Source organism: Aquarana catesbeiana, linkage group LG01 (assembly GCF_042186555.1).
Source record: "Aquarana catesbeiana isolate 2022-GZ linkage group LG01, ASM4218655v1, whole genome shotgun sequence".
In the NCBI taxonomy this organism is placed as follows: domain Eukaryota; kingdom Metazoa; phylum Chordata; class Amphibia; order Anura; family Ranidae; genus Aquarana; species Aquarana catesbeiana.
In genome coordinates this window covers 987,134,604-987,206,692 of record NC_133324.1, presented here as the reverse complement: position 1 = coordinate 987,206,692, position 72,089 = coordinate 987,134,604, and the positions used below count along the sequence as shown (strand labels likewise).

General features: G+C 42.8%; 1 long non-coding RNA gene across 1 annotated transcript; it reads left to right on the top strand.

Moving 5' to 3' along the window:
- The first annotated feature begins 21,998 nt into the window (after positions 1–21,998).
- Positions 21,999–59,890, top strand: LOC141127221 (uncharacterized). The gene is made up of 5 exons (XR_012241498.1): positions 21,999–22,076; positions 35,365–35,382; positions 37,718–37,771; positions 50,230–50,247; positions 59,835–59,890. It is a non-coding gene; the product is annotated as an uncharacterized lncRNA (long non-coding RNA).
- The last annotated feature ends 12,199 nt before the right edge of the window (positions 59,891–72,089 follow it).

Below are 72,089 nucleotides of genomic sequence, written 5' to 3'. Positions count from 1 at the left end.
CACAAAGACACTGAATTTCAAAAGAGCCAACTTCCCTAAACTACAAACCTTGCTAAAAGGCATAAATTGGGATAAAATATTAGGAACAAAGAATACGGAGGAGAGATGGGTTTGCTTTGAGAGCATATTAAATAAGGGCATTAGCCAATGTATCCCATTGGGTAATAAATTTAAAAGAGCAAACAAAAATCCTGGATGGCTTAACTCCAATGTAAAAATGCATATAAAAGCAAAGGAGAAGGCCTTCAAAAAATACAAGGTTGAGGGATCATCCTCAGCATTCAGACTTTATAAAGAATGCAATAAGAAATGTAAGGGTGCAATTAGGATGGCTAAGATAGAACATGAAAGACACATAGCGGAGGAGAGCAAAAAAAAATCCCAAGAAATTCTTTAAGTATGTAAACAGTAAAAAAGGGAGGACAGACCATATTGGCCCCATAAAGAATGAGGAAGGACATCTGGTTACAAAGGATGGGGAGATGGCGAAGGTATTGAATTTATTCTTCTCCTCAGTCTTCACGAGTGAATTGGGGGGCTTCAGTAACCAAAACTGCAGTGTTTATCCTCATGACACAACACAGGAAGCACCTCCATGGTTAACAGAGGACAGAATTAAAATTAGACTTGAGAAACTTAACATTAATAAATCACCAGGACCAGATGGCTTGCATCCGAGGGTACTTAGGGAACTCAGTCAAGTGATTGCCAGACCGTTGTTCCTAATTTTTACAGACAGTCTACTGACTGGAATGGTACCAGCTGATTGGAGAAAAGCCAATGTAGCACCAATATTTAAAAAGGGCCCAAAATACATCCCTGGGAATTACAGACCAGTTAGCCTAACATCAATAGTATGTAAACTCTTGGAGGGGATGATAAGGGACTATATACAAGATTTTAGTAATAAGAACGATATCATTAGCAGTAATCAGCATGGATTCATGAAGAATCGTTCTTGCCAAACCAATCTATTAACCTTCTATGGGGAGGTGAGTTGCCATCTAGATAAAAGAAGGCCCGTAGACGTGGTGTATCTGGATTTTGCAAAAGCATTTGACACAGTTTCCCATAAACGTTTTCTGTACAAAATAAGGTCCGTTGGCATGGACCATAGGGTGAGTACATGGATTGAAAACTGGCTACAAGGGCGTGTTCAGAGGGTCGTGATAAATGGGGAGTACTCAGAATGGTAATCACATTCCCTTCCTCAGCCCTGCTCATTGGCTCCAAAGTCCATACACTACATGCATCTCTTGCATGTGGGCGTGTCCTCTTTTTATGTCATACCACAGCTCCTCCCATGCCTTATAAGCTTGACTGGACCTGTAGCAGTAAGAAGTCCCTCATGTGTCACCGAAAGCCTCTCTCAGCACTGTTTCTCCATCTTCAACCAGACTCCCTTCCCAGCATGCCTTATTCCTATTTACGGGCTCCTCAGTCCCCTGACAGGCCCACTCCTGAGAATTGGCTAAGGCCCCATAAATGTGGAGAACAGCCCCTTCTCACCTCCACCCACTAGTTCCAAAATGTTCTTTAACTTTCCAGATACCAGGCGGAGGCACCAGAGGGCTGTCTGTCTGAGTCATGCTGGCCTGGCCTCAAGTGACCCTGACCCAGTTAATGACCCAGGTTTAACCCAGAGCCAAACTAAAATTTCCCTGTACTAACATTATTAGCACCCACTAGAGGTTGCTACATACCTCTTTTAGAAATCTTCTTCGACACCCAAATCTTTCTCTCAGCTCACTGCATCGGTCTCCTCATGCATCACTAATTTACTGTAACATGACCCCCTAAGGGACTGCTTGGAATTACCTGCTCATCTGCACTGCTATGACCTGGTGAACCTTCCACCCCACCTGACACTCTGGGTTCCGACATTCTTACACCACCTTAAAATAATAAGTCAGACAACTCTGTGTATTCACATTCTAATAATGTTTACTAGAACAGATTTGAAAAGGATATTGACACAAAAAGGAGGTAATATATCTTCTGAGTTTTAGGCGACAGCGCCAACTCAGCAAAGGAATTCCTCCAAATAACACAGAGCAAGATGTTATCAAGTAGAACAGTATATTATATACATTGCGTCAATGAAGTACTGCTTTCGCCTGTAAGGATAGACACAGATATCTGAATATACTGACTCACTTCTTAAGAGGGAGTCCTTGGCCCGCCTGAAACTGTTACCCTAATGAGAGGTCAGACTTATAGGTGACAGTATAAGGGCCCTTATAGCAGTAATGACAGTAATGTCCCAGTTGCAGATCTGATGTTCTTCACTGGCACGTAGGAGCTCATTAACTGTGATCCAATAAGGTGTGGTAACAAGCAATGGGTTTCTTGTAAAGAAGAAACTAAAGGTGTCTATGCACAGTGTTCAAAGTGAGTTCAGTAAAGGATTCCTAAGCTAAACATGTCTGTGCAAAGTGTCCTAGTGGAACCGTAATAAAGGTTTTGTAAAGGTTGGGCGATTGCCCTCTCACCAACAACCAGGCTGATATGATGTCTTCCAGACAGTAACTCGTGTGGCGACACTCGTGCAGCAGATCCGCCATCTCGATTTTCCCATGTGAAGCTTCGTACACCGACTGGCAGGCGACCGGAGTGGTGCTGGATGAATGTTTGATGACGAATGGCAGAGCTAGGCCCCTCTTTCTCGGGTTGGAAGGTGGTACACTGCGTGGTAGGCTGCGACCCCTCCCTTCATACATGGAGAGGTCTGTCTTGCGTCAGGCCCAGGAGGAAGAGACCCCATGCTTGCTTTTTGCTTCTTTTTTATAGCTACTCCCAGCAATCTTCCTGATGGTATCAAAGATCCCTGGGATATGTAGTCCAGGCATATAATCACGCAAAGCAATTGTCAGTCGGGAGAACTACTCATCCCACAATCCCTTTTGTTTGGCACACAAATATGATGTCACCTGTTATACTGATCACTAGAGGGACATGCGATGCATGGAAATGCCGGAGGGTACTTGTACTTTTACGATTGTAGTCCATATTGCTACACCCCCCCACTTGAAAGTCTTTGGTCCCTAAAGACAGAGCACAACCTGTGGAATCACTTTACTATATCATGAAAGCTAAACAATTAACCATCTAACAAACTAGCAGTTGCAACTGCTAATAACTGACCTAATGAATAGTCTTCTGATACCAAATTATATAGATCAGTAGGAGAAGTCATATTAATTTTATGACAGGCCAATAACAAGCTAGTGGCCCACCCAGTAGTGTCAGGAGGTGGATTAAGGTCATCCTTTACTAAAGGTTTGAGCGAGTGCTTGACTGGAACGTTGAGCAGTGGGTATAAGTTCGTCAGAATTTTCTCCAAGGGTATCATTTGTCAGTCTTTTTGGAGGGAATATCCTCTGTCTCAACCTGGAATGGATGTCTTCCAGCGACTCTGGTTCCTGTTCTGTTTTCAAAAAACTTCATCCAGCTTCAGGCTCAGGTTCTACTTCAGCCGCAGGTTCTACTTTTCTCTATGTGAGGCTAGAAGGGGGGGTTGAGAGCATCAGACACTAGACATTTCACTGGGTTCCAGCTTGACCTCCTCATCTCCTCTGGGTGGGTGAGAATCTAATGTCTCTGTGTCAAGCGAATGGGAACCTGCCCTTTCCAGCATCAGAAACAATGAAATCATCTTCCAAAGAAGGAACCCACAACCAATCAAGAGTTAATTTCTCATCATCACTTTCCTCCTCCGGGAGTGTGGGTGGACACGTTTTTCCGGCCCTAGGCCTCAGCGTTGGGGACTGATATGTCTCTAAGTAAGGGGTTGAGGGTACTCGAACAGCTTCTGATATGGGCAGCAGATGGTTTCGATGCCAAGTCTTGAGAGGGCCAGTCTTCCCTTCCAAGCCAAATCTGATACACAGGGAGTCCAGGTAGTCGTTTGCAAACAATGTAAGGTTGGGAACGCCAGCTTATGTTTCCCTGGCACCCCTAGATTGCGCAACAACACCTGATCCTCAGGTTGCAAATTCTGAACCCTCACTCTAAGGTCAAAGTTTTTCTTGTTACTTTGTTCTCTGACAGTAGAGGCCTCCTTGGCTTTCTCATAAGCTACTTTTAAATTCTTCCTGAGCCTGTCAATATATCCCCTAAAAGGACCTTGGGAGGTGTGATCTGATGATGTTCCGAAAGCCAGATCAACAGGTAGGTGAGCTTCTCTCCCATTAAGGGGAGTATCCAGTAGAATAATTTGAGGTGCTATCGTAGGCATGAACTACTGCAGCAATATGATCCCCCAATGCTATTTCTTCTCTAATGGGAGGGTTCCCAGCATGTTCAACAGGGTACGGTTAAAACACTCAGGTTGTGGATCCCCTTAGGGATGGTAAGCAGTAGTCCTGGATTTATTTATATTTAAAAGCTCACATAGTCGTCTGATTAGTTTGCTCTCAAAGTCCTGTCCTTGGTCCGAATGTAGGTACTGAGGTAAACCGTAATGAACAAAGAACTTCTCCACTAGAGTCTTGGCCACTGTACTAGCTTGTTGATCCCTAATGGGAAAGGCTTGAGCATATCGGTTGAAATTATCTGTCACAACCAGGACACTTTACACTCAGATTCAGTTCCAGGCACAAGAAATCAATGCACACAAATTCCATTGGTCCTTGACTCTGTAGATGGCCCATTGGGGCTGCCCTGCCTGGTAAAGTTTTTCTCTGGATGCCTCTGATACAAGAGCGGCAGTAACTTTCCACCTCCGTTCTCATGGACGGCCAGTAAAATCTATCCCTGACCAGCTTGAAAGTTCTTTCTGGGCCTAAGTGACCATGATCATCATGGAAAGCGGTTAGCACAGGGAGAAACAGCTGGCTAACACCTCAGACTTCTTCAGAGGGACCTCTTCTGGAAAGGGCGTCAGCGTCTCTGTTTACCACCCCTGGTCGATATTCCAAGCTGAACTGAGCACCACCGATGTCCAGTGGTGTCCAACTTTGCAGTGGATAGTAAATAAGTCAAGGGGTTATTATCAGTCTTCACCACAAAGGTAGCCCCATACAGATAGTCATGTAGCTTAACCACCACGGCCCACTTTAGGGCCAAGAACTCCAACTTGTGCACAGAATAGTTCTTGGGGGGGTGTGAGGCTACAACTCACATAGACTACTGGGCAAAGTTTCCCTTCCGACTCTTGGTACAACACCCCCCAATGCCATCTCTGCTGGCATCCACATGTAATGCATATGGTTTCGATAGATCAGCGTAGGCCAACACTGGTGCTTTAACCAGGCTCTCCTTCAGCCGTTCAAAGGACCTTTCACACTTCACTGTTCATTGTTCCTGTATAGATTCACAAGGCTTCCTGGTACCTCCCCTCTGGGGTCTCTGCTGCTCCCTTTCCGTTTGCCTCTGTAACAACTCGTTCAATGGCCGGGCAATCTTGGAGAAGTTCTTCACAAATCTTCTATAGTAAGAGCAGAAGCCCAAGAATGACCTCAACTCAGTGACGGTATTTTGGCAAGGCCAGGAAGTGACAGCCTCCAGCTTTTGAGAGTCAGTTGCTATCCCTTCGGCGAACACCACATGTCCTAGGTATGTGGCTGAAGTCTGATAGAACTGGCACTTCTCCAATGACAGCCTCAACCCCTTGTCATGAAACCACTGGAAAACTTTCTCCAACTAAGCTTCATGCTCCTCCAACGTTCGGCCAAACACAATGATGTAATCAAAATAAACTAACACTTTCACCAAGTTCATATCACCCACGGTGTTCTCCATCAGTCGCTGGAAAGTGGCAGGGGCCTCGGTTAGTCCCTGTGGCATTCAATCAAACTCGAAGAACCCCAGGGGGCTGATGAAAGCAGTCTTTTCTCTGTCATCTGGGTGCATGGGGATCTGGTAGTACCCACTTTTTAGATCCAACACACTGAACCATTTGGCCCCTGATAAGCATTGTAAGGCTTCTTCTATGCGAGGGGCCATGTATTGATAGCCCTACGATTCAAGGTTCGGTAATCGATACACATCCAAAGGGACCCATTCTTTTTCCTTACTACTTTTCTTGTCTCTGTTCTTATCTTTGGAGTGCAGTTTTCCCTTGGGACTCTCAACTAGCTCTTTCACTGAGGTCCTGCTAGCTTTGGGAAAAGTATTTTTTGTAAGGCTTTTAGGACTTCAGTGAGTAATTGAGGGCTGATACCAGACTTGGGGCACTTAGCTCGGAAGTGTCCAACCTCTCCGCACCCATCCACAACATCTCTTCTCTCGCCCTTGGTACAGTTTTTGGTCACTTTCACGAGTCCCCTGTTCCTGGACCTTTGATTGGGTCTCCATTACTTGCATCAGAGCGTGATACATTTGCGTTTGGGCCTGAGCTACCTGGGCCATAAATTTGGTTGGCCCAAGTTCTTCTATGGATTTATGGATGTCAGGAGGGGCCAACTCCACCAGTTCAGACTCAGTTCTACTATCTTTATCTGAGAAATCAATTTTTGCATGGACAGCTCAAGCCACCACTATCTCTTTGTTCCCAACAATAGAGTTCAATTCTCTTGATCTTTGACTTTTCTTTTCTAACAGAGCCTCCTCCTCCCTTACCTCTCTTATCAATTCAGGATACGTGGGTACCACTTGAGTTCTCTTCAGTAATATCTTCAATATGATAGGATGATTTGGCCGGGCCCCGTGCAGAACCCGGTTCTTTGGGGTCAATACCCCTCTTGAGGATAATTTGATACAGCATTCTGTCTACTCAGAAGATGTATTTGAACAGAATTGAACCTTCTGTTGGTGAGTGTGGTTGAACTTATACATCAGGTCAGCAGTAGTTTCAACCCTCCCAAATACAACATACAGGGCATCTATGTAGTCCATGGCAATACAAGCTTTCTTGCCCATCCTTAGATTACGGATCACATCAGCCGCTGGGCCTCGAAGGCTCTCACTAAGCCATTGTCGTTTCATAGCCTCTGTAACACTCCACTCTTCCATGGCCGGCAGAGCCTGACTCATCCAGGTCTCAAACTCTTCTTCTTCCACAGAGGTTGGCAATTGCCCAGAGAAAAACCTGAGTCTTCAAAAGCTCTGATTGGTATTTCCATATCCATTCTTCACCAAGCTATCAACCAATCGGCTCATATCCATGTAGAAAGAGAGGGGGGAGCGCTAATTCCTCCAAATAACACAGAGCAAGATATTATCAAGTAGAACAGTATACTATATACATTGGGTCAATGAAGTACTGCTTGCACCTGTAAGGATAGACACAGCTATCTGAATATACTGACACACTTCTTAAGAGGGAGTCCTTGGCCCGCCTGTAACTGTTACCCTAATGAGAGGTCAGACTTATAGGTGATAGTATAAGGGCCCTTTTAGCAGTAATGACAGTAATGTCCCCATTGCAGATCTGATGATCTTCACCGGCACGTAGGAGCTCATTAGCTGTAATCCAATACTGTAAGCAATAGGTTCCTTGTAAAGAAGAAACTAAAGGTATCTATGCACAGTGTTAAAAGTGAGTTCAGTAAAGGATTCATAAGGTAACGATGTCTGTGCAAAGTGTCCCAGTGGAACTGTAATAACAGATTTGTAAAGGTTAGGTGATTGTCCTCTCACCAACAACCAGGCCGATATGATGTCTTCCAGACAGTAACTCGTGTAGTGACACTCGAGCAGTTTTTCTGCCGTCTTGATCTCCCCATGTGAAGCTTGGTACACAGACTGGCAGGGGACCGTAGTGGTGCTGGATGAACGTCTGATGACAAACGGCAGAGCTAGGCCCTCTGGCACAGGTTGGAAGGTGGTACACCATGTGGTAGGCTGTGACCCCTCTGTTCATACATGGAGAGAGGTCCATCTTGCGTCAGGTCCAGGAGGAAGAGACCCCGTGTGGGCCTTTTGCTTCTTTTTATAGCTACTCCCAGCAATCTTCCTGATGATAGCAAAGATCCCTGTGATATGTAGTCCAGTCATATAATCATGTGAAGCAATTGTCAGTCGGGAGAACTACTCATCCCACTATCCCTTTTGTTTGGTACACAAATATGATGTCACCTGTTATACTGTTCACTAGAGGGACATGCAATGCATAGAAATGCTTTATGATTGTAGTCTATATTGCTACATCACTAACAAACATATCAGTCTGAATGTCACACCACTTCCTCAAACTCAACCTGTCCAAAACTGAGCTCATAATATTTCCTCCTCTATGTGCCCCTTTCCCTGTTCTCTGTCAAGAACAATGACACAGCCATCAACCCGTCCCTGCAAACCAGTGTGCGAGGTGTTCTCCTGGGCTCTAAACTCTGCTTTCGGCCCCACATCCAATCACTTTCCAAAGCTTGCTGCCTCAACCTCCGCAACATCTCCAAAATACGCCCCTTTCTAACCAATGTCACCACAAAGCTCCTAATTCATTCCCTGGTTATTTCCCGCCTAGACTACTGCAATTCCCTCCTTATTGGCTTACCTTTACATAGACTCCTTCCCCCTTCAGTTCATCATGAATGTTACTGCCAAACTCATCCACCTTACAAACCATTCAGTGCCCACCACTCCTCTCTGCCAATCCCTCAGTGTACTCCACCCTCTCTGCCAGTCCCTCCACTGACCTCTATTCAGTGTCCTCCACCCTCTCTGCCAGTCCCTCCACTGGCCTCTATTCAGTGTCCTCCACCCCTCTCTGCCAATCCCTCCACTGGCTTCCATTCAGTGTCCTCCACCCCTCTCTGCCAATCCCTCCACTGGCCTCCATTCAGTGTCCTCCACCCCTCTCTGCCAATCCCTCCACTGGCCTCCATTCAGTGTCCTCCACCCCTCTCTACCAATGCCTCCACTGGTCTCCATTCAGTGTTTTCTACCCCTTTCTGTCAATCCCTCCACTGGCCTCCACTCAGTGTCCTCCACCCCTCTCTGCCAACCCCTCCACTGGCATCCATTCAGTGTTCTCTACCCCTTTCTGCTAATCCCTCCACTGGTCTCTATTCAGTGTCCTCTACCCCTCTCTGCCAATCCCTCCACTGGCCTCCTCTCAGTGTCCTCCACCCCTCTCTGCCAATCCCCCCACTGGCTTCCATTCAGTGTCCTCCACTCCTCTCTGCCAATCTCTCCACTGGCCTCCATTCAGTGTCCTCAACCCCTCTATACCAATCCCTCCACTGGTCTCCATTCCATGTCCTCCACCCCTCTCTGGCATCCATTCAGTGTCCTCTATCCCACTCAGTGTCCTCCACCCCTCTCTGCCAATCCGTCCACTGGCCTCCACTCAGTGTCCTCCACTCCTCCCTGCCAATCTCTCCGCTGGCCTCTGCTCAGTGTCCTCCACTCCTCTCTACCAATCCCTCCACTGGTCTCCATTCAGTGTACTCCAACCCTCTCAGCCAATCCATCCACTGGCCTCCACTCAGTGTCCTCCACCCCTCTCTACCAATCCCTCCACTGGTCTCCATTCAGTGTCCTCTACCACTCTCTGACAATCCCTCCACTGGCCTCCACTCTGTGTCCTCAACCCCTCTCTGACAATCTCTCCACTGGCCTCCATTCAGTGTCCTCTACCACCCTCTGCCAATCCCTCCACTGGTCTCCATTCAGTGTCCATCCCTCTCTGCCAATCCCTCCACTGGCCTCCATTCAGTGCCCTCCACTCCTCTCAGCCAATCCCTCCTTTGGTCTCAATTCAGTGTCCCCCCCCTCAGCCAATCCCTCCATTGGCCTCCATTCAGTGTCCTCCACTCCCCCCTGCCAATCTCTCCACTGGCCTCCGCTCAGTGTCCTCCACTCCTCTGTACCAATCCCTCCACTAGCCTCCACTCAGTGTCCTCCATTCCTCTCTACCAATCCCTCCATTGGCCTCCATTCAGTGTCCTCCGCTCCTCCCTGCCAATCTCTCCACTGGCCTCCGCTCAGTGTCCTCCACTCCTCTCTACCAATCCCTCCACTTGCCTCCATTCAGTGTCCTCCAACCCTCTCAGCCAATCCATCCCATCCACTGGCCTCCATTCAGTGTCCTCTATCACTCTCTGACAATCCCTCCACTGGTCTCCATTCAGTGTCCTCCACTCTTCTCAGCCAATCCCTCCATTGGCTGCCACTCACTCAACATAATAAATTAAAAGTACTAACAATAACTTACAAAGTCATCCACAGCTTGGGCCCCAGATACATCACTAACCTAGTCTCAAAATACCAACCTAATCATTCTCTTTGTTCCCCTCCTGCTCTCTCGTTTCCTTGTTACCTCCTCCTATGCTTGCCTCCTGGACTTCTCTCAAGCCTCTTCCATTCTCTGGAACTCCCTACCCCAATCTGTCAAATCTCAAACACTACCAACTTTCAAGCGATCCCTGAATTCTTTTCTCTTCAGAGAAGCCTATCCTGCCCCGACCTAACAACTGTACCTTTATTTTCTCCATCCCCCACAGTTATTAGCTTTTCTATCTCTTGACCCTCCCTTCTAGATTTTAAGCTCTAACGATCAGGGCCCTCCGATTCCTCCTGTATTAAATTGTATTGTAATTGTAATGTCTGCCCCATGTTGAAAAGCACCGTGCAAACTGTCGGTGCTATATAAATCCTGTATTATAATAATGACTATGGAATATATACTGGGATTTATATACTGGGATTTATATAGGATATACACTGGGATTTATATGGGATATATACTGGGATTTATATGGGATATATACTGGGATTTATATGGGATATATACTGGGATTTATATGGGATATATACTGGGATTTATGTAGGGTATATACTGGGATTTATATGGGATATATACTGGGAATTATATGTAATATATACTGGGATTTATGCAGCTATAGACACTATACTAGTAATGGTGGGGATCTTATAGTGTGACTGTGATAGTGTGGCGGACAATCTGGCACTAACAGACACTGGCTGGGAGGGAAACAAATATTGTGATCAGTGATAATACTATACATTGTACTAATGACACTGGCTGGGAAGGGGTTAACATCAAGGGGTGATCTCGGGGTTCACTGTCTGCCTAACACATGTATTGTGGGTAATATGTGCTGCTCTTACTCACAGATCTGGCTGGTCTTTTTCCCTGGACTCAGAGTGGATTTCAGGGAGAAGAAGCAGTCAGATTGCTGTCTGTGAACAGAGGTCTGTGTGTTTGTAAACACAGAATTCTGCGCTGTAATTGGACACAGTCAATCAGCAGGTATACAGCCAAATTCATTGGCTGAAACTTGCTGACAAACTTGTGCCAGACCCGGGAACAGGCGGCGATGTACGGGTATGTCACCTCGCCTGTAGCTGCCGCCCGCCAGCCCGCAGTAAACGTACCGTGAGTGAGGGGCAAGTGGTTTAAGATAAATTATATCCAACAAAAGCAAAGGAGAAATGTTGTGTTTGAATCCTGAGAATGAACTAAATTCCAAATGATTTTCTCTTTGCAGGTCATTCCGTATACAACACATCTGTAGATGAAGGATCATTAGGAAGTGGTGATGGTGAGTATCATATTGTAGATTCTCTGTTCTATTTCTACACATTCCAGGTTTAGGTGGAAATATCTCAATGTAAATTAGGTGGAGCTCCCTCCATAACTGACATGGCCTCTGTAATTCTATTGGTGTTCCTCATCTTACCATCCAATAGGATTCTCAGATCCCCAATACCTTCTCATTGTGTCCATGCCGTGTCCCTGGAGAGGAAATCATTGCCCAGGGAGTTACGTGGGGGGGATGGGCCCCTTCACCGCTCCACCTTCCAACCAGGTCTGAGCTGGGATTTATCCTGGAGTTATCTATAGAAAGGAGATCAGGAGGTCCCATATACATCTCCACTAAACCCGCCCCCAGAGCGTATTGATCACATGACCCAACACCTCCAGTGATTGAGTGCTCTTCTTCCAGTTCCTGCTCTTCTCTGAATGGGATTGGTTGCTGCAAATGGCTGTAGATGTCTATTGTCCTGATTGGTAGAGGTGGACAGGGGCCGAGAGCTGCCCCTGCCGGATGGTATACACTTTTTACATTAATTAGGCTAAAAAAAGAAGAAATCTATATTTTTAAACCATATTTTTTAGTTCTGAACATCACGAAAGAAAATATTTAAATTCAAATATTTAAAGAAAATGTAGCACCCTCTAGTGTGCTAGAAGTAGAATAGTTTTTGTTAGTGTAGGTAAATTGTTAGGCTTGTCTGGCAGCCAAGCATGTGTGTTTTCTGGGTCAGGGTTGAGTGAGTCAGGGAGTCTAATATGACTCATGGGCAGCATCTCAGAGACCTTCCCCTACTTCTAGAAACTGGTAGAAGGTTGTAGAAGAATGGGAGCGGAAGTCAGGAGGAGCTGCCTGGAGTATTCTGAGGGCCTGACCAATCCCCAACAGATGGCTTGGCAGGGGGCAGGCCCTCTAAAATACTCAGGGTCAGCCCAGCTGGGCGCAGTGGAGTTTGAGTGGAAGCTGGAGATGGAGTGTTAGGCTGTTGGTGGCCCTTGAGGGAGCCCCTAGTCTGAGGGGTGACCTTGGGCCTTGGCTCGGGTGTGGAAGAGACCTTCTTCATGAAACACAAAAGCATCCTGACTGGAGGCACAATTGTTGAAAATTCTGTGTGCCTGGCTGTGGAGGGTGGGAGATACCTTCATTCACCAGAAGTTCCTGCAGGGGGTAGTGCTTAAAAAAATATACATATAAAGCATCATACATTTCCTTTATACAGTAACACAGCAGTAGGGATGAGCTCCGAGTTCGACTCGAACATGGGCTGTTCGCAAGTTCGCCGAACAGCGAACAATTTGGGGTGTTCGCAGCAAATTTGAATGCCGCGGAACACCCTTTAAAAGTCTATGGGAGAAATCAAAAGTGCTAATTTTAAAGGCTTATATTCATGGTATTGTCATAAAAAGTTTTTGGGGACCCGGGTCCTGCCCCAGGGGACATGGATCAATGCAAAAAAAAGTTTTAAAAAAGGCCGTTTTTTCGGGAGCAGTGATTTTAATAATGCTTCAAGTGAAACAATAAAAGTGTAATATCCCTTTAAATTTTGTACCTGGGGGGTGTCTATAGTATGCCTGTAAAGGGGCGCATGTGTCCTGTGTTTAGAACAGTCTGACAGCAAAATGACTTTTTAAAGGAAAAAAAGTCATTTAAACTACTCGCGGCTATTAATGAATTGCCGGTCCGACAATACACATAGAAGTTCATTGATAAAAACGGCATGGGAATTCCCCACAGGGGAACCCCGAACCAAAATTTAATTTAAAAAAATGACGTGGGGGTCCCTCTCTAATCCATACCAGGCCCTTCAGGTCTGGTATGGATATTAAGGGGAACTCCGGACAAAATAAAAAAAAAAAATGATGTGGGGGTCCCCCTAAATTCCATACCAGGCCCTTCAGGTCTGGTATGGATATTAAGGGGAACCCCGGCCAAAAAAAAAAAAAAAAATTAATGGGGGGTCCCCCTAAATTCCATACCAGGCCCTTCAGGTCTGGTATGGATATTAAGGGGAACCCCGGCCAAAATTTAAAAAAAAAATTACGTGGGGGGTCCCCCTAAATTCCATACCAGGCCCTTCAGGTCTGGTAGGGATATTAAGGGGAACCCAGTGCCAAAATGAAATAAAAAAACGGCGTAAGGTCCCCCCAAAAATCCATACCAGACCCTTATCCGAGCACGCAACCTGGCAGGCCGCAGGAAAAGAGGGGGGACGAGAGAGCGCCTCCCCTCCTGAACCATACCAGGCCACATGCCCTCAACATTGGGAGGGTGCTTTGGGGTAGCCCCCCAAAACACCTTGTCCCCATGTTGATGAGGACAAGGGCCTCATCCCCACAACCCTGGCCGGTGATTGTGGGGGTCTGCGGGCGGGGAGCTTATCAGAATCTGGAAGCCCCCTTTAACAAGGGGACCCCCAGATTCCGACCCTTCCCCCTGTGTGAAATGGTAAGGGTTTTTGTACCCCTACCATTTCACTAAAAAACTGTCAAAAATGTTAAAAATGACAAGAGACAGTTTTTGACCATTCCTTTATTTAAATGCTTCTTCTATCTTCTATCTTCCTTCATCTTCTTCTTCTTCTGGTTCTTCTGGATCTTCTGGTTCTTCCTCCGGTGTTCTTGTCCAGCATCTCCTCCGCGGCGTCTTCTTCCCTTCTTCTCCTTGGGCCGCTCCGCATCCATGGCATGAAGGGAGGCTCCCACTCTTCTCTTCATCTTTTTCTCTTCATCTTCTTGTCTTCATCTTCTTTTCAGGCCGCTCCGCATCCATGCTGGCATGGAGGGAGGCTCCCACTGTGTGATGCTTCTCCTCTTCGGTTGGTTCTTAAATAACGGGGGGGGGGCACCCATGAAGGGAGGCTCCCACTCTTCTCTTCATCTTCTTCTCTTCATCTTCTTCTCTTCATCTTCTTCTCTTCATCTTCTTCTCTTCATCTTCTTTTCAGGCCGCTCCGCATCCATGCTGGCATGAAGGGAGGCTCCCACTGTGTGATGCTTCTCCTCTTCTGATGGTTCTTAAATAACGGGGGGGCACCCGGTGACCCCGCCCCCCCCTGATGCACGGTGACTTGACGGGACTTCCCTGTGGCATTACGGGGAATGCCACAGGGAAGTCCTGTCATGTCCCCGTGCGTCAGAGGGGGGGCGGGGTCACCGGGTGGCCCCGCCCCCGTTATTTAAGAACTGTCAGAAGAGGAGAAGCGTCACACAGCAGGAGCCTCCCTCAATGCCAGCATGGATGTGGAGTGGTCCGAAAAGAAGATGAAGAGAAGAAGATGAAGACAAGAAGATGAAGAGGAGAAGATGAAGACAAGAAGATGAAGAGGAGAAGATGAAGAGGAGAAGATGAAGAGGAGAAGATGAAGAGAAGAAGATGAAGAGAAGAAGATGAAGAGAAGAGCGGGAGCCTCCCACCATGCCATGGATGCGGAGCAGCCCGAGGAAAGGAAGGGATGAAGAAGCCACGGAGGAGATACTGGACGAGAACACTGGAGGAAGAACCAGAAGATCCAGAAGAACCAGAAGAAGAAGAAGATGAAGGAAGATAGAAGATAGTAGAAAGATGAAAGAAGAAAGAAGAAGCATTTAAATAAAGGAATTGTCAGAAACTGTCTCTTGTCATTTTTAACATTTTTGACAGTTTTTTAGTGAAATGGTAGGGGTACTTTTGTACCCCCTTACCATTTCACACAGGGGGGAGGGCCGGGATCTGGGGGTCCCCTTGTTAAAGGGGACTTCCAGATTCCGATAAGCCCCCCGCCCGCAGACCCCCACAACCACCGGCCAGGGTTGTGGGGATGAGGCCCTTGTCCTCATCAACATGGGGACAAGGTGTTTTGGGGGGGCTACCCCAAAGCACCCTCCCAATGTTGAGGGCATGTGGCCTGGTACGGTTCAGGAGAGGGGGGGTGCTCTCTCATCCCTCCCTCTTTTCCTGCGGAATGCCAGGTTGCGTGCTCGGATAAGGGTCTGGTATGGATTCTTAGGGGGACGCCACGCCGTTTTTTAAAAAATTTTGGCGCGAGGTTCCCCTTAATATCCATACCAGACCTGAAGGGCCTGGTATGGAATTTAGGGGGACCCCCCACGTCATTTATTTTTAAAATTTTGGCCGGGGTTCCCCTTAATATCCATACCAGACCTGAAGGGCCTGGTATGGAATTTAGGGGGACCCCCCACGTCATTTTTTTTTAAAATTTTGGTTCGGGGTTCCCCTGTGGAGAATTCCCATGCCGTTTTTATCAATGAACTTCTATGTGTATTGTTGGACCGGCAATTCATTAATAGCCGCGAGTAGGGATGAGCCGAACACCCCCCTGTTCGGTTCGCACCAGAACATGCGAACAGGAAAAAAGTTCGTTCGAACACGCGAACACCGTTAAAGTCTATGGGACACGAACATGAATAATCAAAAGTGCTAATTTTAAAGGCTAATATGCAAGTTATTGTCATAAAAAGTGTTTGGGGACCTGGGTCCTGCCCCAGGGGACATGGATCAATGCAAAAAAAAGTTTTAAAAACGGCCGTTTTTTCAGGAGCAGTGATTTTAATAATGCTTAAAGTCAAACAATAAAAGTGTAATATCCCTTTAAATTTCATACCTGGGGGGTGTCTATAGTATGCCTGTAAAGGGGCGCATGTTTCCTGTGTTTAGAACAGTCTGACAGCAAAATGACATTTTGAAGGAAAAAACTCATTTAAAACTATGCGGCTATTGCATTGCCAACAATACACATAGAAGTTCATTGATAAAAACGGCATGGGAATTCCCCAAAGGGGAACCCCGAACCAAAATTAAAAAAAAAAAAATGACGTGGGAGTCCCCCTAAATTCCATACCAGACCCTTCAGGTCTGGTATGGATTTTAAGGGGAACCCCGCGCCAAAAAAAAAAAAAAAAAAACGGCGTGGGGTCCCCCCAAAAATCCATACCAGACCCTTATCCGAGCACGCAACCTGGCAGGCCGCAGGAAAAGAGGGGGGGACGAGAGTGCGGCCCCCCCTCCCTCCTGAACCGTACCAGGCCACATGCCCTCAACATTGGGAGGGTGCTTTGGGGTAGCCCCCCCAAAACACCTTGTCCCCATGTTGATGAGGACAAGGGCCTCATCCCCACAACCCTGGCCGGTGGTTGTGGGGGTCTGCGGGCGGGGGGCTTATCGGAATCTGGAAGCCCCCTTTAACAAGGTGACCCCCAGATCCCGGCCCCCCCCCCTGTGTGAAATGGTAAGGGGGTACATAAGTACCCCTACCATTTCACGAAAAAAGTGTCAAAAATGTTAAAAATGACAAGAGACAGTTTTTGACAATTCCTTTATTTAAATGCTTCTTCTTTCTTCTATCTTCCTTCTTCTTCTGGTTCTTCTGGTTCTTCTGGCTCTTCTGGTTCTTCCTCCGGCGTTCTCGTCCAGCATCTCCTCCGTGGCGTCTTCTATCTTCTTCTCCTCGGGCCGCTCCGCACCCATGGCATGGGGGGGAGGCTCCCGCTCTTCTCTTCTTCTTTTCTTCTCTTCTTCATTTTCTTCTCCGGGCCGCTCCGCAATCCATGCTGGCATGGAGGGAGGCTCCCGCTGTGTGACGGCGCTCCTCGTCTGACAGTTCTTAAATAACGGGGGGCGGGGCCTCCCGGTGACCCCGCCCCCCTCTGACGCACGGTGACTTGACGGGACTTCCCTGTGACGTCACGGGAATGCCACAGGGAAGTCCCGTCATGTCCCGTGCGTCAGAGGGGGGCGGGGTCACCAGGTGGCCCCGCCCCCCATTATTTAAGAACTGTCAGACGAGGAGCGCCGTCACACAGCGGGAGCCTCCCTCCATGCCAGCATGGATTGCGGAGCGGCCCGGAGAAGAAAATGAAGAAGAGAAGAAGATGAAGAAGATGAAGAGAAGAGCGGGAGCCTCCCCCCATGCCATGGGTGCGGAGCGGCCCGAGGAGAAGAAGATAGAAGACGCCGCGGAGGAGATGCTGGACGAGAACGCCGGAGGAAGAACCAGAAGAGCCAGAAGAACCAGAAGAACCAGAAGATGAAGGAAGATAGAAGAAAGAAGAAGCATTTAAATAAAGGAATTGTCAAAAACTGTCTCTTGTCATTTTTAACATTTTTGACACTTTTTTCGTGAAATGGTACCCTTACCATTTCACACAGGGGGGGGGCCGGGATCTGGGGGTCACCTTGTTAAAGGGGGCTTCCAGATTCCGATAAGCCCCCCGCCCACAAACCCCCACAACCACCGGCCAGGGTTGTGGGGATGAGGCCCTTGTCCTCATCAACATGGGGACAAGGTGTTTTGGGGGGCTACCCCAAAGCACCCTCCCAATGTTGAGGGCATGTGGCCTGGTACGGTTCAGGAGGGAGGGGGGCCGCACTCTCGTCCCCCCCTCTTTTCCTGCGGCCTGCCAGGTTGCGTGCTCGGATAAGGGTCTGGTATGGATTTTTGGGGGGACCCCACGCCGTTTTTTTTTTTTTTTTTGGTGCGGGGTTCCCCTTAAAATCCATACCAGACCCTTCAGGTCTGGTATGGAATTTAGGGGGAACCCCACGTCATTTTTTTTTTTTTATTTTGGCCGGGGTTCCCCTTAATATCCATATCAGACCTGAAGGGCCTGGTATGGAATTTAGAGGGACTCCCACGTCATTTTTTTTTTAAATTTTGGTTCGGGGTTCCCCCTTTGGGGAATTCCCATGCCGTTTTTATCAATGAACTTCTATGTGTATTGTCGGCAATGCAATAGCCGCGAGTAGTTTTAAATGTGTTTTTTCCTTCAAAATGTCATTTTGCTGTCAGACTGTTCTAAACACGGGAAACATGCGCCCCTTTACAGGCATACTATAGACACCCCCCAGGTATGAAATTTAAAGGGATATTACACTTTTATTGTTTGACTTTAAGCATTATTAAAATCACTGCTCCTGAAAAAACGGCCGTTTTTAAAACTTTTTTTTGCATTGATCCATGTCCCCTGGGGCAGGACCCAGGTCCCCAAACACTTTTTATGACAATAACTTGCATATTAGCCTTTAAAATTAGCACTTTTGATTTCTCCCATAGACTTTTAAAGGGTGTTCCGCGGCATTCGAATTTGCCGCGAACACCCCAAATTGTTCGCTGTTCGGCGAACTTGCGAACAGCCAATGTTCGAGTCGAACATGAGTTCGACTCGAACTCGAAGCTCATCCCTAGCCGCGAGTAGTTTTAAATGACTTTTTTTCCTTTGAAATGTCATTTTGCTGTCAGACTGTTCTAAACACGGGAAACATGCGCCCCTTTACAGGCATACTATAATCACCCACCAGGTACCAAATTTAAAGGGATATTACACTTTTTTTGTTTCACTTTCACTTTTTGTTTCCCCAAACACTTTTTATGACAATAACTTGCATATAAGCCTTTAAAATTAGCACTTTTGATTATTCATGTTCGTGTTCCACAGACTTTAACGGTGTTCGCGTGTTCGAACAAATTTATTGCCTGTTCGCATGTTCTGGTGCGAACCGAACAGGAGGGTGTTCGGCTCATCCCTACACAGCAGATGTTAATAATGAGCTGATGCATCAGGATCGCTTTAAGACATTGGTGGGCTCAGGGAAAATCCTTCCTGGAGGGGCCCCAACCATTTCATGAGTTGGCCAAAACATATACATGAGTGGGCCCCAACACTTTCATGATCATCCAAAATCCTTTTGTGAATTTGGACCAAACCTTTAATGAGTGGGCCAAAACCCTTTCATGAATTTGCACCCAAACATCTTCACAATCACCCCACCAAACTTAAATTCCCTCTGCAAGACAAAATTCTCCTCAATCGAAAATGTGATTATTGATTTTTTATTGACCCTATGTTTGGTGTTTATAGAGCAGTTATCCTCCCCCTGTCTTCTCCTGAAGAAGTGGAATATTATCCATGAAATGTGTAGAACTGTACAGTTCCTACCCTAAACTGTCACTTGGCAAATCCTGAGAAAGTTATAGGTGGTATTGTCCACCAAGGTGCTATGATGTCTGGTATTTCATGGATTAATTTGATAATTGTTTTTTTTTGCACTGGTTTGTATTTAACCGGTTCAGATCCGCGCTATAGCCAAATGACGGCTACAGCGCGGATCTACATTGCCGGGATTACGTCCATTGACGTCATCCCCTTTCCTCGTTCCCAGCGCGCTCTCATGAGTGCGCCTAGGGGAAAATCTGTGTTGGCCGTGTCCCTTGGACACAGCCAATCACAGATCGCTGTAAATGGCCAATCACAGCGGCCATTTACAGCGAGATTGCCGTGGCCAATGAGAGATGAACTCAAATGTAAACAATTGAGATCATCTCTCATTGCCGGCTCTCTCTCCTCACACAGAGACAGTGTGTGAGGAGAGAGAGCTTCTGTGAACAGTGAGTTTGTGTTTTAGTCTCAATAAATTCACTAAGTGTGCCCAAAAAGTACCCAACAGTGCCCACAGTGACATCTATCTAGTGCCCAACAGTGCCCACCTGTGCGCATCAGTGCCCACTTGTGCTATCAGTGCATCATCTGTGCCTGCAGTGCCTATCTGTGCCATCAGTGCCCATCTGTGCCCGTCTGTGCCCATCTGTGCCCGTCTGTGCAATCAGTGCACATCTGTGCAATCAGTGCCCATCTGTGCCACCTCATCAGTGCCCATCTGTGCCATCTCATCAGCGCCCATCTGTGCCACCTCATCAGTGCACATCTGTGCCACCTCATCAGTGCCCATCTATGCCGCCTTATCAGTGCCCATTTGTGCCACCTCAACAGTGCCCATTTGTGCCACTTCAACAGTGTCCATCTGTGCCACCTCAACAGTGCACATCTGTACCAATCAGTGCCCATCTGTGCCGCTTCATCAGTGCACATCTGTGCAATCAATCAGTGCACATCTGTGCCACCTCATCAGTGCCCATCTGTGCCGCCTCATGAGTGCCCATCTGTGCTGCCTCATCAGTGCCCATTTGTGCCACCTCAACAGTGCCCATCTGTGTCACCTCACCAGTGCCACATCAGTGCATATCTGTGCCCACCTGTGCCGCCTCATTAGTGCACATCTGTGCAATCAATCAGTGCACATCTGTGCTGCTTCCTCAGTGCCCATCTGTGCTGCCTCAGTGCCCATCTGTGCCACCTCATCAGTGCCCATCTGTGCCGCCTCATCAGTGGTCATCTGTGCGATCAGTGCCCATCTGTGCTGCCTCATCAGTGCATATCTGTGCCATCAATCAGTGCACATCAGTGCACATCAGTGCACATCTGTGCTCATCAGTGCCACCTCATTAGTGCCCATCAGTGCAGGCTTAGCACACACCTGTGCAATCTCATCACCACCAGCAGCCATGTCCAAAAAAAGCTTTTCCGTCGAGGAGGCATACCAAATTCTTTCCACGGCCGACAAGAGCAATGGGGAGCTCTCTTTTTCGGATTCCCTTTCCAATTCGGATTCTGAGTCTGACATAAATTATGAGCCAGTCCTCAGTAGTGGAACACTAACAGACTCAGAGGAGGAAGAAATTCGGCCCACCAAATGAAGGCATTCTGGTGAGGAGGCAGTGCCATCCACCAGCAGTGCAGTACCTCGGCAAGAAAGGCCAAGTACCAGTGGGGTGTCACCTCAGCCCCAAAGGGTTAGGTCCCATGCCAGCCTTCCCTATGCCCTTCAGAACTCCTTGTGGCTTCCTCCTAATTCAGGAGAAGCTAGCATTCCCCCTTTCACTGCCCAGCCAGGAGTCCAGGTGGACACAGAGAATTTTACCCCAATTAATTTTTTTAATCTAATTTTTACGGAGGACATGTTGGCGTCAGTTGTGGCCCAATGCAACCTGTATGCACAGCAATTTATTTTGCAAAATCCCACATCATATTATGCCCGTCCCTACGAGTGGAGAGACCTAACAGTGGAGGAGTTCAAGGTTTTTTTGGGCCTCACATTTAATATGGAACTCACCAAAAAAAATCAATTGCGTTCCTATTGGTCAACCCACCCCATCCACCACATGCCGCTCTTCTCTGCGGTAATGCCCAGAACCAGGTATCTGATGATAATGAGGTTCTTACATTTCAATGACAATACCCAGTGCCCTTCCCGAAATGACCCAAATTATGACAGGCTTTACAAAATTTGGCCAATACTAAATTTTTTTTCTGAAGTATTCCCCCAGTTGTTCACCCTGGACCAACACATATGTGTGGATGAGTCCCTTGTTAAATTTAGCGGCAGGCTTAAAATTAAGCAATTTATCCGGGAAACTAGAGTGGAGCTTTCAGTGTGGAGGGGGCGTGACCGGATGGGCGGGTGTTTGATGAGCGGCCGCATGGAGCGAGTGTGAGCAGGGACGCTGTGTGCTCCGTCCCACCCCCGTTCTCATCTCTCCCCCCCCGGCCACATGAATGGCATTTCGGACGGCTTTGGCTCCTTAACGGATGCCTGTATCTGCGAGCCCGGCATCATGCTGCCCCCCCGTCTCTCTGCTAAGGGTCCTTTGACCTCCTAATGAGCAGCGAACGCTGAGGAATCCTTTGGGAGAGACGTCATCCCCTGCAGGCTGCTGCAGCTTTCACTTTCACTTCCACGTCCTCATGCTAGACACGGAACAGAAGTCGGCTGGAGCTGGTATAGTATGGTGTCACAAATACGGTAACTTGATGCTGTTGTAAAAATGTTTGACAACCCTTGGTTCAGAAGTAATTCCTGGTAATTCTTGGCAATGTGGTATTTGTGCAGTAACATAATTATCTATGTAAATATCTATGTGTGTCAGCATTTTGCCTTACTTGCTGCTTTGGTAGTATTAAGTGTGGGAACAGAGTGAGCTAATATAGGAAGCAAAATATACTCCTTTTTTTTTTTTTTGTTGTTTGGTTGTGTTGCCGATACGGGCGTGGGAATAGGGGCAGTGGGGGCTCCCCTTGGGGTGTTATTAAGAATACACCAACCCCCCCACTTTTAGGCGGGGCCATTAAAAGCTAGCTAAAGCCCTGGGCTCCTCAGTGGCTGCATACATACCTTACTAACCGTAGACTGCTGGCGACTGCCTTAGCGGCATTTAACCAGCTGTGCAAAACTACGGTGAAGGAGGGAGGCTGCACTAAGTATTGCCGTAACTGAGGTGCTTATGAGTGTAGGGAGCTACCCCACCCCGGCCACTTAAGGTTCTGTGGTCTCCCTTTGTTTGAAATTCTCCTTCTCCGTATCGGGGTGTATAGGAGTGAAGAGAGCTGCCCCGCTTCATACACTCATCATACACTCCACTTTTTAGAGTAATATGGTAGATATTCTATTCAGCGGGTAGATGAGTGTAGAGAGGTGCTGCTAATCTCTTGCTGTTAAAGTATACGTATACCTATAGGAGTGAATGATGCAGAATCTACGCTCCTCTAAAGAGAAAAACTCGCAGTACGCTGCAGCAGCAGCAGCAGCAGCAAAACTGGAGCAATATGCTCATGCCTCTGCTCTGACCCCTCCAAAAAAAGGGACGCAGCAAAAGGGTCAACAGGGGGGGACATCGGATTGGAAAAGCCAGGGCCAGCCACATTCACAGCCCTCAGGGGGCGCGTTGGCTACCCAGTCTTCCAAATTAACATGTAATAAAGGTCCAGAGCTAAGTGATCAAAACACAAACGTGAACTTGGAGCTAATAAACGACCCGAATCTACCCTTGAATAGAGAACCAACCTTAACGGATGTATTCATGGCTGTAGGGGTGTGTAATGGCTCGCTTAAAGATCTCTGTGAACAGATGAAAGGTGTTAAAGCAGATCTCTTACTGGTTAGACAAGATCTACAGAAGACGGCAGAGAGAACAACGGCCCTGGAAGAAAGAGTCAGTGGGCTAGAAGATAATGTGCTCCCAATAATCAAAGAAATAAAATGGCTGAAGGAACAGTTATCTAAACAAGCTTCTAAAATGGATGAGATGGAGAACAGGAGTAGAAGAGATAATGTGAGACTGATAGGTCTACCTGAAAGGAGTGAGGGCGCCAATCCAATTGCATTCCTAGAAAAATGGTTAGGGGAGCTAATCGGGAAAGAATCACTCTCGGCTTCGTTCTCCATCATAAGAGCTCACAGGATCCCTTTCAGGGCACCACCGGAGGGGGGCCACCCGAGACCCCTCCTCCTGAGATTTCTTAATTACCAGGATAAAGTGACTTTACTGCGGAAGATTAGGGAAGCAGGGGAGGTCTTTTTTAAAGGGGCAAAAATATCATTTTATTCCGACTTCTCTCCAGACTTGCAGAGGGGTAGAGCAGAGTTTACCCAGGCAAAACGCAATCTACAAAAATTTAAGTTGCCCTATGCTCTTTTATACCCGGCAAGGTTGCGGATTGCGGCCCTGGGGGAGACTCTGTTTTTTAACTCCCCTGCTGAAGTTGAGAAGTGGCTGGAAGATAATAGAGAAAAAATTACGAACTCCACGTAGAGAATGGGGGAAGATATAATAGGCCGATGTACTAATAGGATGACACGATAGGGCACTGGGAGGTATAGGGGCTGCATTTTTGTCTTTGTTCCTTCGTTTTGCTTCTTTTTCTTTTTTGCCCCGGAGGGGGGTGTCTCTTAAGTTTCTACCCCTTCCTGCCATCTGTTAATGGTTTTTGTTATGAAGGACGGGAGGGGATGGGTGCACATAGCTGTTTGTGTGTAGGGCGGTGTGGGGTTGTGAGTGGAAGAATTGGTGTAAAAGGGCGGTGTTAGTGTAAGAGGTAACGGTCATGGTAAATCCCCAGGGGATACACCTAGATAGGTGGGTATGGGTGGGGGGGGTGGGGGATGGGGTGGGAGGGTAGGGGAGGTTAGGTGGGGAGGGAAGGGAAGGGGTGGGAAGCTGGGAGGGAGGGGAAATAGGGTGGGTAAATCATTTTTTTACGAACACCTACATCACTAGAAATCATATTGGAGGTATCCAGGCCTCCACTTACAGATTATTTTTGCACATGCAGGCACTTTTTGTAGTAAATTTTAATAAAGCAGGGTAGACGTGACTAAATTAAGCGTGTATTTTAGAATCCACAATATGCACACATTTAGAATTAAAGCAGCACTTGCTGGGAGGGGAGGAAGGGGAAGGGGGGGGGGGGAGAGAAATCTTCCTTTTTCTTTCTTTTTTTCTTCCCTTTTCTTTTTTTTTCCTTTTTCTTTTTGTTTTTTTTTTGAGTAAAGAGGCGCATAAATTTCACTTTATAAAAGACATATACGGTAATACTCGTTGTGACAAGACAGGCTCTTCAGAATCCAGATGTTAGCTAAGCCCTTGAAAATAGGATCCTGGAATGTTAGGGGCCTGGGTTCTCCTCTTAAAAGGCTGGCAGTGTTTTCTATGCTGGAGAGTTGTGGGGTAGATCTGATCTGTCTGCAGGAAACCCACCTAACCAAGGATACCAGCCAGCAGCTACAGATGAAAAAATTTCAATACCAATTCCATGCATTCCACTCCTCTTTTAGCAGGGGGGTGAGCATCTTTGTGAAAGCTGGGGTAAAATTTTCCTGCAGACAGACCAGTATAGACGAGCTGGGTAGATATATTTTTTTATTCTGCTCTATTGATGGTGTCATGTATGTGGTGGCAAATATATACATCCCTCCCCCATTTAATTTGGATATACTGCTTAAACTGCATAAATTTCTGTTGGATAAAAAAGAGTGCCCGATTGTAGTCGTCGGGGACTTTAATGAGGTCCTAGATAGAAAGTTGGATAGATTCCCGATACGACAACTCTCAGAGGAATCAGGGAAGAGCCGTTTAAGTTTATTCCTGGAGGAAGTGGGGCTAGTAGATTTATGGAGGGTGCGAAATCCAGGCGCGCTGCAATATACCTGCTGCTCCGTGTCACACTCCACGCTCTCAAGGATAGACCTAGTCCTGGGAAATGCCAGGGCACTCCAGTTGCTAGAAAAAATAACATACTGGCCAAGAGGTATTTCAGATCACTCCCTTATGGTGGCTACACTAAGTGTAGGAGAGTCTAAGCCTAGGAAGAGTTGGAGCGTGAGCCCACACTGGTTCGAAGTAATTAAAAAATCGGATGGGATCCTCCCCACCTTAAGGGAGTTTGTGGAGTTCAATCAGGGTTCGGTGGCTCCCCCTGTGCTATGGGACACCCTCAAGGCGTTTCTTAGAGGGGTTTTAATAGAGCAGATGGCTAAATTTAATAAAGAGGCTAGGAGTGAGGAAGAGGGTACTCTGAGGGATGCTCCCGAGGCCGAAAATAACTTTATTAGAAATCCAACCCCGGAGCTGGAAAGTACTTGGCAAGAGAAACAACAAAAGTATAAATTAGTGGTCATGCAGAAAGCAGAGACTAGGCGCCTTCTTCAGAGACAGGAATTTATGGTGGAGGGCGAAAGAGTGGGAAGAACATTGGCTATGCTTGTAAAATCAAATGCAGCTCCATCCACGGTTCTTGCTATTAGATCACAGAGTGGAGATATAACATCAAGCACCCCAGAAATTGTACAAGCCTTCAGGGTTTATTATAAAAAACTCTACTCCTTGCAGAAAAAGGGTAAGGAGGCTATGATGGAGGACTTTTTGGAGGGGCTACCGATTCCTACTATATCACAGGAAGAAAGTGCCATATTAGACTCCCCAATAATGGTAGCAGAACTGCATCAAGCAGTAGCGGGCATGGCAAGCCTTAAGTCACCCGGGCCCGATGGCCTTCCAAGCGAGACATACAAGCAGTATGGTGAAGTGTTGATCCCTGAATTACTAAAAGCTTTGGAGGGGTCACTTGAGGGGGGCCAGTTGCCTGCTTCAATGCTAGAAGCAACAATCACTGTATTACAGAAGGAAGGGAAAGACCCACTGGATGTGGCCGCCTATAGACCAATCTCTCTACTTTGTACTGACGTAAAAATTCTCGCCAAGGTACTAGCAGTAAGATTGAACGGAGTTATTCATAAATTGATCCACGAGGACCAGGCAGGCTTTATAGCCAACAGATCTACGAGCCTGAACATTAGAAGAGCATTTTTGAATTTACAGTCACCATCGGAGAATGTAAGCTCGAGAGCGTTAATGACCCTCGATGTATCTAAGGCTTTTGATAGCGTGGAGTAGGGCTATATATGGCGCGTGTTGGAGAAATTCGGATTTGGCCCGTCCTTTATAAGGTGGATCAGAATGTTATATACCCGCCCTAAGGCAAGACTAAAAATTAACAACGAATTTTCAGATTGGTTTGAGTTGGAAAGGGGGACTAGGCAGGGGTGTCCTCTTTCTCCTTTGCTGTTCGCATTGGCGATGGAACCCCTGGCCATCTCCATAAGGGAAAGCAGTGCGATAACTGGTTTTCTGAGAAAATCGGGCGAAGAAAAAATCGCGCTTTATGCGGATGACATTTTGTTATTCCTGGGGGACTCGAGAAATTCACTACTGGGTGCGATGAGGATAGTGAAGGATTTCGGCAGCTTCTCTGGTTTAGAGATAAACTGGGAGAAGTCCGAGTTCACGCCGATAGATCCCATTAGCGAGCTAATAGCATGCGATATACCCCAGATGGTAATGGTGGATGCCCTGAAATACCTGGGAATAGTTCTGACGAAGGACCCAACCCTGTATATCAGCACAAACCTCGTCCCTCTTTTAACAAAACTGAAACAAAAAATAGGAATCTGGAGGCGTCTGCCCCTGTCCGCCGCAGGAAGATGTAGCTTAATAAAAATGGTTTGGATGCCACAATTGCTATACATTCTGCACAATTCGCCAGTCTGGATAGGCAAGAAGTGGTTTAAAAAAATTGATAGCCTCTTTAGGGAGTTGATTTGGAAGGGGAAGCAAGCCAGGATTCGACTTCGAGTGCTTCAGCTTCCCACTCGGGAGGGGGGCTTTGCCCTCCCACACCCCGAGCGCTACTTCTTAGCAACTCAGCTACAGCAGCTGTTGGGATGTGGGATACCGAAAGGCGGCACCCCCAATGGAAAACTGCTATTGCTAAGTACTCCACATAACACTCTAGTTGAAACTCTAGAGACGGATATGTTCCATGACGATTATCCAACTATCAAGCTGCTAATTAAACTCTGGAAAACTGTCAAGAAAATGATGAGATATGAAGATCCAACAGTTTATTCTCCTATCTGGAATAACCGTAATTTACAGGAAGTTCTTTAAATAGGCACTTTTGGGGAATGGGTGAATCTTGGCATCAGAAGGCTAAGCCAGCTTTATAATGACACCAAGCTAAAGAGTTTCCCTGAATTAGTAGGGGAATTCAAGCTACCGCGGAGTTCTTTCTTCCTATATCTCCAGCTAGAACACGCTCTTAAAGCACAATTTAAAGCTCAGACTCTGCGCTGGGAAGAAATGCCTCTATTTCAGAGCATAATGCAGGTAAACCCTACTAGAGGCCTAATCTCAAGAATTTATGATCAATTAAGTAAATCAGACAACAGCGGGGGGATACTCTACGGACTAAAAGCCAAATGGGAAGAGGATATAGGGGGAATGACCCAGGAACAATGGGCGAAAACCTTGGAATTGAGTGTCCAGGTCTCTGTGTCCCCTTCACAGCGGCTCTCTCATCTACTCTTGTTGAATAGAGCCTACTATACACCTAAAAGACTTTTTAAATTTGGGAGAAGGCCTAATGACAACTGTCCCAGATGTCAGAGGTCGGGAGACCTCATCCACATGCTGTGGTGGTGTCCCAAGTTATTTAGATACTGGGAAGAGATGACCGGAAACTTGGGAAGTATCTTTGGCACTATAGTAGTAAAGGAGGCCATAACCTGTATCCTGGGGTATAGAAGAGTTCTGGGTGAGAGACTGAGCACCACGTTGGCCATCACGCGGGCCTTGTTTCAGGCCAGGAAGATGATAACACTAAGATGGCAATCAAAAGACCCCCCCTCGGTGAAAGACTGGATCTCTACTATTAATGATACCCTGAGTAGGGAAAGAGTGGAGTACATAAAGAGAGGCAACCTTCAGGAATTTGAAAGCATATGGAAGCCATGGCTAGAGAAAGCAGGAGGTCCCTAATAGGCAAGGCGTAGGATTAGACCAAGAGAGGGGCTTAAAACAGTTATATAGGTAACTGAGATCCTTGAGGATAAGGAGCGCTATAGCGAAGTGATGTGCATATTTTCTTTTTTTCTTTTTTTTTTTTTTTTGTGTCTTATTTCTTTTTTTTTTTTTTTTTCTTACTTTGATTAAATAAATAATCTAGATGGATGCAGGTTAAATTTTGAGGGGGGGGTGGGGGGGGGTTGATTTGGGAATAAGTAAATTTTTTGTGAAATACTGGGCAGCTCAGCAAAGGACGGGCATGGGGAACCCATAAGTCTTCTATTATATATCCTTCTCCTGTTTTTCCTTTATCTTTCCTATATTTTTACTTCCTTTTATAAGTTCCTTTCCCCTCCAACCTGGCCCAGAAAATGATAAAGTCCCACTTGTCACTGGGCTTTAGCGTTGCTACAGATTGAGCCTAGGTGTTTGGAATAAGGGAGGACTTGATGCTAAAGTGATACATTAAAGTATTCAGAGGGATGGCACAAAAGGAATTGAGGTAATGCATGATCCACTATGATGTAAACCGGAGAAGGCGACAGTCAATGAACATCGAGCTGATTTAGCCCTCTGCTTATTGGTTTCTGAAGTGGAAAAAAAAAAAAAAAGAAAAAAAGGAAGGAGAAAAAAAAAAAAAAAGAAGGGAAAAAAAAAAAAAAGTTGGGTGTCTATTGGCTGCGGATGTTACTGCGTTATGTTAACCCCTTCAACACCGGACACTCCCCTCCCCCTTCCTGCCCAGACCAATGTTCACCTTTCAGCGCTCTCACACTTTGAATGACAATTACGCGGTCATCCTACACTGTACACAAACTAGATTTGTGGTATTTTTTCGAGACAGATAAAGATTTCTTTTGGTGGTATTTTTTGTGTTAAACAAATAAAAAAGACAGAAAAATATGAAAAAAACGTTTTTCTTTGTTTCTCTTAGAAAATTTAGTAAATAAGTAATTTTTCTCCTTCAGTGATGGGCACTGATAGGCTGCACTGATGGGCACTGATGAGGCGGCACTGATGAGGCAGCACTGATAGGCTGCACTGATGGGCACTGATGAGGCGGCACTGATGAGGCAGCACTGATAGGCTGCACTGATGGGCACTGATAGGCTGCACTGATGGGCACTGATGAGGCGGCACTAATAGGCTGCACTGATAGGCTGCACTGATGGGCACTGATGAGGTGGCACTGATGAGGTAGCACTGATAGGCTGCACTGATGGGCACTGATGAGGCTGCATTTTTTTTCTCTAGAAGAAAAAAAAAAGCAATTTATCCCCAGCAAAAGGGCCTGCTATGGGGTGAAGGTGTACAAATTATGTGACCGAGCCACAGGGTACACATATGCCTTAATAGTGTACAAAGGGAAGGACACCCAGCTGCAGACCCCTAATTGCCCCGGACTACTTGGGAACCAGCAGGCAAGTTGTTTGGGACCTCATATACCCCCCTACTGGAGAAAGGCTACCACCTGTATGTAGACAACTTCTACACATCTCTGCCCCTGTTCCACAATCTTCACCGGAAAAAGACGCCAGCATGTGGCACGGTAAAAAAGAATCGGAAGGGCTTTCCTCAAAGTCTTGTCAATAAGAAGTTGAGAAAAGGAGAAACGGCAAGTCTGCGGAACAATGAGATTCTGGCAGTGAGGTGGGTGACAGATGGGATTTCTACATGTTGTCTTCCATCCACAATAACAACTATGTGGAAATCCCCAGAAGGAATGGCCCCATCCAAAACCAACATGCATCGATGAATACAATTTGTTTATGGGGGGAGTCGACTTCATCGACCAAATGTCGGAACCATACCTTGTCACAAGACGGACATACCATTGGTACAAAAAAGAAGCAATTTATTTTTTTCACCTGGCCATATTCAATTCCTATATCATTTACCGCAACTCCACCCAAAACACCCAACCCTTCCTTGGCTACCAGGAGGAAATTTACACTGCCTTTATCTTCCCAAACGGCCCACCAGAAAACATCCAATCAGATGTTGTTAGTCGACTCTCCGAACACCGCTTTCCAGATAAACTCCCTCCCAAACCAACAGGCCAAAGACGTCAAAAAAGATGTAAGGTGTGTACCAGAGCAGGAGTCAGAAGAGACACATCTTATTATTGTGCCCAATGTCCTTCCGAACCAGGACTCTGCATAGGTGAATGTTTCCGCTGGTACCATACTTCAATAAATTATTAGTGAAGTATGGTAAACGTAATCCTCAGTTCCTGCCTTCACACCCCTTATGCCACTGCCTGCTCTGTAACTGACCCTGGCTTGTTATTCGACCACGCTTCTGCCTAACGATTCTATACATACCGCTGCCTGATCTGGAACTGACCTTGGACTGTTTGACCATGCCTCTTGCCTGCCTCTTGGACTGATCTTGTACCCTGCAACTGGACTAGTGAGATTCAACACAGGGGTCTCACATATGTGAGGGCTCCAGAATAGTTTTTCTGGATGAAGAAAACAATTTTCTTTGTTTTCTCATTCCTAGATTAGGGTCTGGAGACTCGGAGGCTTCAAAGAGATTTGGGTGGGAGAAGCCTCTACCCCTGTCTCCATTCTGTCCTGAACAAGGCCCTACTTCTGCCTGCTGCCTGTAGGACTTACTGCCGTCATGCCTCTGTTTGTTGCACTGACCACACCACATGTTCCTGCCTACTACCAAGACCAATATTTTGGCACTGCTGACAATCTCTGCCTGCACTGACCCTGGACTGTATATGGACAGTATCCCTGTCTGCTGCCTGAAAAATTGTGTTGCTGACCAAGTCCCTGCCTGCTGCCTGGACCAGTGCTATCCTCCTGTGGACAACTGTGCTACTAAATCCACAGGTAATCTTTTGTTTACCCTTTGCTCAGCATAATGTATTTTGGGGTGTAATTCTTGGTATGTGCCTGCTATGTGTCCCTGGAACACCAGACAGTGTTCCTTGCATGTTGGATCTCTGTATGTGGCCAGGCTGTGTAAAGGTCTCACACACGTGGTATTGCCATACTCAGGAGGAGTAGCAGAATGTATTTTGGGGTGTCATCTTTGCTATGTAAATGCTATGTGTTGGAAATATCTTATAAACGGACAACTTTGTGTAAAAAAAATGCGTTTTCATCTTTTTCCACATTTTCCAAAAACTTCTGGAAAAAAATGAACCATTCAAAAGACTCATTATGTCTCATAGATTATACATTGGGGTGTTAGCTTTCCAAAATGGGGTCATTTTGTGGGCATTTCCATTGTCCTGGTGCTCTAGAGCCTTCAAAAGTGTAATAGGTGGGTGAGAAATGAGATGTGTAATTTATGCTCCTAGAACGCCTGATGGTGCTACTTCAATATTAGGCCTCTGTATGTGGCCAGGCTGTGTAACAGTCTCACACATGTGATATTGTTATACTCAGGAGGAGTAGCAGAATGTATTTTGGGGTGTTATTTTTGCTATCTAAATGCTATGTGTTGGAAATATCTTATAAACGGACAACTTTGTGTAAAAAAAAATGCATTTTCGTTTTTTTCCACAGTTTCCAAAAACTTCTGGAAAAAAATAAACCATTCAAAAGACTCATTATGCCTCATAGATTATGCGTTGGGGTGTGTGCTTTCCAAAATGGGGTCATTTTGTGGGCATTTCCATTGTCCTGGTGCTCTAGGGCCTTCAAAAATGTAATAGGTAGTCAACAAGTTAGATGGATAATTTATGCTCCTTGAACACCTGATGATGCTCCCTGCATGTTGGGCCTCTGTATGTGGCCAGTTAGTGAAAAAGTTCCATACATGTGATATTGTAATACTCAGAAGGAGTAGCCGAATGTATTTTGGGGTGTCATTTGTGGTATGCACATTCCATGTGAGATAAATAAGCTATTACAATGACAATTTTCTGAAAAAATATAAAAAATAAAATAAAATCTTAATTTGCAAAGAATTGTGGGAAAAAATGACAACTTCAAATAACTCACCATGCCTCTTACTAAATACCCTGGAATGTCTACTTTCCAAAAAGTCATTTGGGGGGCATTTGTACTTTCCTGGCTTGTTAGGGTCCCAAGAAATGAGATGGGCCTCAGTACATCAGATGTGATCATTTTTTTATGATGTGCACCACAGCTTGTAGACTCTATAAATGTCACACAGACCACATAATATCCACTAATTTGGGTTATTTTTACCAAAGATATGTAGCAGTATAAATCGTGGTCAGCATTTATGAAGAAAAATTGCTAATTTGCAAAATTTTATCACAGAAACAAAGAAAAATGCATTTTTTTTCAAAATTTTCGGTCTTTTTTCATTTATAGCGCAAAAAATAAAAAACCCAGAGGTGATCAAATACCACCAAATGAAAGCTATATTTGTAAGAAAAAAGGACAAAAAAATAATTTGGGTACAGTATTGAGTAATCAGTAAAAATCATTTGGGTACTGAGTAATTGGCATTCAAAGTATGAGAGCACCGAAAGCTGAAAATTGGTCTGGGCAGGAGGGGGGTTTAAGTGCCCAGTAAGCAAGTGGTTAATGTGACATGTAACTGATGGAACTGTACAATCAAATATTTGTCATTTTATAACACATTGATGTGTGACTTGTGCCTCAAGAATCCCACCATTTTTTCCTTTTTTTTGCTTGAGACATTATGTTAGGGATGTGGCACTTTTATCTGAGCCCATAAATCACATCCTTTATAGAATAGTGCGGACGTTCTGTATCAGTAAATGCTCCAACATCCATATCCTCATCATCCCGTGTAGTGGGAGCGGTAATATTTTCCCAGCCGGGTTCCTATTGTATTGTGTCTGTAAACTTTACTAGCCCTGGCGACCATCTGGCTACATGCATTTCTTTTCACCTTCATCCCTTATAAAATTCACACTAGACCCTTTGATTTGGGTATGGATTTTAAGGGGTTCCACACTCAAAATAACACAAAAATCATGAGGTCCCCCCCCCAAAAAAAAAAAATCAATACCAGACCCTTAAACTGGGTGAAAAAAAAGAAACTGTTAACAAAAATAAAGACACTGTTAATGACAAGTCCTACGTCCCACAATGTACATCCATCAAGTCGTCCAGAGATGTTGATCCACCTCAATTATGATGCCAATCCCCTGCCAAAAGAAGAAGCACCATCCACTGAGACAGGTCACAATCATTCTCATGCCTACCACCAAATGACCGGGTGAGTGGAAATACATCAAGGAACTAAAAGCATGAGGTCCCTCCAAAATTCTATACCAAACTTATTTCTAAGCATGCAGCCTGGCTGGCCAGAGAAGGTGGGGACGAGCGGATCCCCCTGGCAAAGCACCTTCTCCCCATGTTGATGAGGACAAGGGCCTCCTTCCCACTACCCTGGCCTAGTATTTGTGAAGGTCTGTGAGTGGGGGCTTTTTGGAATCTCATTCCCCTTTAACAATAAGGGTCATCCAGATACTGTTCCCATGTGAATAAGTCATGGGATACATAGTACCCTCATTCATTCACAAAATAAAATAAAGTGTAAACAAAAACACAGGGACAGGTTTGGACAAGGCCTTTATTAAAGAAAAAAAAGTTGCACGATGTAGATCCGTGTTACCCAGCACCTGCTCAAAGAATAATCCCTAACTCCCTGATGCCACTCGTCAAATGACAGCTCCCCAAGATGTCATCAGCAATATGAAGCAAATGACAGAGATAGTGGTGACATCATTACCCTAATATGCCCATGTGACCATATTTAGGCATTGATGTAAACCCTCTGATCATTGCCCTTGTTTTTATGAGGCTGGGGATACCATGAATGAATGAGCTATGTCAGTGGTTGTACAGATGGGGTGGTACAAGCACCTGCTGCTTCCTCACAACCGTTGACAGCCAGAAGCTGTCACATTGGTCCACGCCAAACGCCCTAAGTAATTTCCATTCGAATGAACGTCCCAACACTGATCCCTCAACCCATTGTGGTAAGCAATGTAGTTAAAGGACTATGGTGAGTCCACAAAGTAAACTGTCCACCCCTCAGGTATGTTCTCTATGTTTGTGTTGCCTAATCACACTTTAGAACTTCTTTTCCTGCCCTGGATTCGTATTATTCTGCTTCTGAAGGAGAATGCAGCAGTTTTCTTCACCTGATCTGCAGGGCACGGTGTAAGTACGGCACTATGGCCAGAGTGTGAAGCCTCCATAGTAACAATGGAGGGTAGAGAAGGATCAGACTGTCCACCAATATCTATTTACCCATCATCCCCATAGAGTTCTCTGTACGTTACACCAGGAACTTCCTTCCACAGAATCTAGATCCCTGGAGCCCAACCTGCCTCCAAGGGGCCATATGCTGCCATTTGACACTTACTGTTGGCCCTCAGGGCCCCGGAATACAGAAGTCTGTGTATTTCTTATCCGGGAGCTTCCTAAGGCCAGTGAATGACAGGATTCTGGTAGTTCAATGATTCGGTTTGTTTCTTTTACTCCATCTTAATTTTTCTGTGTCGTCCATTCATATTTCTTTTTCCTTCTGATCCTTTACTATGGATCTTGCTGAGGGCTGTTCATAGCAAATATGTGGGGGCATTGATATGTAAAGGGGTGTAATAGCGAGATCTTAGCAGTCTCATATAATGTGTCTCCAGTCTAGGACTGACCCCTGAATATTATGTGTGGCCCTTTGGTGATGTCAGGGGTCCCCTAGTTCAAGAACTTTGACCACCACTGATATAGATGGTCCTCAGATTATACAACAAATCAGAGGTATGGACACCATGAGGGCCCATTGACAAAAATCATATCTTCTATCATGTGACCACAGTGAGCTGAGATCTGATTGGTTGCTGGGGCTCAGGTCACATGGTACATCCTCATTACTCTGTATAAAGTAACTTTTATATCAATGGAAGATCAAACCTAACTCTGTGTCTTCTCTTATTTTCAGTTCCCAGGGTCCTTCCAGGTAAGGAGCTTCATTATTAAATGTCTTTTTATCCTTCCATCATTCTGTAACAAAAATCTCACTTAAAGTGGAACTCCAGAAAAGTTTTCTTGTTTCTTGGGTGGAGTGTGGAAAGGTGTCTGTGTGGAGAAGATCCCCGGTCTGCTGTCACAGCGAGGATCGGGGGGAGGGGAGGGGAGGGGGAGGGGGAGGGGGGCAGCACTAACATGTAACATGGTAGGAAAGATGAACTGATCCTGTAACTGGCAATTGCGCGGTCATGCAGCGCTGCTCCCAAACTAAATTTATATCATTTATTAATTTATTTAACACAAATAGAGTTTTCTTTTGGTAGTATTTGATCACCACTGGGGGGTTTTATTTTGTATTATCTAAACGTAAAGAAAATAATATTTTCCACTTTCTGTTATAAAACTTATCCTATAAAATCAAATTTCTTTATGAATTCAGTCTAAAATGTATTCTGCTCCATGTCTTTGGTAAAAAAAATCCCCTTAACTGTATAATAATTGGTTTGTGTGAAAGTTATGATGTGTACAAACTGTGGGATGTATACTGGGATTTATATGAGATATATACTGGGATTTATATGGGATATATACTGGGATTTATATGGGATATATACTGGGATTTATATGAGATATATACTGGGATTTATATGGGATATATACTGGGATTTATATGAGATATATACTGGGATTTATATGGGATATATACTGGGATTTATATGGGATATATACTGGGATATATATGGGATAAATACTGGGATTTATATGGGCTATATACTGGGATTTATATGATATATATACTGGGATTTATATGGGATATATACTGGGATTTATATGGGCTATATACTGGGATTTATATGGGATATATACTGGGATTTATATGGGATATATACTGGGATTTATATGGGATATATACTGGGGTTTATATGAGATATATACTGGGATTTATATGGGATATATACTGGGATTTATATGAGATATACTGGGATTTATATGAGATATATACTGGGATTTATATGGGATATATACTGGGATTTATATGAGATATACTGGGATTTATATGAGATATATACTGGGATTTATATGGGATATATACTGTGATTTATATGGGATATATACTGGGAATTATATGGGATATATACTGGGATTTATATGAGATATATACTGGGATTTATATGGGATATATACTGGGATTTATATGGGCTATATACCGGGTTTTATATGGGATATATACTGGGATTTATATGGGATATATACTGGGATTTATATGGGATATATACTGGGGTTTATATGAGATATATACTGGGATTTATATGGGATATATACTGGGATTTATATGAGATATACTGGGATTTATATGAGATATATACTGGGATTTATATGAGATATATACTGGGATTTATATGGGATATATACTGTGATTTATATGGGATATATACTGGGAATTATATGGGATATATACTGGGATTTATATGAGATATATACTGGGATTTATATGGGATATATACTGGGATTTATATGGGATATATACTGGGATTAATATGAGATATATACTGGGATTTATATGGGATATATACTGGGATTTATATGGGATATATACTGGGATTTATAAGGGATATATACTGGGATTTATATGAGATATATACTAGGATTTATATGGGATATATACTGGGATTTATATGGGATATATACTGGGATTTATATGGGATATATAGTGAGATTTAGGCAGCTATAGACACTATACTAGTAAAGGTGGGGATCTTATACTGTGACTGTGATTGTGTGGCGGCCAATCTGGCACTAACAAACGCTGACTGGGAGGGAAACAAATATTGTGACCAGTGATAATACTATACATTGTACTAATGACACTGGCTGGGAAGGGGTTAACATCAAGGGGTGATCTCGGGGTTCCCTGTCTGCCTAACACATGTATTGTGGGTAATATGTGCTGCTCAGATCTGGCTGTTCTTTCTCCCTGGAGTGGATTTCAGGGAGAAGAAGTAGTCAGATTGCTGTCTGTGTACAGAAGTCTGTGTGTTTGTAAACACAGATCTCTGCGCTGTGATTGGACACAGCCGATCAGCAGGTATACATCCAAATCCATTGGCTGAAACTTGCTGACAAGCTTGTGCCACACCTTGGAACAGGCGGCGATGTACGGGTATGTCACCTCGCCTGTAGCTGCCGCCCGCCAGCCCGCAGTAAATGTACCGTGTGTGAGGGGCAAGTGGTTTAAGATAAATTATATCCAACAAAAGCAAAGGAGAAATGTTGTGTTTGAATCCTGAGAATGAACTAAAACCCAAATGATTTTCTCTTTGCAGGTCATTCCGTATACAACACATCTGTAGATGAAGGATCATTAGGAAGTGGTGATGGTGAGTATCATATTGTAGATTCTCTGTTCTATTTCTACACATTCCAGGTTTAGGTGGAAATATCTCAATGTAAATTAGGTGGAGCTCCCTCCATAACTGACATGGCCTCTGTAATTCTATTGGTGTTCCTCATCTTACCATCCAATAGGATTCTCAGATCATCAATACCTTCTCATTGTGTCCATGCCGTGTCCCTGGAGAGGAGATCATTGCCCAGGGAGTTACGTGGGGGGGATGGGAGCCTCCACTGCTCCACCTTCCATCCAGGTCTGAGCTGGGATTTATCCCAGAGTTATCTATAAAAAGGAGATCAGGAGGTCCCATATACATCTCCACTAAACCCGCCCCCAGAGCGTATTGATCACATGACCCAACACCTCCAGTGATTGAGTGCTCTGCTTCCAGTTCCTGCTCTTCTCTGAACTGGATTGGTTGCTGCAAATGGCTGTAGATGTCTATTGTCCTGATTGGTAGAGGTGGACAGGGGCCGAGAGCTGCCCCTGTCGGATGGTATACACTTTTTACATTTATTAGGCTAAAAAAAAGAAGAAATCTATATTTATCTATATTTTTAAATCATTTTTTTTAGTTCTGAACATCAGGAAAGAAAATATTTAAATTCAAATATTTAAAGAAAGTGTAGCACCCTCTAGTGTGCTAGAAGTGGAATAGTTTTTGTTAGTGTAGGTAAATTGTCAGGCTTGTCTGTCAGCCAAGCATGTGTGTTTTCTGGGTCAGGGTTGAGTGAGTCAGGGAGTCTAATATGACTCATGGGCAGCATCTCAGAGACCTTCCCCTACTTCTAGAAACTGGTAGAAGGTTGTAGAAGAATGGGAGCGGAAGTCAGGAGGAGCTGCCTGGAGTATTCTGAGGGCCTGACCAATCCCCAACAGATGGCTTGGCAGGGGGCAGGCCCCCTAAAATACTCAGGGTCAGCCCAGCTGGGTGCAGTGGAGTTTGAGTGGAAGCTGGAGATGGAGTGTTAGGCTGTTGGTGGCCCTTGAGGGAGCCCCTAGTCTGGGGGGTGACCTTGGGCCTTGGCTCGGGTTTCGAAGGGACCTTCTTAATGAAACACAAAAGCATCCTGACCAGAGGCACAATTGTTGACTCCAGCGTGTGGTGGAAAATTCTGTGTGTCAGGCTGTGGAGGGTGGCAGATACCTTCATTCACCAGCAGTTCCTGCAGGGGGTAGTGCTTAAAAAGATATACATATAAAGCATCTTACATTTCCTTTATACAGTAACACAACAGATGTTAATAATGAGCTTATGTATCAGGATCGCTTTAAGACATTGGTGGGCCCAGGGAAAATCTTTCCTGGAGGGTCACCAACCGTTTCATGAGTTAGCCAAAACATATACATGAGTGGGCCCCAACCCTTTCATGATCATCCAAAACCCTTTTGTGAATTTGGACCAAACCTTTAATGAGTGGGCCAAAACCCTTTCATGAATTTGCACCCAAACATCTTCACGATCACCCCACCAAATATAAATTCCCTCTGCAAGACAAAATTCTCCCCAAACGAAAATGTGATTATTGATTTTTTATTTACCCTATTTTTGGTGTTTATAGAACATCCCCCCTGTCTACTCCTGAAAAAGTGGAATATTATCCATGAAACGCATAGAACTGTACAGTTCCTGCCCTAAACCGTCACCTGGCAAATCCTGAGAAAGTTATAGGTGGTATTGTCCACCAAGGTGCTATGATGTCTGGTAATTGATGGCTGAATTTGACAATTTGGGGTTTGTTTGCACTTGTTTGATGGTTGTAACTGATGGAACTCTACAATCAAATATTTGTCATTTTATAACACATTGATGTGTGACTTGTGCCTCAAGAATCCCACCATTTTTTCCTTTTTTTTTGCTTGAGACGTTATGTTAGGGATATGGCACTTTTGTCTGAGCCCATACATCACATCCTTTATAGAATAGTGGGGATGTTCTGCATCAGTAAATGCTCCAACATCCTAAACCTCATCATCCCATGTAGTGGGAGCGGTAATATTTTCCCAGCCAGGTTCCTATTGTATTGTGTCTGTAAACTTTACTAGCCCTGGCGACCATCTGGCTACATGCATTTCTGTTCACCTTCCTCCCTTATAAAATTCACACTAGACCCTTTGATTTTGGTATAGATTTTAAGGGGTTCCACACTCAAAATAACACAAAAATCATGAGACCCCACAGAAAAAATCCATAGCAGACCCTTAAACTGAGTGAAAAAAAGAAACTGTTAACAAAAATAAAGACACTGTTAATGACAAGTCCTAAGTCCACCAGTGTACATCCATCACGTCATCCAGAGATGTTGATCCACCTCAATCATGATGCCAATCACCTGCCAAAAGAAAAAACACCATCCACTGAGACACGTCACAATCATTCTCATGCCTACCACCAAATAACCAGGGGAGTGGAAATACATCAAAGAACTAAAAGCATGAGGTCCCTCCAAATTCCATACCAAACCTATGTCTAAGCATGCAGCCTGGCTGGCCAGAGAAGGTGGGGACAAGCGGATCCCCCTGGCAAAGCACCTTCTCCCCATGTTGATGAGGACAGGGGCCTCCTTCCCACTACCCTGGCCTAGTGTTTGTGAAGGTCTGTGAGCTGGGGGCTTTTTGGAATCTCAAAGTCCCCTTTAACAATAAGGGTCATCCAGATACTGTCCCCATATGAATAAGTCATGGGATACATAGTACCCTCATTCATTTACAAAATAAAATAAAGTGTAAACAAAAACACAGGGACAGGTTTGGACAAGGCCTTTATTAAAGAAAAAAAAGTTGCACGATGTAGATCCACGTTACCCAGCACCTGCTCAAAGAAAAATCCCTAACTCCCCGACACCACTCGCCGAATGACAGCTCCCCAAGATGTCATCAGCAATATGAAGCAAAGGACAGAGATAGTGGTGACATCATTACCCTAATATGCCCATGTGACCATATTTAGGCAATGATGTAAACCCTCTGATCATTGCCCATGTATTTATGAGGCTGGGGATACCCAGCCATGAATGAACGAGCGATGTCAGTGGTTGTACAGATGGGGTGGATACAAGTACCTGCTGCTTCCTCACAACCGTTGACAGCCAGAAGCTGTCACATTGGTCCACGCCAAACGCCCTAAGTAATTTCTTCGAATGAACGTCCCAACACTGATCCCTCGTCCCATTGTGGTAAGCAATGTAGTTAAAGGACTATGATGAGTCCACAAAGTAAACTGTCCACCCCTCAGGTATGTTCTCTATGTTTGTGTTGCCTAATCACACTTTAGAACTTCTTTTCCTGCCCTGGATTAGTATTATTCTGCTTCTGAAGGAGAATGCAGCAGTTTTCTTCACCTGATCTGCAGGGCACAGTGTAAGGACGGCACCATGGCCAGAGTATGAAGCCTTCATATTAACAATGGAGGGTGGAGAAGAATCAGACTGTCCACCAATATCTATTTACCCATCATCCCCATAGAGTTCTCTGTACGTTACACCAGGAACTTCCTTCCACAGAATCTAGATCCCTGGAGCCCAACCTGCCTATAAGGGGCCACATGCTGCCATTTATAACAAATAAACCTGCGCTAGCAATTGACTAAAAATAATTGATTAACTGTACCAAAACCAAATCATAAATAATCTATACAAATACTAGTGAATGTGAGAAATGTGTAAGAAATATTGATAATATATACCATACACAATTAGCCGCACACTGGGTGAAATCGTGCATGAAATGCACTAATAAGAAAAAAATATATACAAAGTGAGAAAGGACAAATCGCAAATATATGTGATGAACAAGCGCGACTATGAAGTGATATAGTGTCATTAAACTAATACAAAAATTATATAAAATAAAAGCACTCTCATAAATAGTGAATGACAATGAAGTGAGCCTCTAAACAATCATAGACGCCAAGTAAAAAAATGAAACAAAACAGTCAATTGCATCCAAATTTACAAATGATGGAATATCCATAGCTTTAAGAAACTCCTTCACAGAAGGGACAGATGGCAGACTTCCAGCATATTCATCCGCAGGATGATAAATGGCTACCGATATGCTGATGTTAAAGATGGTTGGGACCATAGAACTCGTGTTCCACCAAAAAAAGAAGGGAAAAATATATGGCATAAAACCTTAGGATATCATAAGGTCACCTGCGCATATATGCGCTACTCACAAGACCGGCATGCAGAGCAGGCATTCAGATAGTTGGTCGGTTCGCCGCTGATCGGCGTGCGTTCCACCAAAACAGGAAGTGATGTCACTGGTACTGGTTAGCAGGCGTAGGCAGGATGTTACGTCGACGCGTTTCGCCCCTCCCCCAGGGCGTTATCAAAGACTAAACATCCCGCTCACGTAAGGAGCTATTTGTAACAGGCTCAATGAGTGACAGCCAATTACGGCCAATGGGTGAAAAAACACCCATTCCTTCCTCTGTCATCATATCCTGTTGCAATTAAAACTTTATTCAGTGGCCAAAGGCACAAACATATCCAATATGCAAATGAATACACCTGTACCATTTAACACTAGCCATCTTAAACAAAATAAAAGATATATTACAACATAATATCTAAACAAATACAAATTCTATATGCATATGTAAAATATTCGATTCCCTAATTACAATAAATCCTTTAATATAATATAAAATAAACTAATAGGCATATGAGATAAAAATATATATGTGAAAAATTACACGTACATATAAATAAAATATGATTAATCAAAAAATATATTTTTAATAGAAACACTATACCTTACTGAATTGCTGAATCTTAACAAGAAGAGTATGATGTTCATATTAATGAACATGGTATGGAATTATCTCAACAAATAAAAATAAAAATAAAAATAAAAAAAATTGAAATAAAAATAAAAATAAAAATAAAATTGAAAATAAAAATAAAAAAATGTTGAAATAAAAATATAAATAAAAATAAATATAAAAATAAAAATAAAATAAAAATAAAATAAAGATGAAATAAATAAAAATAAAAATAAAAATAAAAATAAAAATAAACATAAAAAATAAAATAATAAAATAAAAAAAATAAAAATAAAAATAAAAATAAAAATAAAAATAAATAAATAAAAATAAAAATAAAAAATAATAAAAAATAAATAAAATATAAAATATACAAAAATAAAAATAAAAAATGAAAAATAATAAAAATAAAATAAAATAAAATAAAAATAAAAATAAAAATAAAACTACCAGTTAGATAAAAAACAATTTAGGTCCAACTCAATATTCAGGCCCAGGGGGTTCAGTGTACGTAATCTATGTATCCACTGGGTTTCATTTTGTGAGATGTTTTGTCTAAGATTGGAACCTCGCCAGTGTTCCTCGACTCTATCAATCCCACAAAAAGTAAGTAGGCTTGGGTCCTGATTATGAAATATTTTGAAATGGTTGGAAAGACCATGAAACTTGTACCCCTTTTTGATCCTATTTACATGTTCCTTGAGTCTTGTACCCAATTGCCTAGTAGTTCTTCCCACGTACTGAAGATTACAAGGACAAGACAAAAGATAAGTGACATGTGTAGTGCTACAGGTTATAAATTTTTTGATTTCATAAGATCTGCCATCCACCAGGGAACTAAAGTGGGTAGTTTTCCGTTTGCGGAATTTGGATGTCCTACACATTACACACCTGCCACAGCTGTAAAATCCAACACTGTCTAGAAAGGTCAATACCTTCCTAGGAGGGTCTATGACATTGTGTGCTAGCTGGAGCCTTAATGTAGGTGGTTTGGTGTAAATAAATCTAGGTTGTTTTGGCAACACCTTCTTAAGATCATTGTCCCGAAGAAGGAGAGGCCAATGTCTCTTCACAATTTTCTCTAAGTCACGATACTGTCTGTTGAATCCTGTAAAAAAGGACAAACTATAATCATTTTGTTCCCTTTTCTCTCTAGATCTAAACAGATCATTCCTATCCATTTCCCCAACCGTTTGTTTAATCCTCTCCAAATTTTCCAGACTATACCCTTTTTCTTGGAATCTTTTCAGAATAATATTGGCTTGCAAGTTGTAATCACTTAAATTGCTACAGTTTCTTCTAATCCTAAGTAGCTGGCTTTTTGGGATACCCCCCAGCCATCTTGGATGATGGCAGCTTGTCAGGGGGATATAGCCATTTCTATCAACATCTTTAAAGAAGGTACGAGTAAGTAGCTTATTTCCCTCTCTGAAAAGTGTCAGATCTAGAAAATTAATTTGTTGGTAACTAAAACTTTCGGAAAAAGAGATACCAAACCGATTGGTCCCTATTTTGGCCAAAAATTCCAAAAAGGAGTCGGGTGTTCCTGCCCAGATAATTAAAATATCATCTATGTACCTTCTGTACAACCTGAGCTCTGGGATATTAAATTGAAAAATGGCCTCATCCTCCCAAAAGCTCATGAACAGATTAGCCACTGAAGGTGCATACTTGGCACCCATTGCGACTCCTTTCTTTTGTCTATAGTATTCTTTTTGATGCCAAAAAAAATTGTGGCTCATTGCTAGGTCAAGAGCTTTTAGGATGAACTTCTTTTGCTTTGATTTCATATCTGTATTACCCAGGGCCCATTCAACTGCTTGTAGTGCATGTTCTTGTTGGATATTGGTATAAAGTGAATTCACATCAATACTTGCAAGTAGACAGTTTTCATCTATTATTAAGGTCTTAGTTAATTCAATTAATTCTCTGCTATCTTTAAGATATGCAGGATATTTTTTGGTGAGTGGTTGTAAGAAACAGTCCAGGTATTCACCGAGTCTGGAAAAAAGGGATCCAATCCCGCTGATTATCGGTCGGCCTGGAGGCTTAGATCTATTCTTGTGAATCTTCGGCAATTGGTATATCACAGGTACCCGTGGTGCATCAGGGGTAAGGTATCTGGCCTCTTTTTTCTTCAAAATGCCCTCTCCAGTTGCTGTTTTAATTAAATTCTTTAATTTTATCTTAAATTTCCTAGTAGGGTTACTCTTTAACTTTTCATAAGTTTCTTGGTCTCCAACTAATCTGTTTAATTCTTCTAGGTAATCGGTTTTATTAAGTATCACCACTCCCCCTCCTTTATCGGCTGACCTAATCACTATGTTTTTATTTTTTATCAATGACTCCAAACCTCTTTCTAGATCTTTTTTACGTTTTTGGGGTTTAACAACAAGTTTGTCCAGATCCTGTTCAACCAGAGATTTGAACACCCCTACGAAATGGTTGTTATTAATCTGGGGGTTGAAGATTGAATTATTCCTCAAAGTTGTATGCATATACTCCTCTTCCGGGGAATTTAATGCGAATTCTTTGTTAGAGAAATGTTTTTTTATATTGACTTTCCTAATGAATTTTTGTAAGTCAATGAACACATCAAATTTGTTGAGATTTTTTTCCATAGCGTATTTTAAACCCAAATCTAAAACCTTTAATTCCTCTTGAGAAAAAATGACATCACTTAAATTAAAAATTCCTTCCATTAAACCATTCTTTTTCGCTTTCCTTTTCCCTCCTCTACATCCTCTTGTTCTCCTCTTCTTTCTGGATTTGGTTGCGGGGTCATGGGATACCATGGTCTCCATTGTTCTGGTGGACCCTGGTCTCTCCCCCAGCCCCTGGGGGTTGTGACACCTCTCCCTCTCGTGATAGGTGGTCCCCCTGATCCTCTCCTCTGAAAATCCCCTCTTTGGTTACTAGGGTACCATCCTCTTCCTCGATGGGTTGAAGGAAAATGGTCAGACTGATTGTAGGCCCAAGATTGTCCTCCATATTCTCCTCCTCTATTATTGTATCCCCTTTGATTATGAGATCCTCTATGGTCGTAGCCCCTTTGTCCATAGGATCCCCTTTGGGATGGATAAGGATGATCATAATCAAGGGGTTCAAAACGGTTGTAAATGGGTACACTGTACCCAGATGCTGATGCACCATAATAGTCATTATTCTGACTGTTGTGAGTGGCTTTCCCGGGGTCTCTATAAGAGCCGTCATATTTCCTAACAGGAGTTTTGATGGTATCCAACACTCTAGTTGGCTCTGTCTCCATAGAATTGGATACAGTGTTTGACTCCTCTCCTAATTCTTGCCATTTGTAGACCTTATTAGATTTGTAATCATTAGTATCTCTAAAGAATTTTTTAATTTTTTTCTTTTGAGTATCTTTATCCAATTTGTCTACAAAATCCTGAAGCTGTTACAGTTTGTCCTTACACTCGCCCGAGGCGATGAGAGGACCTAATTTGGATTTGATTCCATTAATGTTAGCTTCAATTAGTTTTAATTTCTTTTCTTTTCTTGCTATCAGCATTTCTAAAAGTTTCCTTTCAACTCCGTTAAAAAAGGAGAACCATTCATCCTCCAGATCTTTGTCTGTAAGTCCATCATTTGGGGCTAAATCCCATCTAAGCCGTCTGGGGGTCATCCTATCCTTCACATATTTTTTGAGGGAAAAGATATCCCACCAGGTTCTTACTTGCTTGTCAAGGGCACCCTTAAGATGTTTAAATTCTGAATTGATATCAGATTGTTCATTATTGGATGAAAAGAAATCATCCGCATTTAGACTTCTATCATTAATAAATGAGAAAATCTCCATTGTGATCTAAATATTTTTGCAGCTGCTGTGACCAAGTGCTCTACTTGTAAAATGCAAAAATTATATATTTTTATTTATTTATTTATTTTTATTTTTATTTTTATTTTTATTTTTTTTATTTTATTATTTTATTTTTTATGTTTATTTTATTTTTATTTATTTCATCTTTATTTTATTTTAATTTTATTTTTATTTTTATTTTTATTTTTATATTTATTTTTATTTATATTTTTATTTCAAAATTTTTTTATTTTTATTTTCAATTTTATTTTTATTTTTATTTTTATTTCAATTTTTTTTATTTTTATTTTTATTTTTATTTGTTGAGATAATTCCATACCATGTTCATTAATATGAACATCATACTCTTCTTGTTAAGATTCAGCAATTCAGTAAGGTATAGTGTTTCTATTAAAAATATATTTTTTGATTAATCATATTTTATTTATATGTACGTGTAATTTTTCACATATATATTTTTATCTCATATGCCTATTAGTTTATTTTATATTATATTAAAGGATTTATTGTAATTAGGGAATCGAATATTTTACATATGCATATAGAATTTGTATTTGTTTAGATATTATGTTGTAATATATCTTTTATTTTGTTTAAGATGGCTAGTGTTAAATGGTACAGGTGTATTCATTTGCATATTGGATATGTTTGTGCCTTTGGCCACTGAATAAAGTTTTAATTGCAACAGGATATGATGACAGAGGAAGGAATGGGTGTTTTTTCACCCATTGGCCGTAATTGGCTGTCACTCATTGAGCCTGTTACAAATAGCTCCTTACGTGAGCGGGATGTTTAGTCTTTGATAACGCCCTGGGGGAGGGGCGAAACGCGTCGACGTAACATCCTGCCTACGCCTGCTAACCAGTACCAGTGACATCACTTCCTGTTTTGGTGGAACGCACGCCGATCAGCGGCGAACCGACCAACTATCTGAATGCCTGCTCTGCATGCCGGTCTTGTGAGTAGCGCATATATGCGCAGGTGACCTTATGATATCCTAAGGTTTTATGCCATATATTTTTCCCTTCTTTTTTTGGTGGAACACGAGTTCTATGGTCCCAACCATCTTTAACATCAGCATATCGGTAGCCATTTATCATCCTGCGGATGAATATGCTGGAAGTCTGCCATCTGTCCCTTCTGTGAAGGAGTTTCTTAAAGCTATGGATATTCCATCATTTGTAAATTTGGATGCAATTGACTGTTTTGTTTCATTTTTTTACTTGGCGTCTATGATTGTTTAGAGGCTCACTTCATTGTCATTCACTATTTATGAGAGTGCTTTTATTTTATATAATTTTTGTATTAGTTTAATGACACTATATCACTTCATAGTCGCGCTTGTTCATCACATATATTTGCGATTTGTCCTTTCTCACTTTGTATATATTTTTTTCTTATTAGTGCATTTCATGCACGATTTCACCCAGTGTGCGGCTAATTGTGTATGGTATATATTATCAATATTTCTTACACATTTCTCACATTCACTAGTATTTGTATAGATTATTTATGATTTGGTTTTGGTACAGTCAATCAATTATTTTTAGTCAATTGCTAGCGCAGGTTTATTTGTTATATATCATCAAAGTGTAAGCACTTTTATCCTGCAGCTGCAAGAGGATTTTTAAAGATCACTACTTTACATGAATTCATTTGCGAGCGCTGTTTTATATATAATTTTTACATGCTGCCATTTGACACTTACTGAGTGGCCCTCAGGGCTCCGGAATACAGAAGTCTGTGTATTTCTTATCCAAGAGTTTCTAAAGGCCAGTGAATGACGGGATTCTGGTAGTTCAATGATTTGGTTTGTTTCTTTTACTCCATATTACTTTTTCTTTGTCGTCCATTCATATTTCTTTTTCCTTCTGATCCTTTACTATGGATCTCGCTGAGGGCTGTTCATAGCAAATATGTGGGGGCATTGATGTGTAAAGGGGTGTAATAGCGAGATCTTAGCAGTCTCATATAATGTGTCTCCAGTCTAGGATTGGCTCCTGAATACAGTCAAGTCCATAAATATTGGGACATCGACACAATTCTAATCTTTTTGGCTCTATTCACCACCACAATGGATTTGAAATGAAACAAACAAGATTTGTTTTAACTGCAGACTTTCAGCTTTAATTTGAGGGTTTTTACATCCAAATCAGGTGAACAGTGTAGGAATTATAACAGTTTGTATATGTGCCTACCACTTTTTAAGGGACCAAATGTAATGGGACAGTTGGCTGCCCAGCTGTTCCATGGCCAGGTGTGTGTTATTCTCTCATTATCCCATTTACAAGGAGCAGATAGAAGGTCCAGAGTTAATTTCAAGTGTGCTACTTGCATTTGGAATCTGTTGCTGTCAACTCTCAATATGAGATCCAAAGTGATGTCACTATCAGTGAAGCAAGCCATCATTAGGCTGAAAGAACAAAACAAACCCATCAGAGAGATAGCAAAAACATTAGGTGTGGCCAAATCAACTGTTTGGAACATCCTTAAAAAGAAAGAAAGCACCTTTTATTATTTCCTTGGTGAAGAAAATACCTTTCACAACAGTTGGCCAGATCAAGAACACTCTCCAGGAGGTAGGTGTATGTGTGTCAAAGTCAACAATCAAGAGAAGACTTCACCAGAGTGAATACAGAGGGTTCACCACAAGATGTAAACCATTGGTGAGCCTCAAAAACAGGAAGGCCAGATTAGAGTTTGCCAAACAACATCTAAAAAAGCCTTCACAGTTCTGGAACAACATCCTATGGACAGATGAGACCAAGATCAACTTGTACCAGAGCGATGGGAAGAGAAGAGTATGCAGAAGGAAAGGAACAGCTCATGATCCAAAGCATACCACCTCATCAGTGAAGCATGGTGGTGGTAGTGTCATGGCGTGGGCATGTATGGCTGCCAATGGAACTGGTTCTCTTGTATTTATTGATGATGTGACTGCTGACAAAAGCAGCAGAATGAATTCTGAAGTGTTTCGGGCAATATTATCTGCTCATATTCAGCAAAATGCTTCAGAACTCATTGGACGGCCCTTCACAGTGCAGATGGACAATGACCTGAAGCATACTGCGAAAGCAACCAAAGAGTTTTTTAAGGGAACGAAGTGGAATGTTATGCAATGGCCAAGTCAATCACCTGACCTGAATCCGATTGAGCATGCATTTCACTTGCTGAAGACAAAACTGAAGGGAAAATGCCCCAAGAACAAGCAGGAACTGAAGACAGTTGCAGTAGAGGCCTGGCAGAGCATCACCAGGGATGAAACCCAGCGTCTGGTGATGTCTATGTGTTCCAGACTTCAGGCTGTAATTGACTGCAAAGGATTTACAACCAAGTATTAAAAAGTGAAAGTTTGATGGATGATTGTTAATCTGTCCCATTACTTTTGGTCCCTTAAAAAGTGGGAGGCACATATACAAACTGTTGTAATTCCTACACCGTTCACCTGATATGGATGTAAATACCCTCAAACTAAAGCTGAAAGTCTGCAGTTAAAGCACATCTTGTTCATTTCATTTCAAAGCCATTGTGGTGGTGTATAGAGCCAAAAAGATTAGAATTGTGTCAATGTCCCAACATTTATGGACCTGACTGTATTATGTGTGGCCCTTTGGTGATGTCAGGGCTCCCCTAGTTCAAGAACTTTGACCACCACTGATATAGATGTCCTCAGATTATACAACAAAAATCATGTCTTCTATCATGTGACCACAGTGAGTTGAGATCTGGTTGCTGGGGCTCAGATCACATGGTACATCCTCATTACTCTGTATAAAGTAACTTTTATATCAATGGAAGATCAAACCTAACCCTGTGTCTTCTCTTCTCTTATTTTCAGTGCCCAGGGTCCCCCTAGGTAAGGAGCTTCATTATTAAATGTCTTTTTATGTTTCCATCATTCTGTAACAAAAATGTCACTTAAAGTGGAACTCCAGCCAAACATTTTCTTGTTTCTTGGGTGGAGTGTGGAAAGGTATCTGTGTAGAGAAGATCCCCGGTCTGCTGTCACAGCGAGGATCCGGGGGGGAGGGGAGGGGAGGGCAGCACTAACATGTAACATGGTAGGAAAGATGAACTTATCCTGTAACTGGCAATTGCGCGGTCATGCAGCGCTGCTCCCAAACTAAATTTATATCATTTATTCATTTATTTCACACAAATAGAGTTTTCTTTTGGTGGTATTTGATCACCACTGGGGGGTTTTATTTTTTATTATCTAAACGTAAAAAAAACAATATTTTCCACTTTCTGTTATAAAACTTATCCTATAAAATCAAATTTCTTTATGAATTCAGTCTAAAATGCATTCTACTCCATGTCTTTGGTAAAAAAAAAAATTCCCTTAAGTGTATAAAAATTGGTTTGTGTGAAAGTTATAATGTGTACAAACTATGGGATATACACTGGGATTTATATGAGATATATACTGGGATTTATATGGGATATATACTGGGATTTATATGAGATATATACTGGGATTTATATGGGATATATACTAGGATTTATATAAGCTATATACTAGGATTTATATGAGATATATACTGGGAATTATATTGGATATATACTGGGAATTATATGGGATATATACTGGGATTTATATGAGATATATACTGGGATTTATATGGGATATATACTGGGCTTTATATCTGATATATACTGGGAATTATAGGGGATATATACTGGGATTTATATGAGATATATACTGGGATTTATATGGGATATATACTGGGATTTATATGAGATATATACTGGGATTTATATGGGATATATACTGGGCTTTATATCTGATATATACTGGGAATTATAGGGGATATATACTGGGATTTATATGAGATATATACTGGGATTTTTATGGGATATATACTGGGATTTATATGAGATATATATTCTGGAAATTATAATTAGGATGTATACTGGGATTTTTAAGGGATATACACTGGGATTTATATGTGATATATACTGTGATTTATATGGGATATATACTGAGAATTATATGGGATATATACTGGGATTTATATGGGATATATACTGGGATTTATATGGGATATATACTGGGATTTATATGGGATATATCCCTGGATATATATGGGATATATACTGGGAATCCTATGGGATATATACTGGGATTTATACGGGATATACAGTATACTTGGATTTATATGGGATATATCCCGGGATATATATGAGATATACCCTGGGAATTATATGGGATATACTGGGATTTATATGAAATACATATTAGGATTTATATGAGATATATACCTGAATATATATGGATATATACTGGGAATTATATGGGATATATACTGGTATTTATACAGGATTAGGGATGAGCCGAACACCCCCCGGTTCGGTTCGCACCAGAACCCGCGAACGGACCGAAAGTTCGCACGAACGTTAGAACCCCATTGACGTCTATGGGACTCGAACGTTCGAAATCAAAAGTGCTCATTTTAAAGGCTAATTTGCATGGTATTGTCCTAAAAAGGGTTTGGGGACCCGGGTCCTACCCCAGGGGACATGTATCAATGCAAAAAAAACTTTTAAAAACGGCCGTTTTTTCGGGAGCAGTGATTTTAATGATGCTTAAAGTAAAAAAAAAAAAGTGAAATATTCCTTTAAATATCGTACCTGGGGGGTGTCTATTGTATGCCTGTAAAGTGACGCGTGTTTCCCATGTTTAGAACAGTCCCTGCACCAAATGTCATTTTTAAAGGAAAAAATCTCATTTAAAACTGCTTGCGGGTTTAATGTCATGTCGGGTCATGGCAATATGGATGAAAATCAGTGAGACAAACGGCATGGGTACCCCCCAGTCCATTACCAGTCCCTTTGGGTCTTGTATGGATATTAAGGGGAACCCCGCACCCAAATTAAAATAAGGAAAGGTGTGGGGCCACCAGGCCCTATATACTCTGAACAGCAGTATACAGGCGGTGCAAACAAGACAGGGACTGTAGGTTTGTTGTTAAGTAGAATCTGTTTGTAATTTTGAACATTTTTAACGTGTTTAGCTCCAGCCAAAAAATCTTTTCTAAGCTTTTTGGAAAACATAGGGAAGGGTTATCACCCCTGTGACATTTGTTTTGCTGTCTTTCCTCCTCTTCAGAAGATTTCACCTCACTTTTTTGTCCCAATGAAAAATGTTTTTTGAAAATTTGGGTTTTTTTGTGGAACAAGGATTGGAAAGCATCAGTGGAAAGGAGAACTTGTTTTCCCATATTAACTCTTACAGGAGAGAATTTCCCTTCCTAGGGGTAGATTTCATCTCACTTCCTGTTGTCTCCTTCCGTTTGCAAGTAGGAGTCGTTTGTAAGTTAGATGTTTGAAAGTAGGGTCCTGCCCTATATACTCAGCAGAAATTTGGGCCTTAGGTGTTGCTGTGGCCACAACACTGTAAGCCCTCACAGGGCCCTGCTGTGAAATATTAGATCAAGAATTGTAATTACATGCCCCTGTTGAACAGCAGCTGAAAAATTAGGCCTTAGGCACTGGTGCTGGTGCCACAACACTGCAACCCCTCACAGACACTCTAGTTGGAACGCAGGAACGAGCCCTGCTGCAAATTATTGCTTCAAAAATTGTAATTACACGCCCCTGTTAGACAGGGGCAGAAAAATTGGGCCTTAGGCACTGGTGCTGGTGCCACAACACTGCAACCCCTCACAGACACTCTAGTTGGAACGCAGGAACGAGCCCTGCTGCAAAGTATTGCATCAAAAATTGTAATTACACGCCCCTGTTAGACAGGGGCTGAAAAATTGGGCCTTAGGCACTGGTGGTGGCGCCCAGAACCAAAAATGTTCTTACAAGCTATCAGCGTGATGATTGAGGAGGAAGAGGATAATTACTCAGGGATAGTCACTCAGCATCAGCATAGGCAGTCTTTGAAGGGATCTGAGATTTCAAAAAAAATTATTCGGTTACATCAGCATCAGGTGCTTGGTAGCTGGTGGTGATCCAAGACTCATTCATTTTTATGAAGGTCAGCCGATCGACCGAGTCGGTGGACAGACGCACCCTGTGATCGGTTACCACGCCTCCAGCAGCACTGAATGTGCGTTCCGAAAGAACGCTGGATGCAGGACAGGCCAGTAGCTCAATTGCATACTGTGCAAGCTCTGGCCAGTGATCCATCCTCAAGACCCAGTAACCCAGAGGATTTTCGGTGGGAAAGGTGTCCAAGTCTGATCTTGCCCCTAGGTATTCCTGCACCATGTAAAACAGACGCTGGCGATGGTTGCTGGAACCGATCATACCTTGGGGCTGCGGACCAAAAAATTGTCTGAACGCATCGGTCAGACGGCCACCTTCTCCACCGCTCCTTCTTTGACTGACCGAAGCCTCAGCAACACGTTGTCCAGAAACAGGAGTTTGTAACCTCCCAGTCTCTGGGAACGCGTTGCACAGACCTTTCTGCAAGGCCTCCCGAAGATGTTTCATCCTCTGCTCCCTCTGCGATGGCAAGATAAGGTCCGCAACCTTACCCTTGTAACGTGGATCAAGGAGGGTTGCCAGCCAGTATTGGTCCTTCTCCTTGATACCACGAATACGAGGATCCTTACGCAGGCTTTGCAGGATCAGGGAGGCCATGCAGCGTAGGTTTGCTGAGGCATTCGGTCCGGAGTCCTCTGGGTCACTAAGAACGACATGGTCCGCAGCCACCTCCTCCCAGCCACGTACAAGTCCATGTGTTTCTTGGGACTGATCCCTTAAAGACTGCTGCTGATGCTGAGTGCCAGGCTCCACCTCCATACTGACACAATCTTCCTCCTCCTCCTCTTCCTCCTCGTCCTCTTCCTGTGTGATCGGCGGGCACGCAGGAACACTGTCTGGATAAAGGGGGCCTTGAGAGCTAAGGAAGTCCTCCTCTTCCTGCCTCTGTTCTGCCTCAAGTGCCCTGTCCATTATTCCACGCAGCGTGTGCTCCAACAGGTGGACAAGGGGGACAGTGTCACTGATGCATGCACTGTCACTGCTCACCATCCTCGTGGCCTCCTCGAATGGTGACAGGACAGTGCATGCATCCCTGATCATGGCCCACTGGCGTGGGGAAAAAAAACCAAGCTCCCCTGACCCTGTCCTGGTGCCATAGTCGCACAGGTACTCATTGATGGCCCTCTGCTGCGTGTGCAGCCGCTGCAGCATGGCCAACGTTGAGTTCCACCTGGTGGGCATGTCACAGATTAGGCGGTTCTTGGGCAGGTTAAACTCCTTTTGGAGGTCCGTCAGCCGAGCACTGGCATTATATGACCGGCGGAAATGCACACAGACTTTCCTGGCCTGCCTCAGGACATCCTGTAAGCCCGGGTACCTGCCCAAGAACCGCTGCACCACCAAGTTAAGGACGTGAGCCAAACAGGGCACATGGGTCATTTGTCCCTGTCGGAGGGCAGAGAGGAGGTTGGTGCCATTGTCGCAAACCACCATTCCTGCCTTAAGTTGGCGTGGCGTCAACCACCTCTGAACCTGCCCCTGCAGAGCTGACAGAACCTCTGCCCCAGTGTGGCTCCTGTCCCCCAAGCACACCAGCTCAAGCACCGCATGGCATCTTTTGGCCTGCGTACTTGCGTAGCCCCTTGAACGCCTACGGAGCACCGCTGGTTCCGAGGAAGAGGCCATGGAGGAAGAAGAAGAGGAGGGGGTGGAGGAGAGAGGTGTGTCACAATCAGCATTTTGGAGGCGTGGTGGCGGAACAACCTCCAACACTACTGCACCTTGTCCTGCATCCTTCCCAGCTGCCAGCAGAGTCACCCAATGCGCCGTGAAACTTAGGTAACGTCCCTGTCCATGCCTGCTGGACCATGAGTCAGCGGTAATATGCACCTTACCGCTGACCGCCCTGTCCAGCGAGGCATGGACATTGCCTTCCACATGCCGGTAGAGAGCCGGAATCGCCTTCCGTGAGAAAAAGTGGCGTTTGGGTACCTGCCACTGAGGAACCGCACATTCCACAAACTCACGGAAGGGGGCAGAGTCTACCAACTGAAAAGGCAGCAGTTGAAGTGCTAGCAATTTTGCCAAGCTAGCATTCAACCGCTGGGCATGTGGATGGCTGGGAGCAAACTTCTTTCGGCGGTGCAGCAGCTGGGGCAGGGAAATTTGCCTGGTACAATCTGACGTCGGTGTACCAAAAGCAGATTGCCCACAAGTACTTGGCTGTGACACACCTAATTCTACACCTTCATTCCTCTCACTGCAGGTCTCAGAGAGGACTGAAGGTCTAGTGGGGTTGGAAATCTCAGCTGATGAGGAGCAAGGAGAGATCCTCTTTGTTCTTTGGTGTGGGTCTTTTAGATACGCTTGCCAACGAACTGCATGGCAGGTCAACATATGTCTGGTCAAGCATGTGGTACCCAAGCGGGAGATATTTTGGCCACGCGAGATACGCTTGAGACATATGTTGCAAATAGCAGCGGTGCGATCTGATGCACTCGTCTCAAAAAAGGCCCACACCAAAGAACTTTTTGAATAACGCGCAGAGACTGCAGCGCCCTGCACATGTGGAGCTTTGGGGTGTGATGCAGTCAATGTGCTGCCCTTAGGCTGGCCCCTGGAGGGCATCCTGCCTCGTTGGTGATGTGCTGCCGCCTCCTCCTCCTCCTCCTCCTCCTCCTCCTCCTCCTCCTCTCTCCTATCAGGCACCCACGTTGAGTCAGTGACCTCATCATCCCCTCCCTCCTCATCACTGGAGCAAACCTGGCAGTATGCTGCAGCAGGGGGAGCATGACTGCCAGATTGCTGTCCTTCTTGGGCACCCCCTCTGTCCGCGCTCATGTTACTGCCTTCATCGAGCTCAGTATCGTCATCAGAGCCTTCCAAACGCTGGGCATCCTCCTGGAGCATGTACCCAACACTGTGGTCAAACAGTTCGAGGGAATCCTCATGAGGACATGGTGGAGCTAGGGAAGGAGTCACTGATGACATTGAGCTGAGGGAAGAGGCCGCTGCTTTGCCAGACAAAGCACCCTGGGCATGGGTGAGAGAGGATGAGGAGGATGAGGACGGCTTGGTCATCCACTCGACCAAGTCTTCCGCATGTTGCGGCTCAACATGGCCAGCTGCCGAAAAAAAGGCCAAGCGTGTCCCATGGCCACGTGCTGATGAGGATGCACCGTCTCCACGACCAGCACTAGACACAGAGCCTGCTTGCCCTCTCTTATTGGCTTGTGACTGTCTGCCTCTCCTTCTTGGCCTTCCAGACATACTAATGGCCTGTAGCTGCACTAAGCTGGGATAGAACACCTGTAATTTTCTTCAAGTAGCTTTATATACTGTAACCAGACAAGCCTGCCTGTCAGTAGGAAGATAACAGGAACGGATCTAGCTGAACACTGTGAGCAGGACGCACTGTACTAAATGTAAATAGTCTAGCTGCCTGACCGTGGTACTAATAGGATCAAATAGAACACCTGTAATTTTCTTCAGGTAGCTTTATATACTGTAACCAGACAAGCCTGCCTGTCAGTAGGAAGATAACAGGAACGGATCTAGCTGTACACTGTGAGCAGGACGCACTGTACTAAATGTAAATAGTCTAGCTGCCTGACCGTGGTACTAATAGGATCAAATAGAACACCTGTAATTTTCTTCAGGTAGCTTTATATACTGTAACCAGACAAGCCTGCCTGTCAGTAGGAAGATAACAGGAACGGATCTAGCTGAACACTGTGAGCAGGACACACTGTACTAAATGTAAATAGTCTAGCTGCCTGACCGTGGTACTAATAGGATCAAATAGAACACCTGTAATTTTCTTCAGGTAGCTTTATATACTGTAACCAGACAAGCCTGCCGGTCAGTAGGAATTTAACAGGAACGGATCTAGCTGAACACTGTGAGCAGGACGCACTGCACTAAATGTAAATAGCAGGAACGGATCTAGCTGAACACTGTGAGCAGGACGCACTGCACTAAATGTAAATAGTCTAGAAGATAACAGGAACGGATCTAGCTGAACACTGTGAGCAGGACGCACTGCATTAAATGTAAATAGTCTAGATAGAAGATAACAGGAACGGATCTAGCTAAACTGAATACAGTGTATATATATATATGCAACACCTGGGATGCATATATATACACAATACACTGTAAGTGCAGCTAACTGACTGACTGTTCTGCCTAATCTATCTAACTCAAATCAAATGACACTGTCTCTCTCTCTCTCTATCTCTCAGCACACCGGAACACACACTACACAGGGCCGCCGTGCAGGCGGCCTTATATAGTGTGGGGTGTGTACTAAATGCCCTGAGCCGTAATTGGCCAAAGCCACCCTGGCTTTGGCCAATTACAGCTCTCTCTACTGACAGCGCTGTGATTGGCCAAGCATGCGGGTCATAGTGCATGCTTGGCCAATCATCAGCCAGCAATGCACTGCGATGCCGCAGTGAATTATGGGCCGTGACGCGCCACACGAATTTAGCGCGAACGGCCCATAACGTTCGCAATTCGGCGAACGATCGAACAGCCGATGTTCGAGTCGAACATGGGTTCGACTCGAACACGAAGCTCATCCCTATACAGGATATATCCTGGGATATATATGGGATATATACTGTGAATTATATGGGATTTATATGGGATATATACTGGAATTTATATGGGCTATATCCCGGGATATATATGGGATATATACTGGGATTTATATGGGATATATACTAGGATTTATATGGGATATATCCCAGGATATATATAGGATATATACTGGGATTTATACAAGATATGTACTGAAATTTATATGAGATATATCCCGGGATATATATAGGATATATACTGGGAATTATATGAGATATATACTGGGATTTATATGGGATATATCCCGGGATATATATGGGATATATACTGGGATTTATACTGGGATTTATATGAGATATATACTAGGATTTATATGGCATATATACCGGGATTTATATGGGATATAAACTGTGATTTATATGGGATATATATTGGGATTTATATAGGATATATATTGGGATTGATATGGGATATATACTGGGATTTATATGGGATATATACTGGGATTTATATGGGATATATACTGGGATTTATATGGGATATATACTGGGGTTTATATGGGATATATCCCGGGATATATATGGGATATATACTGGGAATTATATGGGATATATATTGGGATTCATATAAATTATTTACTAGACTTCATCTGGGATATATACTGGAATTTATACGGGATATACAGTATACTAGGCTTTATATGGGATATATCCTGGGATGTATATGAGGTATACACTGTGAATTATATGGGATATACTGGGATTTATATGAGATATATATTAGGATTTGTATGAGTTATATATCGGGATATATATGGGATATATACTGGGATTTATATGAGATATATACTGGGAATTATATGGGATATATTCTGGGATTTGTATGAGATATATCCTTTAATATATATGGGATATATACTGTGAATTATATGGGATTTATATGGGATATATACTGGGATTTATATGGGATATATCCCGGGATATATATGGGATATATACTGGGATTTATATGGGATATTTACTAGGATTTATATGGGATATATACTAGGATTTGTATGGGATATATCCCGAGATATATATTTGATATATACTGGGATTTATACGAGATATGTACTGAAATTTATATGAGATATATCCTTTAATATATATGGGATATATACTGGGAATTATATGAGATATATACTGGGATTTATATGGGATATATCCCGGGATATATATGGGATATATACTGGGCTTTATATGGGATATATACTGGGACTTATGTGGGATATATTCTGGGATTTATATGGGATATATACTGGGAATTATATGTAATATATACTGGGATTTATGCAGCTATAGACGCTATACTAGTAATGGTGGGGATCTTATAGTGTTACTGTGATAGTGTGGCGGACAATCAGGCACTAACAGACACTGACTGGGAGGGAAACAAATATTGTGATCAGTGATAATACTGTACATTGTACTAATGACACTGGCTTGGAAGGGGTTAACATCAAGGGGATTACTGTGTGCCATACACATGTATTGTGGGTAATATGTGCTGCTCAGATCTGGCTGTTCTTTTTCCCTGGACTCAGAGTGGATTTCAGGGAGAAGAAGCAGTCAGATTTCTGTCTGTGTACAGAGGTCTGTGTGTTTGTAAACACAGAACTCTGCGCTGTGATTGGACACAGTCGATCAGCAGGTATACAGACAAATTCATTCGCTGAAACTTGCTGACAAACTTGTGCCAGACCCAGGAACAGGCGGCGATGTACGGGTATGTCACCTCGCCTGTAGCTGCCACCCACCCGCAGTAAATGTACCGTGAGTGAGGGGCAAGTGGTTTAAGATAAATTATATCCAACAAAAGCAAAGGAGAAATGTTGTGTTTGAATCCTGAGAATGAACTAAATTCCAAATGATTTTCTCTTTGCAGGTCATTCCGTATACAACACATCTGTAGATGAAGGATCATTAGGAAGTGGTGATGGTGAGTATCATATTGTAGATTCTCTGTTCTATTTCTACACATTCCAGGTTTAGGTGGAAATATCTCAATGTAAATTAGGTGGGACTCCCTCTGTAAGTGACATGGCCTCTGTAATTCTATTGGTGTTCCTCATCATACCGTCCAATAGGATTCTCAGATCCCCAATACCTTCTCATTGTGTCCATGCCGTGTCTCTGGAGAGGAGATCATTGCCAAGGGAGTAATGTGGGGGGATGGTAGCCTCCACCGCTCCACCTTCCATCCAGGTCTGAGCTGGGATTTATCCCAGAGTTATCTATAGAAAGGAGATCAGGAGGTCCCATATACATCTCCACTAAACCCGCCCCCAGAGCGTACTGATCACATGACCCAACACCTCCAGTGAGTGAGCGCTCTGCTTCCAGTTCCTGCTCTTCTCTGAATAGGATTGGTTGCTGCAAATGGCTGTAGACTTCTATTGTCCTGACTGGTAGAGGTGGACAGGGGCCAAGAGCTGCCCCTGCCAGATGGTATACACTTTGTACATTTATTAGGCTAAAAAAAGAAGAAATCTATATTTTTAAATCATATTTTTTAGTTCTGAACATCAGGAAAGAAAATATTTAAATAAAAATCTTTAAAGAAAGTGTAGCACCCTCTAGTGTGCTAGAAGTGGAATAGTTTTTGTTATTGTAGGTAAACTGGCAGCCAAGCCTGTGTGTTTTCTGGGTCAGGGTTGAGTGAGTCAGGGAGTCTGGTATGACTCATGGGCAGCATCTCAGAGACCTTCCCCTACTTCTAGAAACTGGTAGAAGGTTGTAGAAGAAAGGGAGTGGAAGTCAGGAGGAGCTGCCTGGAGTATAGTGAGGGCCTGACCAATCTCCAACAGATGGCTTGGCATGGGGCAGGCCCACTAAAATACTCAGGGTCAGCCCAGCTGGGTGCAGTGGCATTTGAGTGGAAGCTGGAGATGGAGTGTTAGGCTGTTGGTGGCCCTTAAGGGAGCCCCTAGTCTGGGGAGGTGACCTTGGGCCTTGGCTCGGGTGTCGAAGGGACCTTCTTCAGGAAACACAAAAGCATCCTGACCAGAGGCACAATTGTTGACTCCAGCGTGTGGTGGAAAATTCTGTGTGCCTGGCTGTGGAGGGTGGGAGATTCACCAGAAGTTCCTGCAGGGGGTAGTGCTTAAAAAAATCCATATAAAGCATCATACATTTCCTTTATACAGTAACACTGCAGATGTTAATAATGAGCTGATGTATCAGGATAGCTTTAAGACATTGGTGGGCTCAGGGAAAATCTTTCCTGGAGGGGCCCCAGCCATTTCGTGAGTTGGCCAAAACATATACATGAGTGGGCCCCAACCCTTTCATGATCATCCAAAACCCTTTTGTGAATTTGGACAAAACCTTTAATGAGTGGGCCAAAACCCTTTCATGAATTGCACCCAAACATCTTCACAATCACCCCACCAAACATAAATTCCCTCTGCAAGACAACACTCTCCCCAAATGAAAATGTGATTATTGATTTTTTATTTACCCTATATTTTGTGTTTATAGAGCAGTTATCCTCCCCCTGTCTGCTCCTGAAGAAGTGGAATATTATCCATGAAACGCGTAGAACTGTACAGTTCCTACCCTAAACCGTCACTTGGCAAATCCTGAGAAAGTTATAGGTGGTATTGTCCACCAAGGTGCTATGATGTCTGGTATTTCATGGATGCATTTGACAATTGGTTTTTTTTTGCACTCGTTTGAATTTAATGTGACATGTAACTGATGGAACTATATAATCAAATATTTGTCTTTTTATAACACATTGATGTGTGACTTGTACCTCAAAAATCCCACCATTTTTTCCTTTTTTTTTGCTTGAGACATTATGTTAGGGATGTGGCACTTTTATCTGAGCCCATACATCACATCCTTTATAGAATAGTGGGGACGTTCTGTATCAGTAAATGCTCCAACATCCGTATCCTCATCATCCTGTGTAGAGGGAGCGGTAATATTTTTCCAGCCTGGTTCCTATTGTATTGTGTCTGTACTTTACTAGCCCTGGTAAAAATCTGGCTACATGCATTTCTGTTCACCTTCATCCCTTATAAAATTCACACTAGACCCTTTAATTTGAGAATGGATTTTAAGGGGTTCCACACTCAAAATAAGAAAAAAATCATGAGGTCCCCCCTAAAAAAAATCCATACCAGACCCTTAAACTGAGTGAAAAAAAATAAACTGTTAACAAAAATAAAGACACTGTTAATGTAAAGTCCTACGTCCCACAATGTACATCCATCACGTCATCCAGAGATGTTGATCCACCTCAATCATGATGCCAATCACCTGCCAAAACAAAAAACACCATCCACTGAGACACGTCTCAATCATTCTCATTCCTACCACCACATGACCAGGGGAGTGGAAATACATCAAAGAACTAAAAGCATGAGGTCCCTCCAAAATTCCATACCAAACCAATGTCTAAGCATGCAGACTGGCTGGCCAGAGAATACCAATACTACCACTTTGAATTATATGGGATATATACTGGTATTAATGTGGGATATATACTAGGATTTATATGGGATATATACTGGGATTTATATGGGATATATACTGGGATTTATATGAGATATATACTGGGATTTATATGAGATATATACTGGGATTTATATGGGATATATACTGGGAATTATATGGGATATATACTGGGATTTATATGAGATATATACTGGGATTTATATGAGATATATACTGGGATTTATATGAGATATATACTGGGAATTATATGGGATATATACTGGGAATTATATGGGATATATACTGGGATTTATATGGGATATATACTGGGAGTTATATGGGATATATACCATGATTTATAATGGATATGTACTGGGATTTATATGGGATATATACTGGGATATATATGGGATATATACTAGTAATTATATGGGATATATACTGGGATTTATATGAAATATACACTAGAATTCATATGGGATATATACTGGGATTTATACGGGATATATACGGAATATATACTGGGATTTATATGAGTTATATCCCGGGATATATATGGATATATACTGGGAATTATATAAGATATATACTAAGATTTATATGGGTTATATCATGGGATATATATGGCATATATACTGGGAATTATATGGGATATATACTAGGATTTGTATGGGATATATCCTGGGATATATATGGGATATAGACTGGGAAATATATATTGGATATATACTGGGATATATATGGGATATATACTGGGATTTATATATGATATATACTGGATTTTATCTGGGATATATACTGGGATTTATCTGGGATATATACTGGGATTTATATGAGATATATACTGGGATTTATATGGGATATATACTGGGATTTATATGAGATATATACTGGGAATTATAGGGGATATATACTGGGATTTATATGAGATATATACTAGGATTTATATGAGATATATACTGGGAATTATATGGGATATATTCTGGAAATTATAATTAGGATTTATATGGGATATACACTGGGATTTATATGAGATATATACTGAGAATTATATAGGATATATACTGGGATATATACTGGGATTAATATGGGATATATCCCGGGATATATATGGGATATATACTGGGAATTATATGGGATTTATACTGGGATTTATATGAAATATATACTAGAATTCATATGGGAAATATACTGGGATTTATACGGGATTTATATGGGATTTATACTTGGATTTATATGAGATATATACTCGGATTTATATGGGATATATCATGGGATATATATGTCATATATACTAGGAATTATATGGGATATACACTGGGATTTGTATGGGATATATCCCGGGAAATATATGGGATATATACTTTGAATTATATGGGATTTATACTAGGATTTATATGGGGTATATACTAGGATTTATATGGGATTTATAATGGGATTCATATGAGATATATACTAGGATTTATATGGGATATATACTGGGATTTATATTGGATATATACTGGGATTTATATGAGATAAATACTGGGATTTATATGGGATATATACTGGGATTTATATGGGATATATACTGGGATTTATATGGGATATATACTGGGATTTATATGGGATATATATTCTGGAAATTATAATTAGGATTTATACTGAGATTTATATGGGATATATCCCTGGATATATATGGGATATATACTGGGAATCATATGGGATACATACTGGGATTTATATGAAATATACAGTATACTAGGATTTATATGGGATATATCCCGGGATATATATGAGGTATACACTGGGAATTATATGGGATATACTGGGATTTATATGAGATATATACTAGGATTTATGAGTTATATCCCGGAATATATATGGATATATATTGGGAATTATATGGGATATATACTGGGATTTATACGGGATATATACTGGGATTTATATGAGATGTATACTGGGATTTATATGGGATATATCACGGGAAATATTTGTCATATATACTGGGATTTATATGGGATATATACTGGGATTTGTATGAGATATATCCTGGGATATATATGGGATATATACTGTGAATTATATGGGATTTATATGGGATATATACTGGGATTTATATGGGATATATCCCTGGATATATATGGGATATGTACTGGGTTTTATATGGGATATATACTAGGATTTATATGGGATATATCCCGGGATATATATGGGATATATACAGGGATTTATATGGGATATTTACTAGGATTTATATGGGATATATACTAGGATTTATATGAGATATATTCCGGGATATATATGGGATATATACTGGGCTTTATATGGGATATATACTGGGAATTATATGGGATATATACTGCCATTTATATTGGATATATACTGGGATTAATATGAGATATATACTGGGATTTTTATGGGAAATATACTGGGATTTATATGGGATATATATTCTAGAAATTATAATTAGGATTTATACTGGGATTTTTAAGGGATATACACTGGGATTTATATGTGACATATACTATGATTTATATGAGATATATACTGAGAATTATATGGGATATATACTGGGATTTATATGGGATATATACTGGGATTTATATGGGATATATACTGGGATTTATATGGGATATATCCCGGGATATATATGGGATATATACTGGGAATCATATGGGATCTATACTGGGATTTATATGAAATATACAATATACTAGGATTTATATGGGATATATCCCTGGATATATATGGAATATATACTGGGAATCATATGGGATATATACTGGGATTTATATGAAATATACAATATACTAGGATTTATATGGGATATATCCCGGGATATATATGAGGTATACACTGGGAATTATATGGGATATATTGGGATTTATATGAGATATATACTGGGATTTATATGAGTTATATCCTGGGATATATATGGATATATATATATTGGGAATTATATGGGATATATAATGGGATTTATACAGGATATATACTGGGATTTTTATGAGATATATACTGGGATTTATATGGGATATATCACGGGATATATATGGCATATATACTGGGAATTATATGGGATATATACTGGGATTTGTATGAGATATATACTGGGATTTATATGGGATATATCACGGGATATATATGGCATATATACTGGGATATATATGGGATATATACTGTGAATTATATGGGATTCATATGGGATATATACTGGGATTTATATGGGATATATCCCGGGATATATATGGGATATGTACTGTGTTTTATATGGGATATATACTAGGATATATATGGGATATATCCCGGGATATATATGGGATATCTACTGGGATTTATATGGGAAATTTACTAGGATTTATATGAGATATATACTAGGATTTATATGAGATATATTCTGGGATATATATGGGATATATACTGGGATTTATATGAGATATATTCTGGGATATATATGGGATATATACTGGGATTTCTATGGGATATATACAGGGATTTATATGGGATATATCCCGGGATATATATGGGATATATCCCGGGATATATATGGGATATATCCTGGGATATATATGGGATATATACTGGGAATTATATGGGATATATACTGGGAATTATATGGGATATATACTGGGATTTATGCAGCTATAGAAACTATTCTAGTAATGATGGGGATCTTATAGTGTGACTGTGATTGTGTGGTGGGCAATCTGGCACTAAGAGGCGCTGACTGGGAGGGAAACAAATATTGTGATCAGTCGTAATACTATACATTGTACTAATGACACTAGCTGGGAAGGGGTTAACATCAAGGGGCGATCTCAGGGTTCACTGTGTGCCTAACACATGTATTGTGGGTAATATGTGCTGCTCAGATCTGGCTGTTCTTTCTCCCTGGACTCAGAGTAGATTTCAGGGAGAAGAAGCAGTCAGATTTGTGTCTGTGAACAGAGGTCTGTGTGTTTGTAAACACAGAATTTTGCGCTGTGATTGGACACAATCGATCAGCGGGTATACAGCCAAATTCATTGGCTGAAACTTTCTGACAAACTTGTGCCAGACCCAGGAACAGGCGGCGATGTACGGGTATGTCACCTCGCCTGTAGCTGCCGCCCGCCAGCCCGCAGTAAACGTACCGTGGGTGAGGGGCAAGTGGTTTAAGATAAATTATTGCCAACAAAAGCAAAGGAGAATTGTTGTGTTTGAAACCAAAGAATGAACTAAATTCCAAATGATTTTCTCTTCGCAGGTCATTCCGTATACAACACATCTGTAGATGAAGGATCATTAGGACGTGGTGATGGTGAGTATCATATTGTAGATTCTCTGTTCTATTTCTACACATTCCAGGTTTAGGTGGAAATAACTCAATGTAAATTAGGTGGAGCTCCCTCCATAACTGACATGGTCTCTGTAATTCTATTGGTGTTCCTCATCATACTATCCAATAGGATTCTCAGAACCCCAATACCTTCTCATTTTGTCCATGCCATGTCTCTAGAGAGGAGATCATTGCCAAGGAAGTAATGTAGGGGGATGGGAGCCTCCACCGCTCCACCTTCCATCCAGGTCTGAGCTGGGATATATCCCAGAGTTATCTATAGAAAGGAGATCACGGGTCCCATATACATCTCCACTAAACCCGCCCCCAGAGCGTACTGATCACATGACCCAACACCTCCAGTGATTGAGCGCTCTGCTTCCAGTTCCTTCTCTTCTCTGAATGGGATTGGTTGCTGCAAATGGCTGTAGACTTCTATTGTCCTGATTGGTAGAGGTGGACAGGAGCCGAGAGCTGCCCCTGCCAGATGGTATACACTTTTTACATTTATTAGGCTAAAAAAAGAAGAAATCTATATTTTTAAATCATTTTTTTTAGTTCTGAACATCAGGAAAGTAAGTGTGGCACCCTCTAGTGTGCTAGAAGTGGAATAGTTTTTGTTAGTGTAGATAAATTGTCAGGCTTGTCTGGCAGCCAAGCCTTTGTGTTTTCTGGGTCAGGGTCGAGTGAGTCAGGGAGTCTGGTATGACTCATGGACAGCATCTCAGAGACCTTCCCCTACTTCTAGAAACTGGTAGAAGGTTGTAGAAGAATGGGAGTGGAAGTCAGGAGGAGCTGCCTGGAGTATAGTGAGGGCCTGACCAATCCCCAACAGATGGCTTGGCAGGGGCAGACCCCTTAAAATAATCAGGGTCAGCCCAGCTGGGTGCAGTGGAGTTTGAGTGGAAGCTGGAGATGGAGTATTAGGCTGTTGGTGGCCCTTGAGGGAGCCCCTAGTCTGGGGGTGACCTTGGGCCTTGGCTCGGGTGTGGAAGGGACCTTCTTCACAAAACACAAAAGCATCCTGACCAGAGGCACAATTGTTGACTCCAGTGTGTGGTGGAAAATTCTGTGTGCCTGGCTGTGGAGGGTGGGAGATACCTTCATTCACCAGAAGTTCCTGGGGGGGATAGTGCTTAAAAAAATATCCATATAAAGCATCATACATTTCCTCTATACAGTAACACAGTAGATGTTAATAATGAGCTGATGTATCTGAACTGTTTCATGAGTTGGCCAAAACATATACATGAGTGGGCCCCAACCCTTTCATGATCATCCAAAACCCTTTCGTGAATTTGGACAAAACCTTTAATGATGGGCCAAAACCCTTTCACCCAAACATCTTCACGATCACCCCACCAAACATAAATTCCCTCTGCAAGACAAAATTCTCCCCAAACGAAAATGTGATTATTGATTTTTTATTTACCCTATTTTTGGTGTTTATAGAGCAGTTATCCTCCCCCTGTCTGCTCCTGAAGAAGTGGAATATTAACCATGAAACGCGTAGAACTGTACAGTTCCTACCCTAAACCATCACTTGGCAAATCCTGAGAAAGTTATAGGTGGTATTGTCCACCAAGGTGCTATGATGTCTGGTATTTGATGGATGAATTTGGCAATTGGGTTTTTTTTTGCACTGGTTTGAATTTAATGTGACATGTAACTGATGGAACTATATAATCAAATATTTATCTTTTTATAACACATTGATGTGTGACTTGTGCCTCAAAAATCCCACCATTTTTTCCTTTTTTTTGCTTGAGACATTATGTTAGGGATGTGGCACTTTTATCTGAGCCCATACATCACATCCTTTATAGAATAGTGGGGATGTTCTGTATCAGTAAATGCTCCAACATCCGTATCCTCATCATCCCGTGTAGTGGGAGCGGTAATATTTTTCCAGCCTGGTTCCTATTGTATTGTGTCTGTAAACTTTACTAGCCCTGGTGAAAATCTGGCTACATGCATTTCTGTTCACCTTCTTCCCTTATAAAATTCACGCTAGACCATTTGAATTGGGTATGGATTTTAAGGGGTTCCACACTCAAAATAACAAAAAATCATGAGGTCCCTCCTAAATAAAATCCATAACAGACCCTTAAACTGGGTGAAAAAAAATAAACTCTTAACAAAATAAAGACACTGTTAATGACAAGTCCTACGTCCCACAATGTACATCCATCACGTCATCCAGAGATGTTGATCCACCTCAATCATGATGCCAATCAACTGCCAAAAGAAAAAAACATCATCCACTGAGACACGTCTCAATCATTCTCATGCCTATCACCAAATGACCAGTGGAGTGGAAATACATCAAGGAACTAAAAGCATGAGGTCCCTCCAAAGTTCCATACCAAACCTATGTCTAAGCATACAGCAAGGCTGGCCAGAGAAGGTGGGGATGAGCGGATCCCCCTGGTAGAGCACCTTCTCCCCATGTTGATGAGGACAAGGGCCAAAAAACACAGGGACAGGTTTGGACAAGGCCTTTATTAAAAAAAAAAAAGTTGCACGATGTAGATCCAAGTTAACCAGCACCTGCTCAAAGAAAAATCCCTAACTCCCCGATGCCACTCGCCGAATGACAGCTCCCCAAGATGTCATCAGCAATATGAAGCAAAGGACAGAGATAGTGGTGACATCATTACCCTAATATGCCCATGTGACCATATTTAGGCAATGATGTAAACCCTCTGATCATTGCCCATGTATTTATGAGGCTGGGGATACCCAGCCAAGAATGAATGAGCGATGTCAGTGTTTGTACAGATGGGGTGGTACAAGCACCTGCTGCTTCCTCACAACCATTGACAGCCAGAAGCTGTCACATTGGTTCACGCCAAATGCCCTAAGTAATTTCCATTTGAATGAACATCCGAACACTGATCCCTCATCCCATTGTGGTAAGCAATGTAGTTAAAGGACGATGGTGAGTCCACAAGGTAAACTGTCCACCCCTCAGGTATGTTCTCAATTTTGGTGTTGCCTAATCACACTTTAGAACTTCTTTTCCTGCCCTGGATTAGTATTATTCTGCTTCTGAAGGAGAATGCAGCAGTTTTCTTCACCTGATCTGCAGGGCACAGTGTAAGGACGGCACTATGGCCAGAGTGTGAAGCCTCCATAGTAACAACGGAGGGTAGAGAAGGATCAGACTGTCTACCAATATCTGTTTATCCATCATCTCCATAGAGTTCTCTGTACGTTACACCAGGAACTTCCTTCCACATAATCCAGATCCCTGGAGCCCAACCTGCCTCCAAGTGGCCACATGCTGCCATTTGACACTAATGCCCTGTACACACGATCGGACATTGATCGGACATTCCAACAACAAAATCCATGGATTTTTTCTGACAGATGTTGGCTCAAACTTGTCTTGCATACACACGGTCACACAAAGTTGTCGGAAAATCCGATCGTTCTGAACGCGGTGACATAAAACACGTACGTCGGGACTATAAACGGGGCAGTAGCCAATAGCTTTCATCTCTTAATTTATTCTGAGCATGCGTGGAACTTTGTGCGTCAGATTTGTGTACACACGATTGGAATTTAGATCTGATTAACTTTTATATCAATGGAAGATCAAACCTAACCCTGTGTCTTCTCTTCTCTTATTTCCAGTGCCCATGGTCCACCTAGGTAAGGAGCTTCATTATTAAATGTCTTTTTATGTTTCCATCATTCTGTAACAAAAATGTCACCTAAAGTGGAACTCCAGACAAAGTTTTCTTGTTTCTTGGGTGGAGTGTGGAAAGGTGTCTGTGTGGAGAAGATCCCCGGTCTGCTGTCACAGCGAGGATCCGGGGGGAGGGGGGCAGCACTAACGTGTAACATGGTAGGAAAGATGAACTTATCCTGTAACTGGCAATTGCGCGGTCATGCAGCGCTGCTCCCAAACTAAATTTATATCATTTATTCATTTATTTCACACAAATTGAGTTTTATTTTGGTGGTATTTGATCACCACTGGGGTTTTATTTTGTATTATCTAAACGTAAAAAAAACAATATTTTCCACTTTCTGTTATAAAACTTATCCTATAAAATCATTAAATTTCTTTATGAATTCAGGCTAAAATGTATTCTGCTCCATGTCTTTGGTAAAAAAAATCCTCTTAAGTGTATAAAATTTGGTTTAAGTGAAAGTTATAATGTGTACAAACTATGGGATATATACTGGGATTTATATGAGATATACTGTATACTGGGATTTATATGAGATATGTACTGGGATTTATATGGGATATATCCCGGGATATATATGAGATATAAAACCAATCAATAATTGCGCTATTACAAAATTATATAGGTGATAGTTGCCGGCATATAACAATGTGGTGGACAGTGTACAAATGAGAAAATATAAAACACATGCAGCGCTAAAAATGTGTGTTTACATATTCAACATATATCTGTTAAAAAGTGCTGAAAACATAATAAATACCTATTGGGTAATGTGTGTATTTGTCTAACACATAAACAAATTGAAATAAAAGTCCATAGAAGTGTGATAAATCATATGTTAGTAAAAACACATGGGGGTTCATAGGCATGGATGGTGCCACAACTTTACAAGGGGTGGAGACTGGAACCAACTCTGTATAGAGACACTTCACACATGGATCATCTATGTTCCAAATGAAGACTGCAAATGGTAAAAATGGGTATCCTTACCAGAAAAGGTGGACACAGTCACCATACGGTGGAGTGTCATACAGACTTGAGGGTTCACAGGATCCCAGGGATATCTAGCTGGAGAGGTCCTGATGGGGAGTCACGTCCAGGGCGACCGTCACCGTTCAAGGGTATGGAAGTTCTTGATCTGGATGTCAATCAGGATGTCTCTCTCAGATGGACGGAGTGTGTAAATAAAGATGGCTAGGGCTCAGCAGGATCCCATTCATGAAAGAAGACAAGAGCAAAAATTCTCCACAAAAAAAAAGCTGGGAAAAGTGCTAAACAACGCACTCAAATAGATAAAACGTGATCACAAAGAGAATAAAATCAAATAAAATCGCGTGGTAGCAAGGCATTTGTAGGCATTAGCAACCCGACATGTTTCGGACCATCGTCCTTCTACTGGGGCATAAGCCTGAATACCTGTACCACGCTCATATATATACAAGAGTAATTATACCAAATACCAATCAGCTGTGTGGACCATTAATAATTACATGGATAATTGCATGGGGATACTTGGCAGCTGCATCAAGCAGCCACCCTGTGTTCAACTCAGTATAAAACCTACATTGCTGACACTACAAACTCTAATCCAAATGATCATTCAATCACACCGCTCTATGCAGAGTCACGTGACGGCATCATTGCGCATGACGTCATCGCGCACCGGACGTCGCACTTCAGGCCTCCTTATCAC